The 71,905-nt window shown below is 39.4% G+C and overlaps 3 protein-coding genes and 2 long non-coding RNA genes across 6 annotated transcripts; 1 reads left to right on the top strand and 4 right to left on the bottom strand.

Annotated features, from left to right (window-relative positions):
* Nucleotides 1-24,151: 24,151 nt before the first annotated feature.
* Nucleotides 24,152-30,594, bottom strand: SPTSSA (serine palmitoyltransferase small subunit A). The gene is made up of 2 exons (XM_062575933.1): nt 30,419-30,594; nt 24,152-27,490 (listed from the first exon to the last, which is right to left on the bottom strand). Exons 1-2 carry the CDS (start codon nt 30,519-30,521, stop codon nt 27,387-27,389), a joined length of 207 nt encoding a protein of 68 aa, XP_062431917.1. The 5' UTR covers nt 30,522-30,594; the 3' UTR covers nt 24,152-27,386.
* On the bottom strand, nt 27,506-30,251 carry LOC134140577 (uncharacterized). Its single transcript, XR_009958432.1, has 3 exons — nt 29,038-30,251; nt 28,804-28,905; nt 27,506-28,210 (listed from the first exon to the last, which is right to left on the bottom strand). It is a non-coding gene; the product is annotated as an uncharacterized LOC134140577 (long non-coding RNA).
* Nucleotides 30,350-31,292, top strand: LOC134140576 (uncharacterized). The gene is made up of 2 exons (XR_009958431.1): nt 30,350-30,470; nt 30,948-31,292. It is a non-coding gene; the product is annotated as an uncharacterized LOC134140576 (long non-coding RNA).
* A 3,117-nt stretch (nt 31,293-34,409) lies between these two features.
* EAPP (E2F associated phosphoprotein) lies at nt 34,410-40,351 on the bottom strand. Its single transcript, XM_062575932.1, has 6 exons — nt 40,217-40,351; nt 39,503-39,684; nt 38,053-38,151; nt 37,564-37,687; nt 36,552-36,665; nt 34,410-35,030 (listed from the first exon to the last, which is right to left on the bottom strand). Exons 1-6 carry the CDS (start codon nt 40,288-40,290, stop codon nt 34,766-34,768), a joined length of 858 nt encoding a protein of 285 aa, XP_062431916.1. The 5' UTR covers nt 40,291-40,351; the 3' UTR covers nt 34,410-34,765.
* A 289-nt stretch (nt 40,352-40,640) lies between these two features.
* On the bottom strand, nt 40,641-69,019 carry SNX6 (sorting nexin 6). 2 transcript variants are annotated; one of them, XM_062576087.1, is made up of 14 exons: nt 68,946-69,019; nt 68,773-68,823; nt 63,662-63,766; nt 62,742-62,852; nt 61,065-61,186; nt 58,939-59,062; nt 57,673-57,768; nt 56,029-56,134; nt 53,396-53,471; nt 52,019-52,058; nt 50,757-50,843; nt 49,707-49,866; nt 48,546-48,631; nt 40,641-42,544 (listed from the first exon to the last, which is right to left on the bottom strand). In XM_062576087.1, exons 1-14 carry the CDS (start codon nt 68,949-68,951, stop codon nt 42,491-42,493), a joined length of 1,224 nt encoding a protein of 407 aa, XP_062432071.1. In that variant the 5' UTR covers nt 68,952-69,019; the 3' UTR covers nt 40,641-42,490. The 2 variants fall into 2 exon arrangements, with proteins under 2 accessions (XP_062432071.1, XP_062432072.1); XM_062576088.1 differs by having other exon boundaries at nt 68,773-68,820; nt 68,946-69,005.
* Between the last annotated feature and the right edge of the window lie 2,886 nt (nt 69,020-71,905).

Here is a 71,905-nt window from a genome sequence, read left to right as displayed (position 1 = left end):
AAGATTGCTTGCACCTTCTTTCCACTATCATCTTTGCAGCCCTGTAACCACTCAGGTTTTTCTAGTCTGTAAGCTGTATTATTCTGCTGGAGTACTCAACAGCCAGGCCTCTGCTTGGGTTCTCCTCATTGGAGAGATGGCTGCAAAGGTCTTGTGATGACCCCTCCTTGCTCACACACATGTACCTCTTCATCACCATCACTACTCCACGCGCCCCTGCAGCCATAAGCTGCCTAAACTTCTCCCTCCCTTGGTCACAACATCTGCTGAGCTGCTCCAGTGTTCACCCTGACACCAGGAAAAGCGAAAAGAGCAGGTTTGCAGATGGACTAGAAGAGTGTACTTCCCATCCACCTACAGTGGGAGAGATATCAGATCAAGCTCTCATCTGGACATGTGCCAGAGGAGGAGCTTGGCTTTTGGAGCAGTGTTTGAACAGTGGAATAGACAGAAGCGTCTGTGGACCACACGCAGTCTATAGACCACCACTCAGACCACTTCGCCATACGTAATTCACAGAGAAGACATGCGTGCTATTAAAGACTTATGCAGGAAAGCACATGATGCAGTAAGTATGAAGACGACCCCAGATAGTAAATAATGTGAGGTTTTGATTTCTCCCATTGAGGGTTTGTTTTGTGTGGGTTTTTGTTTTTGTTTGTTTGTTTTTGGTTTTTTTACACATTCTATTTCTGAATGTTAACACGTGCAAATGTAAAAGAATAGTAGCACTAGGGTAACACCAGCAAGCTCTCTGTAAACTTCTGAACAGATTCCGACAAGCACCGCTCCATCTCAGCCTGAAATACCCCCGCTGATCCTTCGCAAAGACTGCCAGTTTCGTACAACTGCCTGCTGTTGATGTGACCTTCAAAGGTGTAGCAGTTAAAGCGAATTACAGAGGAATTCAGTATGCCTCAAATGTGCAATAGAAGAAAGCACAGTTGTGCGTGCTGTTCAGGAAACAGGCGAGTGCTATTACATATCTGCCTGGCTGGAAACCAGCCCTTGGTTTCTCTTTAACGACAGGACCCTCTATTGCAGGTTCAGTCCTGCAAGAAGCGTGCATTCGCTCCTGTTTGATAAGGCCAGCGCAAACAAACAAGAGAGGGAGCGTCTTCTCCTTCTTTCCCTTCGCTCTTTCCCCCTACCCCCACGGCCTTCGGTGTGTGAGACTTTATTCCTCTATTGCTTTAGATTGATTTTAGCATCGTGCTTCTTAATCAGAGGCCAAGGTCAACAGGGATCCTTTGCAGGTCATCTAGTCTACCGCCTGCTTTTCTGCAGATTTCTAAATCTCTCTGGTATAAGCAAATAAAAAGAGAACACAGGCCGGAGGGATTCATCCATGCACTTTTCAAAGGACTCAAGAGCCTTTCTGTCCTATTAATTTTTCCACATACTCTTGTTTTGTTTTGTTTTGTTTTTTTAATTACCAGGCAAAAAGGGTATCCTAATACAGCACTGTGGGGGGCAGGGAATGTGGTGCTACAGAGAAAGCCCAGAAAGACAGAGCTGAAAAGCTCCACCAGAGCAAATATGGTTTTGAGAGCCATTTGGTACTAGAGATCAAAAGTCCTTGTACATTCACATCTCTATTAGAACAGCATACGGCTAACAGTAGAACTGTAGCAAAGGCTGGACCTGCCCTAGCTGCTTCTCTCAGAAGCTACTATGCATGATGCAACCTTATTTATCAGAAGAGAATAAACTAAAAATATTCCATTTTGGGCTCCAACCTCCTTACCTCACCTCCTCCACCTCGTTTGACACAACCTGTAAGAAGAGCCCATGTTTAAGACACGTCCTTAAATACAAAAAAAAAAAAAAAAAAAAAGTCTGTGCTGAAAAGTCAATCTAAGCACGTCACCCTTGCACTGCAGCACATGTACTGCCTGATGCACCTGGCCCTTGGACAGAATATCTACCCGAACAGATATTTGCATGCTCACAGCTGTGGGTTGAGGCTCTCCTTTGCAGAAGTGCTTGGTGGAGCAGACAGGGAGAGCTCTCCTCCGTGAACTTCTGGAGAGGAGTCACAAGTTTTGATTTTCATCTCAAGCAAGCCAGAAAAAATAATTTGTAGAGTTAAACCAATATGCAAGCACTACAACAGTCTGAGAGATAAGATGAGGTGTTAGGACAACACCAATATAAACCAGGTCTGAAGAACAAGCTAGTGCAAATCCTCTCAGGTTGGCTCGTAATACTTCCCACGGGCACACAGCAGAGGGCTGTGTTGGCCTTAGCAGAGCTGGGACTGACATAGAACAGGCTTCATCGCTGCAGAAAAAGCACAGCTATGCAGAAAGAAATCATTCCCAGGTCACTTGCAGGATGAGAGACAGACAGGAAGGACCAGTATGATCTCCTAGTCTTCCCATACAAGGTCTTTCCACGACTTCTACTTGATCCCAATAACTTGCAGTTAAACAGGAACATTAGGCTGTGCAATATATCTTCCTCCAAACAAGATCTCTTCTCTCTCTCTTTTTTTCTTTTTTTTTCTTTTTTTTTTTTTTTTGGTCTTGCCCATTTTTAATTCTAAACATTTTAATTTATTTTGCTATGTACATTTATTCCAGGAGAATAAATGGCTCCAGTGCCACTGTATAAATCAATTGTTCACTCTCAGCCAGAGAAGTACATTCAGTTCTGCTCACTCCATTACAAAAGAGATGCATCAGCATTAGAAACAATTCTGGGACAAATGTTACGGATGATCAGAAACCCAGGAAGTACTGGGCAAGCACAATGAAATGGGGCTATTACCTAAGAGGAGAGGTAAGTGCTTCAGTATGTCATGTAGAACAGCACAGTCTAACCGCTAGGACACAAAATATTTTATTTCAGTGCTATAATTCGGGATATTCAGAGATATACATTGCCCACTGTTGCTATAACAACACTTCAAGAGTGCTACCATCACAGCATTAAAACTGGATATTTGTGATCGAGTTTGATTCACAAGCTGGGATGCTGAAGCTTTGAAAGCTATAACGAGCAGAAACTTGAGGTCAAGTCAATTGCTTTTCCTAGGCAGCAAGAGGGGCAAACAATAAATAAATGCAGGATTAAAACCAAGGTATAGCAGCATTAGACAGCAGTAAGGGCCACTCAGCCTGAGCAACTGCCTAGCAATGACTCTGCTACTCCCTAACAGATGTCATTTTACTGTAACGGCAAAAGAGATCCCAGCTTTTTCACCCCTTATGTGATGAAACACAAGGTTGACCTGCCATCTAAGAAATACTCATTTAAAAACTAACTTTTCTATTTCTGGCCAATTTGAAGAAAGAAGAGACAGTTCTCATTCTTGTTGAAGCAGCATGTGGATACTCTGGAGGAACAGTGACTTGTGGTCTAGACCAATCTGCTGAAGAGCAGGTAGCAAGCTACCTCTTACACATTTTTGAGAAGTAGCAGTTTTGGTGTCTCCTAGATTTTATCTAGGGAGCTCTTTCCTAACAAAATACCAGGCAGAATATTAGAAAATAGGAATTCAGTCTTTATTGCATATAGTTTTTAGTGGTTTTATCACCCCATAATTGTTCTTGTTGCTTGAGTCACCAGAACACCAACTGATTTTGCACAGGAGCAATTTAAGTACCTGTTTTGAGGACAAGAATTCTACTTCCCCTACGTACAGACAAAAGCTAGCCTGTTCTCAAGTGAGTCACCTACAAAAATCTCCACACCAGGACGAATGCCAAGACACACTGGCCATGAGTCACATGATTGTCATTTCCCTTTTTAAAGATTTTAATCTTTGTGAATCATTAGTGCAATAAAGAAGCATCTCGATGTTGGCCTTGAAGCACTTGAATTAAATCTCCCCTTTCTTATCAGTCCCCAGTGATCACCATATTCTCAACCTTTGGAGATCTCTGGAAGATAAGCAGCAGCATCTATATAACAAATGGTTTTGAGATTTTCTTAGGCCAGTTAACATGCAATTATTAGAAGAGAACTGAGGCAAGAACATATATGTGAAGTAGACTGTGATTCTGAATTTTCCATACACTGAACACCACTGAGAACTCTCCGTTGTATAGCACTACTATGTCACCTGATTGAGTCAGCACCTGAATCAAAAGGAAGTCACTTTCTATATATACAAAAGAGCAAGAACCATCAGAAACACTTCAGAAAGTCAGCATTCCACCTAAGCAGTATATTTAAATCTCAAGTTATGAGAGATAAATATCATTTGAAGACTGCCCAATTGGCAAAAAAAAAAAAAAAAAAAAAAACTCATTGCCTTAAAAAAAACTTAAGAGAACTAATTGCTTCTTCCTCCTCGCAATGTTCTAACCACCTTTGATCATTAGTGCACTGATCATCACACTGCCTTGGGAAACGCTAAATGAACCATCACCATTTTGAGAAAAGTGAGGCAGATGGGGGTATTGCATGCAGTCATCTGCTGAAAGCACTCACTGCAGGGTAAAACAGTATCATGCAGTGGGTCCCCTCTGTTCAGATTCAGATTAGGATTTCTTACCTAATAGTAGCTGGAATACTTGAGTTCAGGCAACCAAATAAAATATCTTCTAGGCTAGACACAAAGCCTGAGCTGGCGCCGGTGAAGCAGCAAGGTGCTGAAACCAGCTCAGTGCAGACCAGGTACACAAATAGCCAGCATCTCCAGAGCAAAACCAAAGCACATGTTCAAGCCTGCAGTGGTTTGTTAACATCTGGGCAAGCAACCTGACAAAAACCTGAGAGATTTGCCCATATAAGCTCTCACTCCCCCAGTAGTTTTTAGCTTCCCCATTAAAGATTAATTACAGATCTACTGACCGCTGTTTTTTCAATCAGTTCTCTAAAAACAGCACCTCAGCTTTCTTCAAATTGCACTTCAAGCAGAGTCCTCTAACAGAACGGTCTACAAACTTTTGTCAGCTTCTGGGTCAGTCAAGAGAGCCAGGAGTCCTGGTGGACAAGTTGACCATGAGCCAGCAAGGAGCCCTCATGTCCAAAAAGGCCAATAGCTACACCAGCATCTGAGAGCTGTGGACTGGAGCAGGGAGCAAGCTATCATCAGGAGCAATTTCATGGCAGATCAAACCAGAACAATATACTGGAAACTGTTCTGCTCACAAACCAAGCTGCCAGGTAATCTGTAACTAGTACTTCTCTCCAAATCAAAATATTTACTGTTGAAATATGTAAGCAGTCTCAGCAAATATGCAGCAAAATTGCAACAGAAGCGTAAGGCTAGACATTCAGAGAGCTCCAAGAGAGCTGGGTAAGCAAACAGGAAAAGGGGAGAGGAGCTGTTACGCTATAGGCTATGTTAAAATCAGACCCATTTAAACTGGAACAGCAGACTGATATTTATGAAAAGGATATTATCCATAAACTGCAACACTGATGTCCTTGCCTCAATAGCCTTAAACCAAGGAGTACAAGACAACAAAAAGGGTAAAAACCCAAAGGCTGAACCAGGAATCAGAGCTTCAGCAGTAGCAGGAAGGGCAAAAAATTAAAATAGAATAAGAAACTGAAAGGGAAAGTAAGTAAGCAAAGAAGGGAAAAGAAGGGAGCAACGAAGGGAAGAGGGACAATTGCAGGTGAAAAGCAGGAGGACAATGGAAAAAGAGCAGTCTTGTCAACCCTCATCTTCCTAATAAAAAGGATTCTGGTCTCCAGAAATGTTTTAAGTTCAAAAAAAATTTTTTTAAAAAAGCTCAAGACTCTTTAAAAATATAAAAATAGTTTTAACCTCATATTATCTATTGAAGATTTTGCCTGTATGCAGAGCCTGAACTCGGGTGCACCTTGTATAGCATCAGCTTGCAATACAAACTCCAGCAGTCATGCCTGCAGAATGTAGGAGCAATGGAGAGCATGATGTCTCCAGTTAGTTCCTGTTTGGACCTAAAATGAAGCATTGGAGACTTCAGATAAACTTTGTTGCATAGCACATTTCTAAGGGGGATTAGGAGCTCAGTAAGTAAGTGTTTGTCAATGCTGTGCTCTGAATATATTTTTAAGTTGGAGATGAGGATGAAATCAGATCTTTTTTCTGTGCTGTGCACTGGCACAGCCATCGTTATGTCACTTCTTTCAATGGCAACAACAGGCGAGAGATGCCAAAGAACACTGTATTTAATTTACCTTCAAGTCTACTCTTTGAGCACTGCAACTATATCCGGGTCTGAAGTGAAACGCAAACCACCTAAAATATGGGTTCATGCCACTGCAACATAGATTTTTTTCAACATAGATGGACTTTTCAAATCAAGAGCAAAAGTGTCTGAAAGTCAGCTTTAAGCAGGAACAAACACGACCAGATTTCCAAAGCTTTCATTAAACCTACAAGCTGAAAGACAACTGTAACCTTTCTGTCCTGTGGGCATCACAGGACAACACTGGAACACATTCCTGCTGTTGCTGGAAACCTGAATTCGTCTGCGTGCACAAATCATCCCCCTCTCAGCTCCACCTTCCTTAGAGTACAGAACTGTTTTTTGACTCCATATACCACTGTAGAGGTTGCGCAGATTGAGATAAAAGCGCAGATGATCTCTAAATTCCCTACATCTGAAATCACAGTCTGGAAGTTATGATATTTACCCTATGGCTCGGCACTATTTCCTTACCAGGCACGTACACCACGCTGTTGTTTTGCTACCTACAATCTTACTAGTATCCACCTGCCCAGGTTTAGGCACAACTGCTTGGACACATAATAAAAAGACATGTAACACACCACAGAGTCATGCAGCGTATTTCCCACCCTTCAAAAATGCCAGCAAAAAGTCACAACAGATTTGGGTCTCAGGCCACCAGTGCATAGTTGCATGAACAGCACAGACACCAATCCCACCATTCCCAGTCCCTGAAGACCAGTTGGAGACAATTCAGGAAGACAGAAGCAGAGCTGATGCTGACTGGGAGCAGCGAGGCTGTGGCAGCAACAAGGTCAGCTAACAAAAAATAAGGTCCTACAGAAAAAAAATATATACTTCAGTTTCTCATGCATTAAAAAAGACACCTAGAATTGTCAAAGCTATATTCTCTTCTTCCATAGTCATTTGATAGACTGTATCATAAAACCAGTATTTTTCACAAGGTGCAACAATTCGTTATTGTAGTAACAAAAAATATATATGTAAATAGCAGGATAAGTCAATATAAAAATAGAACATCAGTTCTCCCTACTCCCAAAACAAAGCATACTGCTGTAACATTGACATCTGTGAACCCTCTAACCCATATTGCCTGCAGCGGGCTTGGCTCGATCCCAACACTTCCAGTTAACTGACTTCCTCAACCGTTTTCCTTCTTTTTTTTTTTTTTTTTTTTTTTTCCAGCTAGGTCAGCAGCCTTCAGAAGTGCCTTCCTTTCCAAAGCACCAAAGTCAGCAACACTTCACGCAAAGCTACATCTCTGCTCAGTAACATGTCCACAAACAGGACGTTGTTTAATGCAGTTTCCTGTTTTCATAAGCCACAGATAACCATTGTAATTAACCATCTACCTGTTTATAATGAAAATAATAATTAAAAACTAAAATTTTGAAATACAGTTATCCAGTATCGTCAGTGTAATTATATGTTCTCATTAAGACCTGAGCATTCAATACCAGGCAATCCCATCTTTGGGGGTTTTTTTAATCAATTTTTCAACATTGTAAAATTTGAGATCCATCTTTGGGGTTATCATCAGCTTTTCAGCATTGTATAACAATAATATTTTCAATTAGGATTGAATTAGAAAATCAAAAGCAGAGTAAATTAGGATGTATGAATCTTTACCACTGCAGAGTCCTGCACCTAGGGATGAATAACCATGTGTACCAGTACGAGCTGGGGGCTGACCTGCTGGAAAGCAGCTCAGCAGAGAAGGACCTGGGAGTCCTGGTGGACAAGTTGACCATAAGCCAGCAATGTGCCCTTGTGACCAAGAAGGCCAATGGTCTCCTGGGGTGCATTGGGAAGAGTGTTGCCAGCAGGTCAAGGGGGGTGACCTGCCCCTCTACTCAGCCCTGCTGAGGCCTCATCTCGAGTACTGCGTCCAGTTCTGGGCTCCCCAGTACAAGAGAGACACAGAGCTACTAGAGAGTGAAGGACTACCAAGATGATTAAGGGATTGGAGCATCTCTCATATGAGGAAAGGTTGAGACAGCTGGGCCTGTTCAGCCTGGAGAGGAGAAGACCAAAGGAGGATCTTACCAGTGCGTATAAATATCTGACAGAAGGGTGTACAGAGGATGGCAGCGTAGACAAGAGGCAATGGGCACAAATTGAAACATTAGAACTTCCATCTGAACATAAAAAAATAATAAATAAATAAACACCCTTATTTGTGAGGATAACAGAGCACAGAACAGGTTGCCCAGAGAGGTTATGGAGTCTCCATCCTTGGAGACATTCAAAAGCCATCTGAATACAATCTTGGGCAACATGCTTAAGCAGGGCAGTTGGACTAGATGATCTCCAGAGGTCCCTTCCAACCTCAACCATTCTGTGAGAAGCACTTTTACTGAGTATGGTAAAAGGTCTCTGTTTTGGAATATGGAAACTGAACTTTCAAAACTAACATTAGAGAAATGCACTATTTTAAGAAATATTAGGATTTTCACAGGCTCATAAAAGCCAGGATGCCCATATTAGAAACACGTTTACACAAAGTACTGAACATCTTATTCCACCCTGTAGAAAGGCCTTTGCTCTTGGAGGAAAGTTCTGAATACCTCCCAGCTTGATGTCCATCCTCAATCACAAATCTAGAACACCGTTAATATCAGCAGAAGGAAAGCATGAATGGAACCAAGCTGATCAGATTGCCCATCACTGGGGAATATTTTTGGTCAGTCCTTCATCATGCTGGAAAGTTGAGACTATTTAGCACCAGTATGAATTTGTAGGAATTTAAAAACCAATGTTTTTCCTTCTCAGTTATTCTTGGCTACCTTTTGGTTACTGAGGTGTTGTCAGCCTCCCAACCAAATCACTGTCAATCCATCCGCAGATGATAGGTCGTGGAAATCTTTCTCCCTAAGTTTCCAGGGAACGCCCTTGTCTGACAGATCGCAGGTTTGCTGCATTCCCTGGGGCCCGGGGGAACCACAGGAGCAGAGGGACGGCAGAAAGGGCAGTCACAGCTAGTAGAGCACAGAAGGGTGATGCAATGAAAACCCAAGCTGGGTAAGTACAGCGTGGAGTTTTGCACAGCTTTGAGAGGTCTGAAACAGTAGCACCAAGCTAATGGAAGCAAATCCTGCTCAAATCTCTCTCCAGGGAGCAAAAAGAGCCCTTCCCAGTCTATTCCCTGAGCACAGGCTAAAGTGCAGTCTAATCTGTCAGGGCCTTCTGGGCAGTTTGCCAGAGAGATACTCATTACGAAGTACAGCAAATGGACTTTTATCAGAAAACATATTTTAATTTCATTCTTTACTTATGTTCACACAGCCAGCTGCCCTAAATAAGAAATAAGGTTTAAAAAAACCCTCACATGGAGCTCTGTGCTGCCAGGAAATTCTGAAGTGCATTTCGCCCCATAAGGCACAGGGCTCCCACGGCCCAGACGCTGAGGCCACCTCGCCAGCACGCGGCCAAACCTGTTGCAGGTGCGCACTAAGAAGGAGAGAAGGGCTGAGGAGAGGCTATGGACTTCACTGCTTCTTAGAAGTACCTGAACCGGTAGGCCGTACCTCTATTAGATTCAACAAAGTTTCAAAACAAGCTACATCATCTCATCTTCTCCAGTGGTCCCAATGAGAAGCTGAGCAAGATCTTCTACATAAAAAGAAAGCAAACCAAAAAAAAAAAAAAAAAGGTGTCACAGAATTATTATCCACTACTGTAATCCATATCTCCTACATTAGTATTCTTCTCTCCCTCATTGCCCTTCAGTCACTAGAAAGGTGCTTTTATCAGTGAGCCCCAGAAAAGCACCAAGGGTTTGGGGGGAATTTGCTGACTTTGCAAAGTTTGATGAAGACTTCAACTCTGTGAAATTTTTCCAATCTCAACATTCAAACTTCTATTCCCAGCTTCAAAGAACAGCCACACTGATACTCCGTGTCCCTCAGTCCCCGTCAGTACCGCTACCCGTATCAGGTAGCCTTGGGCAGATTCGTGTCGAGTTAAGTAACAATGAACAATTTGTTTACTCAGGTCAAAACAAGCCCTACAGAGAATCTGTTTAGCTCAACATTTTCTCATCACTGCTCCTTGCTGCCCCTTCCGCAACCGCTAGCCCTCCTCATCGGCTCCAGCTAATTTCCATCTCCAGTTCTTCTTTGCTCAGCAACAACTAGAAATGTAGCTGATCTCTGGAGACCTCAGCCTGGGCTCTGCCACCTCTCAGCTTCACTAGCTCAAAGTAAATGGCTGAGATAAAACAACATTTGGGGCAGGAGGGGAAAGGGAAGAGGAATATTCTCTGGGGGGGGTCATCTCTCCCCAGATATATTTCACCATCACTCAAAGTTCTTTTTTGAAAATTGCCGATTTAATCGGGGCTCCTGTCCTCCTTCCTTTCTGTCTGTGGTGGTTCACCTCCCCTTTTAAAGAGGAGCAAAGTCCCATGGGAAGCATCATACATCTGATCAGAAGTTATCCTCCCTTTCCATAGCAATGCATATGCTTTACTGGTTATGGACGCGATTTTCAAGTATTTCAAGTTGTTCCATTTTTCCTCCAACATTGCATACATGGTGATTGCTAGGGTGCCCAAGTCACATTCAAGGGGGGAGAGAAGAGGAGCACCAAACACCTCACTGACTGTTTCTGAGAGACGGAGGTGAGCAAGACTTATAGTTAATTACATATTCATAAAGAATATATGTAATTATGTTATCTAATTATATATATACTCCTTATGCATATGTAATTAACTATAATTATAGCTTATATAATAATTATATACATCAATATATTAACATGCATTAATAACTACATATTCTATATAATTATATATGTATATAATAATTAGATATACTCTTTATGACACATGTTCTCTCCTTTGTAGTAACTAGACTGAATCCCTTTCTCTCCCTTGTCCTCTGCTCCTCCCATACCCTAGTACGCGTCAAAAACTTGTATAAAACGTGTACAAGGCTCCACAGCAGCATGAGAGGATTGTGTGGCACCTAGTGAGATATACAGGTCCACAGGCCATATAATTTGCTGTATCACATCCAAGGGAATGGCCAGAGGGAATGGCCTGTTGGAAACATAGGTAAATTTTTTTTTTTTTTTTAAGTGGAAGAGAAGTTGTTTTTTCTATTTTGAGAATGCTGCAGGATTGGGGATTTATTAAAATTATGTGAACGGAGCTTCCTGTGAAAACACACACCTCACTTGGCAAAGTCATGCCGAATAAAGAAAGCAGTAACTGCAGGGACCGGTAACTATGCAGACTGCTGTGGGACGGGGAACACGGCAGGACGCAGCCAGGGAATGGCCACAGTAATAGCGCTGCTGAAGCGGGAAAAAGCAGCATGAGGAAGGCCTGCTGGATCTGGCACTCATCTATGGGGAAGAATCAATCTTCAAAGTAAAAATAAAACGTTTGGGTGATAGCAAGCACACAATGATAAAGTGGATGATCCTTAAGAAAAAAGAGAAAGAAGAAATAAGAAAATTACATTCAAGACAAGGTAAACTCAAAGAAACTTGCCTGTTATGAGCTCTTACTGTGAATTAAGGAATAAAGAGAATTAAGCTGGCAGTTCTTCAAAGAAATTATACTTAAAACATGAGCACAATTATCCTAAATCAGGAAAGATGATGTGTAGCAATAAACTAGTTTAGGTAAATCATGAGATTTTCATTAACCTCTGATAAAAAAGAAGGAAGTCTGCAGAAAACAGAAACTAGGTCTTATTATTAAAGATGAGCATAGAAGAACAGCAGGACTGTCTAGGGACAAAGTCGAGAAGGGCAAGACAAAGTGAGACGTAACTAGCAAGAGGCACTAAAGGTAACAGGAATAACTCAACAAGCAAAAGTCAGACTTTTAGGGAAAAAAGAAAATTTCTCAGCAGCTGGCACAAAGAATCCAAAATATTTAACGTCTTCATATAGGAGTCCTCACTAGAAACATCAGCAGCAGGCAGGTAGCTAACACAACCAATGACAACAAGAGAAAGGGTAAGATTACACCCAGCACAGTTTCTCAAGTATTTCTAAGAAAAATATTTTAAAAGAAAATTAATGAAATAAAAGCAGAGACTCACAGATGGCTGGAATTTTTACTCATTACTCCAATAAGAAGTACAGGTTATGAAAACTTTTTTTTCCTCCAGATCTGATGGGCTTTAAGCTTTTTGCCTAGGAAATTTCAGAAACCGGAAGAATAGATCTGAAGTTGTAATGGTCATTTTGGAGAATTCACAGAAAATAGGTCAGGATCTGGCAGAGGGAAAATCTACTGCGTCTCTAACAAGGGGAGTAAAAATGGGGGGTTGGAAAGTACAAATCTGTCAACTTTGATTACCAGAAAACTACTAGAATAAATCATACCATCTGTAAACCCCCTTGAAGGTACTAAAGCAGATGAATAGCAGGCAACAAATCATACCAAACCAATCTCATTTCCTTCCACAAAGACCAACAGACCTTGTGGGCAGGGAAGAAGTAATAGATGTCAGAGCTTGACTTCAGTAAAGCCCTCTGACATTACCTAATGTGACAGTCTCGTAAGCAAGCTGCAGAAGCAGAGATTAAACAAAACTGCTAAGGAATGGTTGCAGAAGTCATCAGACACTATTCCAAAGGGTTAGTTATCAGCAGGTCCTTGTCAAAAGGGAAAGATGCACTGAACTGGATATTTCATGGATAACTATACCAATTACAACTTCATTCAGAGATTTCACTAATTTGGACAATGTAATAAGAAGATATGGTTGCTAAATTTGCACATGACAATGCTAGGGAGACTTGCAAGTATCCTGCATGGCAAAGAATTTGAAATAAAAATCTTGGAGGACCATGCTGGAAAAAAATAACAAACTGAATAGGAATTTATGGAAAGGATTTTGTAAGAATTCCCAGCTCAGTTAATCTGGGACAGAAAATGGCCAGGTGTAACAGTTCTTAGTAAGACGACAGGAGATATAATAGATAGCAAGTAGAAGACAAGTCAATATAATTCTGTCATGAAAAAGACATCAGAAAAGGATGTGCAAACACAATTATTTCACGTGCCTTTCAGGGTACACATCTTGCATTTTACTTGGCACCATTAAAGCCCCAGCTGGGATAACATCCACTTTAAGGCACTGTGCTTTAACAGAAGTAGGGACTGATTGCTTCCCTTTGGACTCCGCAGCCAGAATGATCAGAGAATAATCTAGAAAACAACCTGGGAAAATATTTGATGCAGTTTAGTTTATAGAAAATTGTTAATTACGTACCTCATCCCTCCAGGCCTCCAGTATCTTAAAAGCTCTGGCAAAGAGGAAAGGAATGGTCTTCTTCACACCAAGTGGGTAGGATAAGCAGTAACAGGCTTAGATGGAAGCAAGGTCGTGGTTAGAGATAAGAAAAATCATCATAGGACATCGGGAGGGTAACGAGCCTGAGGAGGCTGTGGAGTTTGCAGAATAGGAGGTTTAGTTTCTTGTTGCAGTTGTTTTGAGTTTTTTTTTTTTTCTTTTTCTTAACAGTTAATTAAACACTTGCCAGAAATCACAAATAGGAGTAGGGGAAGGAACAAGATCTCTAAAGCTTCCTCCTCCCCTCCTAACCCTGTGCTTGTCGTTGTCCCTTAAACGTTGTGCTGAAAGGGTGCCAGCTTAAACCCCAACCTCTCAGCAGCTGCTGGTTTTTGTTGTAATACCTGTGCTCAAAAGCAATTTTAAAACCTCAATATCTACAAATTTTAAGAGGAAAAACAACTTGCACATCAAAGGAAAGAAGTCAGTGGTCCTTACAGTCAGATCTGTGAGAAAGTATCTTCTGACCTTAACCGTGACAGTCAGTTTAGCCCAGGCAAACACAACTCAAAGACACGAGATGCTTTCCATCCCCAGCCTCCCTGCATCCTGCCCTGCACCTCTGCTCTATCTGCAGCCCGTGGCTAACGCTTCCTGCAAAGACGGAGACAGAAATCTGAGAAGCCAAATTGATTCAAAGACTGGGGGCAGGAAAACACCATCCTTACCACTTTCCTGGCTCCTGACGCTGGAGAGTCAATTAAACCTAGTACTCCGTACAGAGCAACATGCGAATTTAATATTTTATTTCCAATTTGAATTGCTCCCTTCACTCCCATTACCCAACCTCACTCTCTGCTACTGGTACAGAATTAATGGATTCCTACTGGAAAAACATTATGCTTTTCTAGAAAACAGTTCATCACTAGCAAATATTTACTGCTAGCCCTCGTCGAAGGTCTAAGTACATCAACAGCAACACACCTCATAGACCCCTTCGAGAGATTTTGCCAAAGCAGACCTAGCTAATCTGAAGGGTAACTTCCTTTGCAATAAAAATAGCTAATTTGGAGGATTAATATAGTATACTATGCTTGCTTGCTTTTTATTATATAGAAGAGTTCCCCGTTAGGATCGTTTCCCAGTTTCAAAAAGCCCAGAAGTTTAAGAGCTATGCTCTAGCCTCACAGGCTCCTCTTCCAGATTAAAACCAGCTAAGTGCTCTTCTTTCTATAGGCTCACAGCAGCACATCTCAGAGCATAAGACTGCAGGGACAGGCCAGAAGCTTTGCCACGCATTTCCTCCACGCCAGCCACCGTCCAGATACTATTCCTAAGGGTTAATTATCAACCATTCCTTGTCAAAAGGAAAAAGAGCATTTGAACAGGATCTTCCATGGATAACTGTACTAATTCCAGCTTTATTCACTGCTTTCACTAACAATTTGGACACTGGAACAAAAAATGTGCATATTAAATTTGGATATGACCATGCTAGGGAGACAAAGCTATGGATCCTTCCCCTCAATTCTTTAGAGCAAAGAGCCACTGCAAAAATAAACACAAAACTTCCTCCCAGGTAAAGGCTGCTTCTAACCATAGCTGGGGAATCTCAGTGATGCAGTAGCTCATCCCCAGAGAAAAACTTTGAATTTTCCTGTTATAAACTACCACTTTTTGTTCTTTAATGGACAAGCATGCTTTCAATACAATCATCTTGAAAGATGGACATGAAAAGACAAAAAATAATCAGAAAACCCTATGGCTCCCAAAACAGTAGATCACCCTCTGTTGACCACAAGAACAGACTCCCTTCTCCTCAAAACTGTGCTTTTATGGTACTAGCAACCTCCAAAACAAATGTCTGTAACGGGAGCAGAGCCCTGCAAAGCTGCACAGCTGGGAACATCTGGCCAGCTCTAGACAGCCTCCTCCAGTTCCCTTTCACCGGCAAAATCGGTGCTCTTGCTGACTGCACGCGGGCAAAAAGCACCTTCCTGAGAACCAATTCCTTGGCAGAGCAGGGAGAGGCTTTGAATTGTATTTTTTTGGAAGGGAAGGGTGCTGGTTTGAACTAGAGGCTTTAAACGCGCAGCCGTTTAAAAGGCACCGCAGTTGTTGGCGGTTTGTAATTCACGCGACGCACCGGCTTGTTGTACCAGTATATCAAGCTAGCACGAGAAACCGGCTAATTAAACAGAGAGCAGCGACTGTTTCCACAAACTCCACCACAATGCAGAGCTCAGCCCTAATTCCTGAAGTGCTGTCGCTCAAAACACACGTTACTACGCTGTTGCCAGGGAAGGGCCGGAGGGTGCAGCCACCAAATGAAGTTATCCTGACATGTCAGTCGAATTTTCATTGGGAAACTCATCTCATTTCTCGAGTGAAAAAAAAAATTTTTTTTTAATCAAGCAGAAAGAAAAGCCCCAGATTAGTGCACCTGGAGCCGAACACATAGTTGTGTTTGAGGGACTGGGGGACACCGAGCCCTGGGATGTGTTTAAGGAAGCTACCGTCTCCCTTGCACCCTCCTAAATTCATTTTGGGGTGAAAGCAGGGACTGGAAGTTGAGTTCCCACAGGTGAGTGATTGCTTTACTGCATTTTTAATTCTAAACTACACTAGCAGAGCCGACGCTTCAGCTAGAAGGGCGTCCCACCTCCCCTGCCCTTTCGGCTGCACACAGGGACAACGGGAATGCAAACTACACGAACCCCGCTTGGCGCCCAGGGCCCTGTTAGGGAGCCAAAAATTACCGCTAGTAAGGGCAGACTGGTCAGCTACACGCCACCCTGTGCATGCCCTCCGCCGCCGTACAGCAGGAGACTCAGCCCTTAGCTTCCGTCCACTTCCCCTTTCCCACCGGTAAGCTGAAAACAACATTTTTGCCTGCTTTTCAAGTGTTCTGACACCTCCAAGAAACAAAGAAAATCTTCGCAAAGTGCTTTTTCTTGTTGATGAAGAGCCAGGACTGTAGGACAACTAAGCGTTGCTTTTTAACAACTCTTTTTAACCACATATCATTTGGGAATTTAAGAAGGAACATCAACAGCAGTTCTGTAATATACAAAAGGAAAAAAAAAGTCTATAAATACTGTCTGCAAAAACGAGCTTGCTTTCTCTGGTTTACAGTTTCAAGTCTTTCATGAGAACAATCAGCTCTTGCAAATACGCTGTGTTCAAGTTCCATAGGAAACAGCTGCAAACTGAATTAGAGGAAATTAGCCTTTTCTTTCTGCGCTCTTCCAGAACCACTGCTTCGCAGAAAATGGAAGATAGTCAGTTTTATTTCTTAATAGCTAAGTCATTCTTGACTGATGATACATTAAGTCTCAAGTACAAAAATCCCTGGATGTGGATGAATCAACCTACGTCCCCAGGTAATTCAGCGTGTATGTTCCAAAGTCACTATGGTGTGTAGCAGCAGCAAAAAAAACAAACAAAAAAAAAGAGTCCAGACATCTATTCCAAAAACAGAGCTAATGAGAAGGCAAAGAATTCACAAGCTGTTCAATCTTATAGGAAGCAGACTTCTAATACACTTACAGTCGTTACAGTGCATGCCCTTCTAGGTTCTGTTCTCATTTCAAGCTCAGAGAACAGTGCTTCCAGTTCTGTCATTATCTGTCATATTAACTACAGCTTTTTATTGGCTATTAATGGTATTGAGAGAATATGGTGTTGATGTAAAGATCATCTAAGGACCATATCACCACTGTCATCTCAGCACCGAGTGCTGTTTTTAAACTGTTTGGGCTCTCAGCTCCAGCTGTTTGGGGTCTTCATGCCTACTGCTTCAGTTCCTAGTATGATCTATGCAGTTTTTTGGTATTGTTCCTTCACCTAGCAAATTCTCCTTCTCCTTCCTATATGCTTAACTACCTCACCAAAAATAACCTTTTTCTTAGTCTTTACAGAACCTTTGAATTTCCTTACGAAGTTCACTGGAAGGGCCTTCTGGAGGTCACCTAGTCCAACATCCCACTCAAAGCAGGATTATTGCCAGCACTAGTTCTAATCAGGTTAGTCATGGCTTTGTCTAGTTGAGTCTTGAAAACCTTCAAGGACAGATTTCACAACCTCTCGGAGGAACTTGCTTTCATGCTGCACTAACCTCCTAGTGAAGCTTTTCCTCAGGTCTAATCTGAACCTCCCAAATGTGACTTATGGCTATTGCCCCTTGTTTTGCCATCTGCCACTACCAAGAAAAGTTTGGCTCCATCCTCACAATTCATCTTCAACTAGTTGTTGGCCGTTATTAGATTCTCCCTTAACTTCTCTTTGCCAGACTAAACAAGTCCAGCTCCCTCTGCCTCTCAAGGCAGATCATGTGATCCTGACCCTTTTGGAGGCTCTTCTGAAGACTCTCCAATTTCTCAGCATCCTTCTGGGAACTGAAGCGCCCAAAACTAAATACAACATTGCAGGAGCATCCTCACCAGTATTAAAAGGATAATCTTTTACCTTAATCTGCTGGCCATGTTCTCCTAATGTAGCCTCATAAGCAGTCTGCCTTACGTTGTGAACATACCACTAGCTCATATGCAACATATGCCACTATAATCTCCAGGCTCTTTCCAGTGAGACTCCTCTCCTATCCAGCCAGTATCAATGCACGGGGTTAATCTGCATCAGGTGCAAAACCTTGCACTTCTTGTTAAACTGCACAAGATTTCTGTCATCCAGGTTTCAAGTTTATCAAGGTCTATTTGAATTCAACATATTAGCTCCCTTCCCCTTATAGAACCACACACAAATTTGCTGAAGGAACATTGTCTCATTATCAGGGTCATCATAAAGATATCGAGCATCAGCCCCAGCATTAACCTGCAGAGTACTCCACTTCTTTCTTCCTTTCAAATGGACATTGAGCAACTGATTCAAATCCAGTTATCAACCCAGTTCTAACATCATTTTTCACGTAACATGTATTTCCTCCAGTCCAAATGAAAATGCTGTGGGAGACTGTGTCTGAAACTTGTACTGAGATCAAGGTGTACCCATCACTCTGCCTTACATGATTAAATGGCTCGTTACATGGATGAGGGCAATCAGATTGCCCAAGCAATACTTTCACACATCACCTTTGTAGCCTGTCCTTACCTGCGTTTCTTGAGTGCTTCTTTCCGTCTTTCTAGTCTCTTAAAATATCCTGCTTACCTAATCAAGCCATTTGCAAAAATTCCCAGTCTTCCTGCACAAGGAATTGTTTGTTCCTGAGCACCTAGAATGTTTTCTAAAACAATAAAAATAAGAATCCTCAGCTTCTCAGGGGATTCTGTCTAGCAGTTCCCCAAACAAGGTGAAGTCTGCTCTCCAGAAGCCCAATCTTCTAACTCTGCTTTCACTCCCAAACTTCTTCCGGCAGCAAGTCCAGGACTGAATCAACCTGTGTGCAGCAAAGCATCTGTGCTCCATTTGCCACTCGTTCTTTCCTGGTTAGAAGCACCATTATCCACCAACCACAGTTGGCCTCTGCAGCATCACTACAGTCTACAAACTTCCCAGTTTGCTTCTATTACAGTATATTGCATTGCCCCCTCAGCAGACATTTAATGCTTTTTGTCTCCTGAGTAAAAAGGTCTGTGATCTAATGAGTCTCATCACTTCTGATAGTTCTTGATGGAAAACTTCTCCCACTTCATCCTCATAAGTTAGATGTTCGGCAGCAGACCCGCACTAGAGGATCACCAACCTTACTTTCAGTGTCCCAGTTTCATTTGTTATGGTGTAACTCTGTGTTTACTCCAGGTAACCTTGGTCTCCAGCTGTGGGAATGCATGCGATAGCTCACCAGGCTAAACAAAACAACATGGATCAAGTTCTGTTTCTCCTTTCCCCATTCCCTTCCCGTCTACTGACCTTTTAATCTAGGCTTGAAACTATTTCAGAAAGCATTTCTTTATAAACCATTCTAATGCGCAATGCAAAGAGTCTGTCAGTACCTGTGCAGGGAATTCAGGCACGGCTGGAGCACTAAGCAACGGAGACTGTCCCAGTGGGACTGCTTCTTAGAGCAGGTAACAAATACATTCATGAAACTCACGTATCACTGAATTCATATATGCTGGCTTCAGAAGGAGTATTACCTTCATAATCAATGAACTTACAGGCTACCCCTCAGCACAGCATCTGCTCCCCAGGCAGGAGGTACCAGCCCAGGAACGAGGAATGAAAGCTTGAACCAATGCCTGCCACTCATCTGAGCAAGTCTTGTGATTTTCAGAAGGTATGAGACAATGTTTGTGAGTACATGTACACGTCACATTTAGCAAAATGTAGTACTGAAAAACTAAGATGTCATGCAGATGTGTAAAGTGCAGTGCAAGTCTTGTGCAAGCGCAGCCCAGTCAGCACCTCTGTGTTTCAGCTTGCTCAGGATTCCCCACGAGCGCTGTTTGTTCTGCTTCATGTAAACAGGATTTAACAGAGCTTTTCTTCCATAGAAACGCAGAGAAGTTGCACAAACCCTAACACAGGCTACTTAGAGATTTCAGCAGGCACCGGCATCCCCTGAAGAATTTACATCTGGACTCAGTTCCACAGAAGTTGCTTCTTCCTTCCTGAGTGCAGATGCTTCCTTGCTCGTTTTTCAGTGGTGCCCACCTCTCCATCTCATTAGACACCACAAGTTCAGCAGAACTTATCCATCTAAACTTGGTTCCTATTTCTGTGGTCTATGACAGGTGACCTGTTCCTTGAACACCCAACTAACCGCACCCTCACTTTGATTCTAACACTACTTTTTTATCGAGGCTCCTAGAATATTCTACAGCCACGTAGGAGGGTTTTGAAGAGTTTTTTGTTTGTTTGTCTTAAAAAGGTTATTCACTGACCAAGAAATTCACTGATTGAAGCTTGAGCCTGGGAACTATCTGGTAATCCTGATAAAATTCAGTATTTCCAGAGCATATAGGCTTGTCAGGTCCTGGGATTCGAAACATTAGGCTTTCTCTCCAAAATGCTGGTTTGGGGCTGGTAACATAGCATAACAAAAACAATAAGCTGCCACAGCTCTGGCACTGTAACTAGATATTCAAATTCAGCCAAGCCTTGACTTTAGATAGCTCATCAGATAACCTGGTATCACAATGCCAGCAGGGATATTATGCAAAGATATCTTCCCGAATTTCAGAACATTACAAGTGTGTGTTAAATAGCAACATTGAAAACCATATTCTGAGGCATCAATGTCTTGCTTTTTGAAACATATGAAGCTAGAATAATTTGCGGGAAAAAAACTTCTAATGGAAAAAGGACAATAACTAATCATTAGGGAAGAAGCAGAGGAGCATATATCTTGCCCAGTAGATTTTTTGTTCGGTTTCTTATGTGATTATAAAAACCTACTTCTTCTCCCTAAACAAGCCCCAAATAAGCAAACTTCATAAAAAGGCAAACAACACCAAAATCAAAACTTTTTCCAGGAAAAAAAAATATTTTGGGGGCGATGAAGTATGTCTTTCTGTCATCTTCAAATATGGGTCTGACATGCACTGCCCAAAAAGCACTGCACAAACTCTAAATGCAAAAAATCCAAGACATGCCAAGACAATTCCACCCACAGAAGAGAACATGAACAAAAAAAAATGGAAGCATCAACCATGATGTTGAAACTATATGAAAATTAATGATGTTAATCATTTACTAAAATTATCTATTAGATTAAAAGAAACAAAAAAAAAAAAAGAATTTGTATGGGAACACCATGGCTCAGTAAAGGTTCAGAAGAACTTCACACCCCAAACCTGCCAGTTTTAATGTGAAGTCAGGCAACCACAATAATAAACTGAATCTTAAGCTTCTTCCTCAATAATCTGGTAAATCCTTTTAACAGGATTAAATGAAAGAGATGCTATGATTTTTTTTTTGGGGGGGGGGGGAGAGAGAAGTAGCACTATTTTAAAAATATTTAAAAACCCAAACTTAAAATATTAAAAAAAACAAAACTTAAAGGTGCAGAAGGCACAGACTAGCACTTTATTTTGTAGTAGTACTGCTTATTTTAGTAGTGAACATGAACACTGCATTCATGTATGATTCATGACCTGCATCTGTTTATGGACTATGTATTTAGATTTTGCAATTTGAATGCTTTAGTTTGGAAGAAGGCCTTTCAAATATTTGTCTCTATTTTATGCTTGCAAGTTCCTTAAATGCTGTTGTTGTCGAGGGGATCGTACATGGCCCCAGATGCATATAACTCATTGCACTTTAGAGCTTGTTAAGAGATTCCGCTTTCCTATTCAGAGAGGCCCTCCATTAATTACATTCTCCATTTTGAAGGATCTTTAAAATGAGATACAGTGATTCTAATCTAAAATTATTTCATTATGTGAAACCAAAAGGACAATGCATAGAGTGGAATTAATGTCACAGAAGAGAGGCTGGAAATGAAAATTTTATTTGTCTGTGCCAGACAAGCATCAGCACTGATGGACCAAAATTCTTTTACAAAGCTTCTGGTGGATTCCATGGAACTTCAGCTCTTGCAAAATGAGTGTTTTTAGCAGGTTCTGCTGGTACGCAGAATCTTGTTAAGCACAGACTGACTCACAGAACCCACAAAATGGTTTTCAAAAGATTCACTAGCAATAAAACATGAATTCAGTCTGAACTTCAGCCAAGAACATCTCCCAGCATCTTCACGTGTTAAGCATTTGATGATGCATAAATTCAATAAATTAATTTCTCCGTTATATTTCAATGTATGTACATTTGAGATGGACACGCCACCACTGCCAAACTATTGTAAAGAAAAAATTCAACTTAGAAAAAGAGATTAGATCAACGTTTGAATCAGGCATACCTCAAGGCCTATTCAGCTCTTACCAAGCCAAACTTTTAGGAAGAGTGACTGGCCATAATTTCTTAGTCATCAATCAGGCTATTACAGTTTATACAAATTGAGGATCTTACAATGATACACTGAATTTGAAGGGTTTAAAATAAATAAATAGATAGATAGATAAATATATAAAAGCATGAGTGTCAGGAAAACATCTGAGCAAGAGAGGAAGAAAGAAACTGTTAGCCCACTACAGCAGTTTTATTAATGTGTAATTAAATCAATCACTCCTATGGAGAAAAGCTAATATAATGAATTTGCCCTTTTTATATTAAAAAAACTGGAAGTATGTATGAGTAACTCTGAAAACTGTACCCATAGGTGCCTAAGCTTCTCCTACATGTTGCATATCACGTGCCAGTTTCAAAATCTTTAATCTAATCACTGAACACAATCCAACTTTTAAAGCTCAGATGTCATCATGAACTGATGGGAAACTGCCTGCCAATTACAAACACCAGAGAAAATATAGTACAGTTACATCTCTAGGTTAAAAATAGGATCATACTCTGACAAATATTTAGTGGCTTTGTCACCCTGAAATACCAAGCAGCCAGACTGTCCAAATTAATGGAAAATGTATATATACAGCCAAGACACTACAGAAGTAACAAAATGGAAAACACATTTAACAGAACAGAAGCATCTATGATTTCAACATAGATGACCAAGATCAAATTAAAATTTTACTTCTTTACAATCCCAATTATAAAGGAATTTGGAAGAAACCAAACAACCACCAGACACAGACACAAATCAATTTTCATCACACTAAAAATATCTGTAAATTAAGACTGAACAGTCTCTCACACCATCATAATAGCTCACTCTCAGTGATATCAAGAGAAAATAAATAAATAAATTAAATTAAACAAACCCCCAAGCAAGGTCTTGTGCTGCTGACCAGAAGGGTCTGTCACCCTGTCCGACCCACACCTTCACTGACGCAGTCAGTGCTTCGTCCTGAAAAAGGTCAAAAAGGGAACAGATTTGGGGGGAGGGGGGAACACTTGAAATATTGGAAGAAAAGGTATTAGAACGAGGAAACAAACAAAATAAACATTACTTTCAGAAGCTAAAGTAAGAAAAATTATGTATCTCCTAAATAAGAGGAAAGCAGCAGGCTTCAAAACTGGCTCCCAATCATTTATCAGCAGTCAAACTTAATAAACAAGCAGTGCACCAGATGGACCACAGCCCAAGCAAAGGTGGATGGAAAAAGAAAACACAGGCAAATTAACAGGTGAAAAGGAACCTCTGACACCAAGAAACTTCCCTGGAGTCCCAAGTCTGGAAAACACTGGTTTGGTGTTTTAGAAGATGGCTTCTGGTTCCACAGCTTTGTGGAGAGCCCATTAATGCCGTAATATCAGACCCCTTCAGGACGTGGTTCATCATTTCCTGCTGTTATTCCTCCTCATAACCTTCTGTTATTGTATTATACTATACAATGTATCATATCTGGCTTCTCTGCTGCACCTCAATGACAGTGCAACACTTCATAATGTCATGCCATTTGCACCAATTTACAGTAATATAACACATACCTGTCACATAACTAAGATGAAACTGTACAGTGCTACAGTCCTTTCACAGCTGTTTTTTCATTCTGAATATTCAGGTACCTGTGCAATTCTCTCTCTCTCTGGTGCAACTTTATTGTCCAACCTTTGCTACAAAACTTGCACCAAAATTCTCTGGTCTCTTCTTTCAAAGAGTAGTTAAAAAAACGAAAAAGAATAGCCTGTTTCCAAACTAAACGCTGCATAATGACCTCTGACAAAAAATAAGCAATTATCACAATGACTAAGGACTTTAAAACCAGGTATTGCTGGAGCCTGATCCAGTGAACTCAGAAAAGCATCCGTAACTGAGGAAGAAATTGAAAGTGGTCTACCAGAAGAGGATTTTATTTATTTATTGAAGATAAAGCCTTTGATGTTGCAGCGGGAAATGACACAGCATTTTAAGGATCACAAATGGCTGTGAAAATTATGCACTAATTATAACTGCAGAAGCAAAACCACAAAATAATGTGCTTTCCACTAAAATACAGTACCAGTACCGAAGTCCCAGCTCCAGACAGAGTTTGTGTAAAATTACCCCTCAGTTTCTGCTTTTGGCTCCTCCCATGGAGATTCCTGATGATTATTCCCAGAGCCCCCAGTGTGCCGGGAGCACCGCCGGGGCGGCCAGCACGGCCAGGCACCGCTGCCAACCTCGGGCAGACACGCGCTGGCAGAGCTGGTACGATCAGCTGCGCTGTAACAGAACCAATACGTTTTGAAATGCTTACTTCAGATGACTCTAGCTAAACCTGGAGAGCTATTACTATTAAAAGACTAACACAAAGCTCCTTTCATAGCTCTGAGATATTTTTGCTTAAGAGAAATACTTCTCATGATTATTTCTTCCAGCGTTATCTATCTAAAACGCTGACGGCTCAGTTAATATCCTTTTTGAAAAGGAGCATAATTGACTAGCTGTCTCCAAATAATATTTAAATTGCCTTCTAGCTCTGAATTCCACAAAAGAGGCTTAGTTATGTAATAAGGATTTGATTTCTCCCAGTTGACATGGCAATGAAATAGACTGCAGTGGGAAAACAACTTGGTAGCCTTATAATTCATTTATTATTCAAATTTAATGATGAATTAAATCCCTGTTGATGGCCTTACTTTAAAAAAAAAAAGCCACTTATCTTCATAATTACAACACCTCGAACTATCTCTTCGGTAGACCAGTTTTATAAAAAGCATGTTGCAAATACTTTTTGCTAAAACTACAAACTCCAGTAGCATACAGTATTTTATTAATGAAGAGAAATGATTCCAGCTTTAATAAAGCATCTGGAATCTGAAGGAATGGTCCAAGGCTTCTGTGAGACACTCGACTTGTAATTAAAAACAAAGTGCTGGAAAAGCCTGTACTCAAATTAGCAAACTGAATTAAAGTATGATACCAACCAAGCTTTCTCCAATACAAGTGTTAAGAGGTTATGGTTACTCTCTTTCCACCAAAAAAGCAGACGCTAATAAAAGTCAGTGTACCAAAATCCCTTTATAAAACTCTTCACAATTAAAATCGTGTTTACACTTATAACTCTAAAGCACAGAAGGGCTACTTTTCCATCACACACACACAGCTAAAGCCCTCTCTCAGCAGCAGATTTGTATCAGTGATGACAGAGGTTCACAAAAAAACATCATTGTACCCATTTAACCCTTGGATAGCAGGAAATTTTGCCTTGTTACTTCAAAAGAATAGATTAACTGATCATTATCTCATCACATATTTAGAAGAGTTATGTACAATTCTTGATTCACTTAAGAAAAAGGCTGAACTGCCAACTGCCTATGTCAGGTAGGATCACGTGGCAGTGGTCTCCAGCATTACTGAATCAGTAACACTACCGCTTTGGGCTCTCATGCACAGGGTAAGTGACAGATGGCATTTTTTCTTTAAGACACACAGACTTGCATTTAACAGATTTTAAATATTTTCACAACCAGTTCCACCCTCAAACAAGGCACTAATTTAGTGGGAGAGTCCTACTGATTTCAGGAAAACTTGTGTTCTCCTAAGGAATTAAAGGCCCACTCTGCTTTTAGCGTCCAGACAACTACAGAATTTTCAAATGCATAAAGTTTAACTGAGAGTAAAGGTATATGAACTCAGAAGAAAAAAGGAGAAAAAAAACAACTCAGGAGTCGTTATCTAAAAGATCGCATCTTCAAAGAACAAATAATTTTACAACTTAATTCCTGATTTCAGTAGAAGTTGCATAGAAGAGATTAAAGTATCTATTATTTCCAGGCCATTAAAATCGTAATTCTTTGGTCACGTACCAGTCTTCAATCCATGTAAAACTCTGAGAAAAGCAAGCAGCATTCAAAAAACACATTAACTTCACAAAGAAAGTTGTGCATCAAAACTCTGCTTTTAAACTTTTATTTTTAAAAACAAAAAATCCTCCACTTAAGAAAGGTAGGTTTTTCCCATCTTACATTTCAGAATACAAATCTGAAAAAAGCCCTATGTAAAAAAAAAAAAAAAAAAAAAAAAGAAAAGAAAAAGAAAAGAAAAAGAAAAACAACCAAAAAAAAAAGAACAGGACTTCAGCCAAGTACTCAGCTCCTTATTGCTGTAGTTGTAACTCAAGTCCCTTTAAAACCTTATGTTTTGGTCGTTTGTATCAAGAACAGGTTTGGAACACTAGCAGCAATAGAAAAACCCTTTGAAATCGAGACATAGTTACACTGTTGAATGAAAAGAAGCAGAAACCTCCTCTCCACCACCATTAGAACATAATCAAGCATTATGTAAAAGTACAATTTAGTTGGTAGCTAAAAGAACAGTGTTGAAGTGCAATCCCCAAGCTTTATGTAGGCCTATGGCAGTAAAGAGATGCCCTTTTGTTCCCGCTACAACACTACAACCACAGCCTTACTCCAAACATAATGAAGGCAGTCGTTACTCCATCTCAACTCTTTCTCTTTCCCACCCTCCTCCAGTAGTTAGGATACAAAAACTTAAAATAATCGCCAATTCCAAAATCAGCTGATATGCACAAATACACTGTTGAACAAAGTTTGGACAGCAAACAGTACACCTGAGTTCAGTCATACAAACTAATTTTTTTAAATAATATTAAATGAATATATCTATGTCTCTAATATGAATCTAGATGTATTTTCTTACAAAACGCATTAATAGAAATATCCAGGCAAATACATACCATACAATAGCAAAAGCTTTAAGCCCCATTTAATAAGATGACTTTCTGATTAAAAATAGAAGGCAATTAAGATTTACTCAAAATTACAATTAAGAAAAGCTTTCACAGTGCAATATTGAAACTGTCACAAAGTTAGGAAAATACTGATATCAAAGTACAATCACAATGTTAAAATAGACAAAACTACTATACAAGGGCATCTTGTAAAATTAAAAGGAACAAACACAACATAGGGGACATCTCACGTCCCGTCTCTACACATCTGGTTTCTTAGTCTTCAGAGTCATAACTAGGCCTTTCTCTTTTTGACATCTGCAGAAGTCTTGTTAAAACTAAGAGGTTCATTCTTCTTTGTAGGATGATTTTCTTATCATGATCACTTCTCGAAAATGTGTTCTTCATCACTGCACAATTTCAAAATAGTGCAGTATTGCCATGATGTGCTGAGGCATGAACACATAGCCTGTGTACAGTGCCATTCCAACAATGGAAACTAGCATCGAATCTGAAGAGCAGTTAAGGAAAACAACATCTGAAAGTGTATTAGAAGTCACATTAAGCATGGCACTAAAACTTTCATGTTATCTATTTCATAACATTGCATTTTAAATTGTATGTGATCAACTGCACTCAACTATTACAGCTCTAGGAAGAATCTATAGAAATATGAAAAACAGAGCCCCAGTAGCAGCGATTAGCTGAATTACCGAAAAATGTCCTGTAGTTATCCACTGCTTTGTCACGAAAGTTCAGATCAGTGTGGGAAAGTAGGAGGGAGAGGAAAATTGGCAGTTAAGAAGATACGAATTTTTACATACAATTCTTAGGTGTTGAACAGATCTCTCAAATGTCACATCAACCAGGAAAAAAAAAAGATTTTATACATATACATATATATATATATATGTATATACACACACACGTATGTATGTATATATACACACACAGACACACACACACACACACATATATACAGAGAGAGACAGTGGACACTGTGGACAACCTACTCATTTTTAAGTAAACAGCCATTAAATGCTGACCTCAACTTCTTGGAAAAGAATCATCTAGGAAATTTATGAAGCACAGATACACATCTGGGAGGAACGGGTACTGTCAGCACAATAAAGACAGCAGACCTGGAATCCACTTCTAGCTGCCAGTGTCCTGTAGACTTTAAATCACTGAATTGTTTGTTCATTTCTCCACCTCCATACCATGATCACACCTTTCCTCAGAGGGAAGAAGTTAAATTTAAAAGTGTTGTTTGACAGCATTTACAAAACAAAAACTCTAAGGGAAATTAAAAGTTCAAATAACACTGTGACATGCATATTCCTAGCTATTTCAATCACGAAGCCTCAGAGCATGAGCATGGCTTGGAGTCAAGTTGTGTTTTTAAAGAAATAGATAAATAGTACTTTAGTGTAGCAGGTCATATTGGCAAAACAAAGCTCACATGAACCTATTTGCAAAACAATTTTAGGATGACTATTTTATTAGTTTAACCAAGAACAAAGAGGTCTTGTAAAACTTAAATAAAGAAGTCAGATGACAGCTTGTAATGTATACGTACAACTAGACCTTTGTCCAGCTCTGGGATTTTCAAAGCTCTGTCCGTAGAAATAATAGCAGTGAATTATTCAAAGATCATGCCAACTCAAAATTTAAGGTTTCAGAAATTCAAAATAATTACATTAAAGCAAGTAACTTTTGATTTCACCCAACTACATGCAGTAATTCAGTAAACTTGGATAGAAACAACACTGTAAAGAGCATTTAAGATTAACGAGCGTGATAACACTGGATAACAGTACTCACTTTCCACAGGTGAAATCAGAGAAGCTGCACATGCTCTACATCTTGGAGAAATCAAGTTCCCACAGCATGTGTAGAACAGAGGCTATATGACTGATTTTCCTGCTACAGAACAGAGGTATTAGTTATGCTTATTAGAGCATACTAGCTTCCTGGTGTACTCTTAGTCCCAGAAGATTATACAATATGAGGTACTAAAATGAAGGTCAACTCATAAATCTACATATCAGTGCTCACTTGAGATTCTGGGAGTGCAGGTATCAGAGGACACACACCACTGACAGCAGCTCTGCTTCATCTTTAGTTCCCAGGGCCCATGTTCAGTGCTGCACTGTACGGCACCTACCAGACCTAGCCCACCTGAAGTGAAAATGTCCAAAAGATTTGAGGGGAATTAAGAAAATAAACAAAAAATCTTTCACCAGCCTGCGATGACAAGAGATACCTGTGACACTTGCAATATTTGCACAACAAACAGCAATTACTTCACTGCAGTAAGAATATTTTATAACAGTAAGTAATAAACACCTTTCCTTTACTTAAATATTTGGCCCAAATGAAAAAGTTGCATGGTTAAAGCATATGGAAAAAAGAATCATGACTAATACAGGACAGCAAAGGAAGGAAAGGATGAAGATTAAGTTTCTTCAGTGACAGAGGCACGTCATAAGCCAAAGAGGGTACTTTAATCATGAACAAGATACTTTGAAAGAATTATTACCTATTAACCTACTGTCTCCACTGTCTCCAGTTGCTTAAATACTAGAAAAATAAACAGTAATTTCCATCTTTGCTGACTTTACACAGAAAAAGAAAGATTTGATCATACAGTTACAACTTGGGAAGACACCTTTATGCAATCCAAGTGAGGTCCTTCACAACTGAGCAGTATCTCAGGAAAAGCAGCTTTTCTCCATTCCTTACACTCTTCTCCCGGTTAACTTCTCTTTGCCTCTCAAAATGAATCAGAGATGGCTTAGCGTCATTCTTACGAGGCATCGCTTTAACTCAAGATCAGAAGAGCCACACTGGAGAGAGAAATACTTGTGATGCCACTCCAAACCCTGAGAGAAGACCGTGCCTGCATGTGGGACCTGCTTAACGAAACCAGCCGATGCATAAGCCTTTACGCAGAGCCTCCACATCAGCAACTATCCAGTTCTTTTGCTCCACAAGTGCATTTACCAGCTCCAGGACTAAGGATTTACCTAACAAACGTCCTGTGACAAAGCACCGTGCAAACACAGGCCTACAACGCGCACACTAACTTCCCCGGGAGTATAAACACGGAGAAGTTCACCAAAGACTCCTGCGCTTAACAGAGACCGTGGTGGCTCGGGTTAAAAGAAAGGTGCGAGAAAAGAAGAAAAATTAAAGGGGAAATAGCTTTAGGGGAGACACTGAGGCAGAGACGGACGTGCGGCGGCGGAAGGCTCCGCACCCCGCTCGGCGGCTCCGCGCCCCCCCACAGCCGCCGCCGGCGACGACCTGCCCCCGCCGGCGGCCGCCCCCCGCCCCGGGGCCGGGGCCAGCCAGGCCGCCGGCCCTGCCCGGCGCGCCGGGGCCGCGTAGCACGGCCCCGCCCGCCCGCTCCCCGCCGCCGCCGCCGCCAGGATACTGAAGATGGTGCGCTCCCAGGGCTCCAGCATGTAGAGCGCGGTGACCAGCAGGTACTGGTAGTACAGCCACGACATCTGCTTCCACGCCGAGCCCAGCGCCATGGCGCGCCGCCGCTGCCTGCCTGCGAGCGAGCGAGCGGCCCCGCGCCGACTGCGCGGGCCCAGGCCGAGCGGGGGGAGGCGGCGGCGGCGGCAGCAGCAGGCCCGGACCCGCCCTCCCGCCACCGCCTGGCCCGGCCCCGCCGCGCCCGAGCGGGCGGCGGCTGCCCCGGGGCCGCCCGAAATGGCGGCGCCGAGGGGGCGCGGGCGCTGCCGCGGGGAGCGCCCGAAATGGCGGCGCTGAGGGGGCGCGGGCGCTGCTGCGGGGGGCGCCCGAAATGGCGGCGCCGAGGGGGTGCAGGGAGCCCCGCTGCCGCGGCCGGCCCGGCTCCCGGGAGCCGTGCAGGAGGCTCTTGCCTCGGTCGTATTTGAAAATTAAACCCCAAAGCTCCCTCCGGTTGGCTCAACAAAACAAAATCTCCTCTACAGACACCGGGAAAGGGTCGTTCCCAGATGGGCAGGAGATGCCGTGTTACCGAACGAGGCCCCCTCTGAGCCTCCCGGCGCGGGTGGGCAGTAGCCCGCAGCACCCCGACCCTGCTGCTCCAAAACGTCCTCGTCACGCAAAGAAGCCTTCGCTACAGCAGGTCACCTCGTACCTGCCCTAAACCTCTGTCAAGCACCGAAGTATCGCAGCATGCTAGGGACTGCACCTGCACACGCACGTCTTCACTGCAGTGAGGGATAATCCATGGCATAGGCACGTTTGGGTCAAAATAAATTAAATTACGCGACTGAGCACGAACTTTGAGTAAATTGCTGACCTGAGTCAAATCTGGGTGTTGCCACAGCCTATTTTCTGACACCTAGTAGTTTAAATTCACATACCAGGAACTGTGGAGGAGCAGCAGACTGTGCGTTCAGCACTGTCCACCAAAGGCGTGTTAAAAAAACCTCTGCAGAAGTTGCCGGTGTAGTTGTCGAGGGTAAAACCCACCTAGAAATATTGCGTAGAGAAACGAGACCCTGGCTACATTTGCCAGCTCTGACTAATCCCCACATGAGCGGGCAAAACAAGCCGCAGCCCAGGTATAGACCCCAAGCGGGGAGGTGCCCCCGTTAGGCGCTGGGGCCGGGCCAGCGGCGCGGCCGGTGGTCAGAGCAGGTGTCCTTCTCCCCCGGGTCTCCGGTGCCAGTCTGTGAGACCGGGGCCTCGGGCAGGGGGTTGCACCCATGTGCGCCGCAGAACAGAAACTGCTGTCAAGCCGCTGTACTCATCCTGCTTAGTTAAGTAAATTTTAAATTATACGTCACTGAGCAGTGGAGTTCTGTTCTTGCAGCCACCCACCCCTAACTTCACCCATGATATTAGTACAGTGAAAAACAAGGAAATATAGTCACAAGAGGATGCACATATTAATTATTTACACAGCTGCAAAACACAGCTACAGTTCTAGGAGGTAATTGAGAAAGAAAACAAGTTAGTAGAGACAGCTGAGTACTGTATTAGCTTATGTGGCAGAATCGGAAGAGGGATTTACTCTAACCAGAATACATCTAACACACTTTATCTATGCGGATTCATTTCAGCACAAGAGAGAGCAATGAGAGCATTCACACCATTAGTGCCTCCACACAACTGGCTACAGGAGTTGTTGTTTGTTACAGTTGCTACTGGAGGAGTCTTGCACTGGTACCACTGCTTGAAAAAGTGGTAGTAATTATGCAAACTTCTTTTCCACATAAAAACATACAGAGTTCAAGGACAAGCAGGGCATCCAGCACAAGTAAAGCATTACTCCCATCCAGAGCTGTAGGAGCATTATCAGTATGGGGCAAATGAATCCTATTCTTGTTTGCTGCTCCTTTTTCCAAGAAGCCAGTCTGCAACTCTGAAGTGACACGTAAGTAACCAAGAAGCAGCAGCAAGAAAATACTTGAGAGGAAAGACAGTGGCAAGAGGCGTGCCAGCTTCATGCTTCATCTGGAACACGAAGAACACTGCGTCAAGGCCAGCACGCCCTGCAGCACAGAGTGACAAGGAGCGATGTCAGCCTACCCTGGGTCACCGTCTCAAGATGAAAGCCAGAACTGTTCTGGGTGCAGTACAGGCCAATTACAACATTTATGCTTCTTCAAGCTCAAACTGTCCTCAGCCTTGTACTGATACAATTCTGCAATGATTAAAAAAAAAATTAAGAAAAAAAGTCAACATTGCTACTTATTAGAAGTGGACTTTCTCAACTGCCAAAGGTTAATAGGATTTTTTTATTTTTAACTGGGAAGTACAGTCTGCATTTTACCACGATTTTGCAAGATACATGCTTTGTATTTCAATGAAACAAAAATTTTAGTAGTTTGTATTTCCTCCATCATCAGTAGTCATTTCCTTAAAGAGCCTGAAAAGTGGATGTATCCACTGTATCAAGCTGCATCGTGTTTTGCCTAGGAACTTCCTTCTAGCAAGTCCTTCCTCCTGGGTTTTGGCCTCAGCACAGTTGTTATTCAGGCAGTGACACTGCTGTAAAGCAGCTGATATTTTCACACATCATGTCTTCCTTCAGCCTTTTACATCCTGCTGAACCCCCACCCAGGCTCACTGTCCTTCTGGTAGTTTTTCACTTTTTACTGTCTACTAGCATAGGAGAAGTTAACACTGGGTTCTCATTTAATTGCAGCTTATTTCACATTAATCCTAGACACATCTAATGTAAAAATGTGATGGTCATATGTCTACCTTCACAATGTTCACAACCTTAGCTGCTTCTTGGGGCCAAACCAGCAGCATGCTTTGGCCCACAGCACTCACTCTGTGAAAGGCCAGAACATTTGGTCACAAAACGCAATATTTAGTGTGCTTACTCAGGCTTAAAAAAAAAAAAAAAAAAAAAAAAAGAGGGGGACAATAGTACCTGTGCTATTTCTTCTGTCTGCTGCTGTAGCATCTACTTTAATTATCTATACAAGAAAAATTCTAAACTGAAGTGACAGTGACCTGGCCACCAATAGACCAATGGATTTAATACTGTCAGCTCTATGGCCAACTCTCCTCTGCTGCAATGACAGAAGAATACATTTCCTTTTTCTCTCTTTCCTTGTTATGCAACATTATAAAACCAGTGTTTGTTCATCAGTAAGGTAGCACCAGAGACAACAAAAGGTAATCAAGGAGTTAAAACATTATAATCTAAAGCACTCAAGAGTATCTTCCTAAGGTTCCTTAAGTTCAAATATTTCTGACAACACCTGAAAGCACATATACCAAATTATTTATAGTACTGTTGAAAGAATAAAGATGAGAATTTTTTCCAGACAGACCCTTGTGCAAAGTAGTGTTAAAAAACACAGGCTATAATGATGTTAGTTACTACTACTAAAAAAAAAAGAGAGAGACTTACCTATTGGGAGCATGCCTTGAGGAACAGAGGAAAGAATCTGATATTAACATTAAAGTGGCTTCATAGTCTGACAAGACAAGTCTACATATCAAATAACTGAAGATACTTATGCTTCCCTAAAGCAGTAACTGTATTAAATAAACAGAAAAAATATATAGACTAGCTCTGTATCCACAGAACTGACCATGAATTTCTTAAAATGTGTCCATGAGTTACCATAAGCATAACAGGTAACAAAAAACTTCAGTTATTTTATTTACATTCATATTTACCTTACAAACTCTTAATTATGGACTGTAATACTAAGTGTTAATACATTGATTTAAATGATCCATGCCAGAAGCAAACTAGATACAACCAAATCTTCCAATTTGTATTAAAATGTCCCCTTTTGACATCTTAATGAGCCAAAAATCCAAACACAACAATTGCTTCTTTATCATACCTACCTTCATGCGAATAACCAAGAATGCCAGCCTGAAAGAAGGCCAACATCCTGACTGAGAACTGCTAAGCAAGTTTATCAACGCCATACAAATGACCAACACAGGTGTGAAGGACTAGTTTATACAGTATTTATTCTGTACAGCTGTTCCAATACATACGGAGATAATGTTTAGTATATACACAAGCAACGATCATAATACACAGATATTATGTCCTATTTACAAAAAATTAAATCTTCAATGATGTAAATACCTGAAGGTCTGAAGGAATTCTTCTCCCAGATGCAAGCAGTTAACTGGATTCCTTTCATTAAATGTTGCAAATACTTGACAACAATTACAGAGTTCTCTGACGAAAAGATGCATTTAAAAGAGCACTGGTTAAAAAAGGATTATGTCTGCATTTCTGACACGTTGCAAAGTCTTAAATAGTACAGGATTTTTTCTTCTGTGTTTTTGCACATTAACAGTGACTAGCTAGAACATTGAAGAAGTGAAAAACTTCATCTTTATCCATCACTGCCACTTCAGTTGAACATTCAGTACACATTACTGGATGATATATTTCCTCTTCTTCTTGATTTGACAGTACAGAGGTAGTTTCTTTGCTGTGCCTCATTTTCTTATTTCTTTTCTGTAGCTTCTTTTTGTATTTCAGAATTTCCTCCTTGTTAACAGAGCAGTTCATCACAAACATCGCTCTATATTGCGTTTTGTAAGATTCATGTCTATGAAGAAGGGAAGAAAATGCAAGTCATACCACAGGTAAAACTCTGCTTCCAAGAAACTGGTTATCATCACTGAAAATAGAATTAAAGATGCAAAGTACCATGCCAAAGGGCTGAAAGCCAAACAAATATAAAGTCTTATAAATAAAACAGGAATCAGAACTACAAAAGCACAAAAATAGAACTGTAGCCATCTGTCTTGTTTTTAAGGTAAGATACTTAAAAATATGTTGGTTCTCACTGAAATAAGCACCCCTGGAGAACAACAGCATTACCACTGCAACATTATGTATGGCTATTTATAGCTGATGATAGGCAAAAGATCATGAAGTTGTGAGTGCAAACAGTTCAGATATGGCATTTATATACTAGAACTTACTGTAAGCTTGAAATTTCCTATTTAGTAACAACAATCATTGACACATAACACTTGAAAAAAGCATGTCTATCATAAAATATAAAATCTATTTTCAGCTGTCATTAGTGTAACATTTGAATAGCTGTGGTAAAGTATGCAGTAAATTCAAGGCTGCATCAATACAATAGCCCTCAGACTGCAGTTTTACAACAGACTAAACCAAGATAACAGATAGTTGTCCTATCAAGTCCTATCTTGAGTTTTGCTGGCTCTGCTGCTTGTGTAAAACTGTAATGAGCTTTTCCGACTTACTAAACCACCCAAAAATCAATCTGTCAACATACAGTTTTCTGACAGCTTAGCAAGCTGAAATATTTAATTATAGGAGTACCACGGTCAGCAAAGGGAAAAGAGCAGAAATAGGACCCAGCACTTAAATGAGTTTAGGCAGCTCTGGAATTTTATCTTCAATTATCAAAAGTATTCAATAACTGAATACTCCTCATTTCACAGGGTTTCTTTCTCCAAGAGTCCTCTATCTAGGACAGGTTAGGAGTATACATGCAGCCAGATACCTGACAGCTGCAAAACATGATACGAATTCACATCTAAATGCTTTCTAGGAACTTGTTAACCTAACTATACTCCAAAACACAATTGCTTACATTCAAAAAAAGTAAGAACACACTGTTTTGCTTTTGCCTAACCCTCCTCTAAACAAGGCACTTTTGTACAAAAATATCCCTTATTCTGGAATAATTCCATGCTTCTAAAAGCTTTTTACATCTTAAATTCTTTATTAAATAAATCAAGCCAACATATTTTTTTTCAGAAGCAAATTCAGCCTGAACTTTCCTGTTTAGTCTCCATGAAAGGTCTCTTTTATAGTTCACCTTCCCCACTATGCTAAAAGTTCTGCCCTGTTCTTCAACTCATCTCCATGTTGGCGTTTAAACTGATTATTAATCCTTCAAACTAGTATTCAATCCTAAATCTGATTCACATATACCTGCCTCCCTTTGTTTAGCTCCACCTCACAAAAGAGAGTTGAACAAATCATTGAATGCACTAAAAATAAAACTGACTGAAAAAGGGCATTACAAAAAAATAAAACTGACTGAAAAGGGGCATTACAAAAAGACCCCTTATTTTTCACTAATTACCTCTGACAGTCCAGGCATAATGTTGTCATGCAAGCAGGGCAATTCAGAACAGCATCACTATTTGGAACAGCTACAGGTTTTTGTTGCTGCTGCACTCGTCTTTGGTTATGGTACCTACCAATTGGAGAAGAGAGGAAAGAGAGGCAACAAGTGAAATTATCTGCTGTTGCTGTTAGCTCTATCAATTCAACTGTCAAACTTTATTTATATTAAAATACACCAACAAGTGTTTGGTTCCTTCTAGACACCTTTTTTGCTAATCTAGAACATGTGATTAAAAAAACACTGTGGAGAAAAAAGCTCACCAGTATCTCTGCATTTACTTTGTACACAGGATTGTCACTTGATAGGACATACACATTCAAAGTGTGGATCTATGCCTAATAATCCTCTGTTTTGAGAAGAAAGGCTTTTAAAGTGCAATCTCAGCAGATGAGAAATTAACTTTGCTTTCTTCAACAGATTTACATATAGAATTTTACTTCAGCTGTGACACCCTAACAATACAATTTTTCTGCTTGACCTCTCAAAAACCTCTCAAATAAAGCAGCTTTATGTTGTTCCTGTTTGATCTGAATGCTTTGTGGCTTGCTAAATTCCAACTTTTTCAAAACTTGAAACACAATATTTAGCTTGTATTTACAATATTAACATAGCAGTCAAATTATCACAGGGTATTAAAAATGAAGTTAGCAAAATCTTACAACCTTTTCATACATAGCGCAGTTACTTTGACCAGATCTACAGACAAAACTGGCTTACTAGAAAATTTCAATTTTAAAAAATTTAAAGTTATAGAATTGTGTCATTCTGAAGAGGCAACTTGATTACATATATTACATACATATAAAAAATTTTACAGGCTTTAAGATTTCACATGAGGTTGATTCCAAATCAAAAATATTTTCAATCCACAGGCTTTACAGCAAGCTTTTTCTTATATTCAACATGTTCATTAGAATTTTCAGTTTATAATATGCATCCTACAGTTCAAATATTCATAGTCTCTTACCCTCTCCTTTGTGAGTCTACCCACTCTTGGTCTCGACTGTCTTCTTCTGGGTCATATAACAGTTCATCATTAGAAAGAATCCGACGCTGCTGATGTTTTCTTTTTTTCCGGACATCCTGTGTAACTGCAAGATTTATGCAAGCACAGGTCAGTAACATCAGCATCCATCAGACATATGATGATTCTCTACTTAGCTAATCAAAATCCCAGTTTTTCTTCACTCTTCCTTTTCCATACGTGCAATAAATCTCAACTAAAACATAAAGGTCTAGCTCATCCTTCCTTCAGAGGCACCAGCTCAAAGAATTAATGTACCTTACATACATTGGGATATATCACAAAGCTGCAATAGTGATGTTGAGATGATGCAGGCTAGAAATTCCCCCCAACAACCCTCTTCATGAACAGTCCCTGATCCCAAAGAGGGAATCTACGGGATCTGAGATGGTTCTACTGTAGAGATGTCTTCCTCTCTCCTCAAGCACTTACCTGTTTTATCTTCATCCTCTGAATCAGAATCAAAGTAAATGTCATCATAGTACTTTGAAGTGGTGGCAGGACCAGGCTGTCCAGTACTTGAGGAAGTATCTGTGTGTGAAAATAGAGAGAAAAGTAGTAAGAACATCCCACAAAAGGACAGCAGATACATGGCCCAGAAAAAAACTTCATTTCCATGTTACTTTACCCAGAAATGCTCTGCTTCATATGGATGTGTTAAGTAAGAGCTCTACAATTTATTCTCAAGTCCTGATCATCTACATTGCACATGTTATTTCCTTTACAGGTGCTCTCTCAGAGCAAAGCAGCTTACTACCTCTGAGCTGAACCTCTGGTACAGCTCTAGGTAAAGTTTGCTGTAAAGTACATTCCCTTTAGGCATACACACGACACCTCATGAAATCTGTCAGCCTCTGCCTTATGCAAATTGCACATGCTCAAAGACTCCGCAGATCTTCAGATTCATGCTAAAGAAATACAGCTGTGGCACACTGTCTCACAAACTTTGACCTCAAAAAAAATCTAAATTTTAGGACCACAGAAGTCCAGAGATGTCCTAGGTCAATGGCCAATCACATCTGATACAGCTAGTTTGCACTAAAAAACATATTCCATTGTGGATGCACTTAGTGATGTAAATGCTGCTACATCTTTTCAATTGCATGACCAAAAATCATATTTTTCCACTCACAAAGATAAAACTATTAAACCTGTTGAATGCAGAATGAAAATCTTACATTAAAATATAAACTACATTGATTTCCCAGGAAATTAAGAATACTTCGCTAAGTACTTTATAATAGGTTAAAAAATATATATCTGTGCTCTTTGAATGTCAAAACAATCAATCTATTGCACTCAAAATCACACACAAACTCCAGCACAGATAAATCTTTGGTGCCATTGTACTATTTGATGAAGCTGGTAACCACTGGCAGCTGAGAGAGAAACAGATTAATATTTTTCCTGACTTTTTTCCCTGATTCTGGAATTTCACTGTATGCTCTTCCTGCCTTCCAGAAAGGGTCCAAATCTTAACAGCATCCGCAGCCACTAGACAGAGAAAATACAACACATTTCAACCTGCTCAAGACTTCCAGCTATGTATGTGGCTGCTGAAAACACACGTTATAGAGATATTGGGAAAAGAGTATTGATCCAACAAAAAGAAACTGCAAAACAGGAAATCAGAAGCTCAGGAACTCCAAAAAGAAAGTCTTAACAAAGATGAAACAGAAGCACTTAACTAGTACCTAGTGATCATTTGTGCACGAGCGATCAGCCATTTTATGATTTTTCTATAGACTTCAGACAGCATTTGACTGCTCTCTGCTGCCCTCCCCCCCATGAGGCAGTCTGCACAGAGCAATATATCAACACCTCAACTGGCCACCACTTAACTTACAATTTCATATGCAAGCAGATGTTATAATTCATTTACCCATTTCTAAAGACTTCCATTTGCCTTCCATAGTTCTCATGGTGGTGGTTAATTCTGCTTCCATCTCCTTTTGGAACTCATCTTCACTGGAAGATTCGCTTTCTCCAGTAAGGCACTCCCGTATCAGTTTCCGCTTCTGATCAGGAGTGCCATGCAAGAGCACATCCACCTCATCTTCCGAGCTACAAGTATTTAAACACCTAATTATTATTACTGGTTTACAATACTGACTGATTCGTTCAGAAAGTGAACATCTGTATTGTGTGGAAACACTTGGATGCACCTGCCCATGCATTTATAGGAAATATATTTGTTTATTAAAATGGTCTGCTAGCTTACTTGTATTATAGCTCTAGTTTGTTCTAATGTAAAGGAGTTTCCACTGACTGGCTGCAACCTGCTGCTGCGCCGCTGCCGCTCGGCACAGTGAGTCTCCAGGCAGAAGTCGTTTATACTACCATTTTTAGCATTAGGAAAGGAAACATTCCAGTTTCAAGGAAAAAAAAAAACAAAACAAAACAAAACACTATGGCTGTTAGGAAGCGACCACACGAGCGGCGCCCTTCAAGGGCGCTCTGCGGCCCGCCGCGCCAGGCCGCTCCGGCGCCGCCGGCCCGGACAGCCGGTAAACACCAGGCCGGGACCAGTAGGCGGAGAGGAGGCGGTAGGCCTCCGCCGCGGCCCGGGCCCGGAGCCTCCCCCGCAGGCCGGCACCTGCTCAGGGCGCGCTCCTCGTCGCTGGGCTCCTCCACCACGTAGGGATCGTCCTCCTCCCGCAGGCGGCTCATGGCGGCGCCCGCCACCGGCCGCGCCGCGCCCGCCGACACGGCGAGCCAGCCCCGCCGACTTCCGGCTTGCGCGGAAGTGCCGCCCCCGCACGCTTCCGGCGCCCTGCGGGGGGCAGTCGCGCGCACGGCTGACGCGAGGGCACGTCAGCGCCACGCCCCCGCCAACGGCCGCGGCGGAGCCTAACGGCCGCGGCGGAGCCTAACGGCCGCGGCGGAGCCTAACGGCCGCGTCCCGCCCCGCCCCCCCGCCGGCGTCGCACCGCGGGGCTCGGAGCGCCTTACGGCGCCGCTGTTCCTTCACTACCCGGCCAGCGGTTGGGGTTTGAGAGAGACAGCCAATACCAAGAGAATTGGAAAAAAAATTTAATGCGCTAGTAACACTGAACAACGAGTACTATTCTAAAAACTCTTCCCACAGCCTACTTAAAATATTTACAATTGTGTTAACCGTATATACATTGTAATCTTCACCCCTTATCTTTCTGTAGATGAGTTCCTTAGGAATTACTCCTTTTATATATTTGGAAGGTGAACAGTATATTACTATGATAATAGCTACTACTAGAAAGTATCATATACACTACGTGAGTTGCTAAGAGCCTTTGGGCATTGAAAATCAAGTTTTGAGGCAGTGCAACTAAATGCATGATGCAAACAGCATGTTCAGCATCAGCTCTGCACTAAAACTTCGCTACCTTAGAAATGTTTATATGTGCAGCACCATAGGATACGTATACTGCACTGTGCAATTCACCCATATTTGAAAAAAATAAACCCCCCAAAAAACCTGTGAGGCAGTACAGGAGAGTCTGTAATCACTGACACTGAGTTATTTTGGTCTGCATCTCCAAACATAAAATTCCATTCACCAAAACTGCTGCTCTATTAAAGGTCTACAAAGCCACATAAAGCAGCAGTCCCGCTGTGAAGAATAATTCATCAAGTAAAGCCTAATTTTATGACATTGCAAAATTACACAACAGAACAGACCAGCAGCTATTGGAAAGGGGTCACGGTTCAGGTAAGTGAGACAGAGCAACATATAAACAAAAGACCAAGCACCCAAGCTATGTTAAAAAAAAGGGGGGGGGGAGAGGGAGGAGAAAAAAGAAGAACATAGCTACAAGTTTTAAGTGCAGTTAGCAGAATGAGATCTTTTTCAGGTGTTCTGTTAGCTTTCTCCTGTTTGAAGCAAAGCTTCTTATTTTTACTCAAAGGAGCAATATTACTCCCCTTGATATCTTATGCACTTTCTGCTACTCTACTCCTTCTGGAAAGGCATGAAGTTCCCTTGAAGGCATTTCTGCCAAAGAAATTGCAAAGGCAGCCAAGCTCAAAACAATTTAAGTGCACTGGACAGGCAAGTCATGGACCAACAGACAGGCAAATGGCTAAACCTGAGAATGCAAGTGAAAAGTTACTGGGTGAGTAATTAATGTCAGACCAATCCAGTACTATCAATGGTTTTACAGGATGAGTACAGAAAATGCTAATAAAATTAATGTGATTTACTAGAAAATATTAGGCTTACAGATAATAATACAGTGTCTGCATAATTTTAGAAAAATCATTGATTTCATGGTTTATTTTACAATAATTGGATTAGTCTACAAGTTAAGGCAAACATACTAATGCATTTGCTTTTCTTTTTAAAATCATAGTTATAAAGGTTACACAAAGTTCTCCAAAATTTCTAAGAAATGTTCACAATTTAAAAAAAAAGATTAAATTTCTTGGTATCAGTACATGGAGAAAACTAAGACAGGGTATACAATGCATTATAGTAACAATATTGATATATCTAATGTAATATTTTGTCCATTTGAACAATGTGTTTCAAATGCCAACTTAAGAAATTACTTACAAAGGTAAATAGGATTGGCAGCCGTATCATACTATTCATAACATGAACATAATTATATTGGCTACTTTCACAAAAACAGAGCATTTTTGTTTCTGAAGAATGAAAGCATATAATGATTAAATAAACATGAGTATGTATGTATAACAAGTATGCTGTTGCTTCATATAGTCTGCAACTACTTTCAGATTTTGTTTTTTAATAGTTTTGAAAGGAGGAGCTTGCTTATGTGTACTTTGTCAAATGATTTCTCCAGGGAACCGTAAATGCCTATTTAAAGTCACAGAAACAAAAATCCAGAGAAGGGCAGCCCTTGTTAGTGGGAGGACGGAGCGTTGCTTATGTGTCACCATTTAACACTGCCAGGCAGCTCTGCAGCAGCTGTAAGTTACCCTGTAAAAATAAAGAAAAGTATAACCACATTTCCCTACTTTCTTCTTCCTTTTTGGTAAAGAGATCTTTTTAAATAGCAATTATATTCACCACTATAGGAGAACAGATGTATTAAATACATGCAGAAACATTTATTTAAATAACTTATCTTTTAAGATTGTTTGAATGTAGTAACATTGTGTCATGAAACTAAAACAAAGCCAAATTGAGATTCAAAAATAAGCATTCACTGACCTTCCAGTGTTTCTTCACAATTTTCTTACTAAGGATCTATTCTGGCCACAAAAAATACTTACTGCAGAGTATTCTTTTAGCAATGAAGAGCAAAGTTATACCATTTAAATTTTTTGTATAGATTAATGGCAATACTTCAATCATTGAAATATTATTCTCATAGCAGAAGTATTCATAAACTCAGGGAGCAATAAATTCATTAAGAAGTGTTAGCCATTCCTCAGCAATCATCTCCTATCTAAACCATCCACTTAAGTTTGCAGCTCTGTCCAAGTACAGCCCTTGTTCTAAAGATACGAAAATGACAACTTCTTCACACAGACTGTTTTATGAGGTTAGCCATGTGATTTAGCCCACAGTCAGCCAACAGTAAAATTAGGGTTGTTTCACAGCCAGAGCAACACAAGTGATCATCAGAATACAAACTAGGCTCTTTATGTAAGGCCAAGTTCTGCCCTTCATTTCACAAAAATGTGAAGATCTTGCAGGCCATTTTTTAAATCATATTTAAAGTAATTGACTATTATAAAGCATATAGGTAGACTTTCAGATTTCTGACTGAATTTAAAGTACTGATGGTTATAAAGATACCCTTCTGAATTAAGCAAATATGGTCTAAGTAAGAACTAGATATAGAAAGCCAGGAGTTATGCTCCAGAACAAACAGTATTCACTTTGTTTTGTGCATTTATTTATGCTTAGATCACTTTAAACTACTGGCTATTTGCTAATAAATATTAGATTTGTTCCCAAATCTGAGATCTCTGTGTAATAACCTAACATTCTGTTTCTTAAGTGTGTTAAACTAAATAAAATTCAAGAACAAAATATTCTGAGTGCCCAGTTATAAATATGGGAGAAACAGCTTATTTATAGTAAATCTTTCAAGATTAAAAAGAAAAAAATCTGAAGAAGGTTTTCAGCAAAACTTCATGTAATTAAGCAGTATCTGTAGCTATGGTTTGCACGTCCTTGATAAATAGTTTACACAACTGCTAAAGAATTTGTAATTCTTACTGTTTCAGTTAAAAGCATGTAAAAGTGACCCACAGTAAATAGAAGGACAGCAGTCTCTCAGCCTGATGAGTCCTGAAATCACAGCTATCTCCCACTATGATTCTTGCAATCCAGATTAAGCAATTAACTAAATTAAAGGGCTCAGAACAGAAGACTCTCTAGTTTGCATATGTATCTACTGAATCCTTTTTAGTCTTCCCCACTTCCGTTAAGGCTTCTTCCATTAAGGCTTCAACAAATTTTGGTTTTTTTACACCTATACTAGCAAGCTACCTCAGAGGGTTCATACTTCTGTGATACAAACAAGTTCTGTATGTGGAAGATGCATGGAGACCTGGTGGCCTGTCTTGGTAGTGTATCATAAATCTACAGTCTGTGTCATTGTAACAGCTGATTATTAACTAGTAATGAGGTCGTGAATGAAACAGTATTTCCTCAGTTTGAAGCATCATTGTGCATGCATATAATGAAAGTGTAACAGTGATCTTTTGCCTCTTTTCAGCTCATAAGCATGAAGTATATTTGCAGTTTACAAGCTACTATGTAATACCCTACAGAAAAGAGGGTACAAAGAGGTCATTGATACAGCAGTCATTTCCAGACTCAGCCAGCCAGTTTACTGAAATTTTAGGGAGAAGGGAAATTTTACAGAGATTCAGTTTCATTAAGTTTACAAAGTTCACAAAACTGACTTTATTTAAATTACAATAAACTAAACGACAGTAGAGGCTGCGAGCCGTGGCTCTGGCTGCTATATTTGACATACTTGTGCTTATTCCAGTTTAACTCTGGAACATCCTACACTTTCAGATTAGCAAAAAAAGTGTTCTCAACTCCTAAACTCTAGTTAATGGTAAAATAATGCCAACAAAAACATCTTTTTCAGGGAAGATAAGACTGGCAAAGCATTTAATGAAAACCATTAGCTTTGGATTTTGGTTCCTCCCCTCCTTTATTAATTCAAAATAGAAATTTGTTGCCGGTAAGGCAACAAATTCTTCTTCCACTGGAACTCATAGCAGCAAGAACTTGCACTACTAATTGTAGAAAAAACATGTTTACATTTTTTGAAGGAAATAGTAATGTTATTCATTTACAATTTCATATGTCAAACTACTAAAAGCATAGCAAAGGCTCTAAATGCTTTAAGAATACTTCTAACACTTTATATACTTCCTTCTGCCCTACAAAACAGAGTAATGTTTACGGTAATGTATCAGAATGCTTCCGTTTATAAGTACCTTTACCTTATCTAAAATTAACTAATTAAATAGTGGGCTCTCTAGGGAAATATCAAGGGAAAGTTTGTGAGAAATTCTAACTAGGTTGTTCAGTAACAGCAGCAGATGACTAGGGAACAAAACTGTTATTGTCATCATTTGTAGAGGACAGCAATAATCTGTTTTAAGAACAAGTCAGTGTTTTTTCCCATTTCACATAGACAACTAACAGCTAAATCAAGATTCTGCAATTCATTATATCTGGTTATAACCTTAGCAGTTTTCCCCAGTTTCAAACCATCAACCCTTTCTCTTCCTGAAATGAAGTCCCATAAATGGCTTAAGATAGTGAATAGGTTTAAATGCAGCTTTTACATAAAATGGCTGAATGTTTAATAAGGTCTTACATTATTTATAGCTTCCTGAAGTCATCAGGACACACAGAGCTAACCTAAAATGCCAATCACCACAGAGTATACCAATATAGTTTTTATAAGACATCCTGCAAAACAGAAGTTAAACACTACTTTAAGGATAATCAGGCTAGCTGCAGAAAGAGAAACATTATCTGGTTAGTATAGGTCAGAGACCAAGCCGAATCTAAAGCTGTGGTTTGTTAATTTTAAACTAATGTAAAGGCAATGCTGCTGATAAGGAGGGAACTCCTTTTATTCCATCACAAAATACCCCACAAAACTGGAGTGTTTTGACAGAATGGATGCTGTGGAAAAAAGACTGAAGTAAGACTGAAGAAAGACTGAAGACCCCTTAAGTAAGGTTTTTGCTGAAAAGAGCACATAGAGCTGAATAACAGGTCATGTTGTCAGGTTTGGGAGTGCTGGGCTTCACATGAAGCCAAACAGTTCTCAGTTTGGAGCTGCCCACGTGTAATATGCCTTCAGAGGCTGCAAAAACATGAAGACAAAGATTACAGCAGCATCAGGCGAAGCATTATGTCCAGAATATTAAAGCAGGAGGCTTTTGATCTTTCTTGATGAATTTTTTGCCTCCATGAAAAAGTTCTTTTTGCCTTTACCAGCCCTCTTCTGACTCTACTATAAGAAGAGTTAGTTGTCTACTAACATCCCATCTTAGCCCAGTCAAAACCAGGACTACTTAGACTCCCTGAAACTGAAGAATTGCTCCTGATTTTCTCTGCACAAAGTATCAAAAATCCTCTCCAGGACAAGAAGAAACTTCACAGTCCCCTAGCACTGTTCTTCATACATCATGACACTGTCTCAAAATTTTCTAAGCTTCTTAATACCTTCTTTCTTCCTTTTAATCAACTATCTTAGAAAGACATTCTTAACCATATCATTTCATCCTTCAGTACAACATTTAGACTTACTAGCAAGATATCTTTAAGACTGTCCTCACCAATTATGTTGGTTATAAATTTATCATTTTGTCAAATAGAAAATATGATCTATTGCATTTGTAAATTCTGTAATCTAGAAATAAAAACACCGCAACTAAGTTAATTGATCTGTGATAAGTTTGTTTTGAACAAATAAGAAATTGAGTAACAAGAAAAACACAGGCTTTGGAAAAAGAACAGTGCTTTCAAAGCTAGTGAAAAACAAAATACCCTTCCATTCAAATAAGTCACATTTGTTAATATTTCAAGAACTTCCCTGATTAGTCAAAATGTAAATCTTTAAAGATTCAAAGCTTTCTAGTGAATCTTACATGGTTCTACGATAGAGTAGCTGAAAAGGTACAACAGAGAAAAGGTTCACCTTAAGAACATGACTAGAAAACTCCTGTTGGAGCCTCATACCTTCTTTGTTGGTAAGTGACTATGTGAAGAACTGTGCCCTAAACAGGCTACAGTGACAAAGGAAAAACTTGCTCCAAATTTTCAGGCTCTTTCAGGTAAAGTGAGGGCTCAAAAAAGCTAATAAGTAAGCTGAAGGCCACAGGAACAGCATTTTTCCCCTGCCTTTGGCAGATATTAGCTGTCAGTATTCAAAAAAACATTACTACAAGATTTTATCTTGCACAGAGATTTAATGCAAACAATTCTTTGAAGACCCTTCAGAAGATGCAGACATTTTTAAGTATTCCATTCCAAGGCATGCAGGGACTTCAGCAAGAAGTCAGATGGTGAAGAGCCAATAGCAGTATTAGGACTGAAGCTCGGCAGAGGCATCATTCCCTTATAGGGGAACGCCAGGTTTGGGAGTACTGCGCTTCACACCACTCGCCATGATATGGCAAATCCACAAAAAAAAAAAAAAAAAAAAACATTGCAAGTATGCCTGTTAAGATTATCAATACAACTAAACTGGTAACCAGCAACATTCATGAACAATCATGGATTTGTGAGAGACTCTGCACTATATACAGATAACTGTTAGACACTGAATTAGTAAGGCTGAATAGTGCCTACTGTCATGAGAAGTTCTAAGACTTGAACAAAAATATTGCTGAATTTCTAATATACTACATTAAAGCAAGCACCAGCTATCTGAAAAAGGAGTTAAAGTATTCCAGGCTTTACTAATTACTTTAGCAGCATTACCAAATATCCTATCAAGCTGAACTTATACCTACCTTATACCTTAAAAACAACCAAACAAAAAGCTTTTCATATGCTAGCTTTACAATCAATGGGTTTTCAGAATGGCATTGTCAAACACTACTAAAAAAGATTATAGAGCTGCCCAAAAGATGGGAACAAATTAATTCAGCATTTTTATACACCTCTTAGCTAATCCTTTCAACAGATATATTCTGAATTATTTCAAAGCTTAGCAGTCAGTACATTTACTTTCAGATAAATGAGAATGTTAAAGAGTCAACTTTTTAAAGAAAGCTGCCTCCTGCTATAGGGTCACTGAAGCAAATCATTCTGGTGCATTGAATCAGAGCAGCCAACACGATTTAACCAAAAATACTATATTAATCAAATGCATTGTGAACTTTAAGGACAGTACATGCCTCTTAAAGATTCTTCTGCAATATTTTACTTGAAAGGCTACCTCCAACACTCCTCTTTTTGTTAGCACTACATAGTTTAAAGACAAAAAAGGCTCAAAAAATATACTTAGATTAACGGTGATCTGACTTTAGTCCCTGACTTCAGAGAGACCAGCAGGTGTATCTGTGTGATCTCGTCCTTAACAGGTAGCCTATCCTATACATCAGGCCCCCAACATCTGGATAACAAGTGAAACCACTTCCTGTCTCTCAGTAAAATGGTGAGAAGAGGTTTTTAAAATAGGGAGGTATTCAAACTTTGAAGCAATAAATATTAGATGGCTAGATAAACATAAAACTGCAGTCAAAATTGTCTTCAAGGAGATGAGCTTTCCAAAGCACACCTCAAGTACACTAGTCCTACAGAGATTTTTCATCTGCACTCTTATTCTCTATTATTGAAGAAAGTTTACCTTTCCATAGGATGCTTACCTTCAAGCTCCCTTTTTTGGATGTGAAGTGTATATCACACAAAACTACTTGTTTATTCTAGCGTATAACATTGAAAAACAATTGAACTACAGGCCAAAAAGGATCACAATTACCTTAGCATGTTTTAATTCCAGTTCTGCTAGTTCCACTAGATTTTTTCGAAATGCTGCAACTCTTCTTGTCTTAAAGTCTATCAGTTCTGTATAAAACAAAATTGGATTTATTAACAGTATTATTGCTAGTGCCCTCAATTGTTAACAGATTTTCTTTCAGGATGGTAGGGGTAAAGAGTGATGGAAAGCAACAGAAAAAACTCAAGTTTAATCTTAGCACATTGGGGCTCACACACAATTGTTAAATTGCTAGATAAAAAAGTAAAAGATCACTGCAGTTTCTCATCTCTACCTAACCTTTTATGTACACAAAGCTCTTTTTGAAACAAGAACTCAGTGTGGATGCTTTTGAACATTAAATTCTCCTACTATATGCACTATTCTTTCAAGGCTGGTATGTGAAGAGTTCTAGGGAATATACCATGCTAGACCTGGCAGGAAGAACAGGGGAAGCAAGTATGTTTTATGCATTCACCTTTGTGGCTAACAGGATCTTTGATCCTCCACTGTCTCATTTACAAAAATCAGTAGTCAGATTTACAAGTCAGAGAATTTTTTTTAACTGATAAAGACAGAAAAAAGATGGTGGTTAAACATTGTACAAATCTGCCACAAATAATGAGTCAGATGTCTACTTGCTCATAACAATCTTAATCTAAAAAAAGAGGAATAAGTTTCCAGGAAAGAAGCAATATAAAAATAGGTTCCTCTTCTCTAGAGCTACTGTAACTCTGCATCTTCAGTGAAATCTCAGTTCATGATTTCTCCCCTTCTGATCCAGTATCATTTGCTACAGACTGCTGCCCTCACAGAATAATGCATACAACCAAAAGGGTATGTCAATAGTACTTGAAAAGATTAGTTTTGCCTTTACTGATAGCAGTTTTCTTTTCCCTGTGTTTAAAGAAGAGGCAACAAATAATCTGCATCTAGACATTGAGGGAATCCTGCCAATAAACTATGACATTGATATTATCAACTAATGGAGCTGTCAGGAACCAAAGGAAAACACTGTATAAACTTTCTAAAATAAGCAAATACTGATTAAAAGGTAACAGCTCTCTGATTAGGGATCACAGAACAAAAATTATTCTCATTAATAGTGTCTTCAAATCTGTTAATTTTCAAGTGTTAACTCAGGATAAAAGACTACTCAAATACCTTGTTTTGCAGATTCAGATATTTTCTCAAATTTCTGACAGCATATTTGCTGAGTGGTTTCAGCTTGCAGTACATCTTTATTTTTTGCTCTTGCTTTATCCAATGCCTTATTAGCGTTTTCGTAATCCACTAGCGACCTAGATCTTCTATACAGGAGATCCTATTAAAAATAGTAATAGTGTAAAGGATATATAGAAACCAAGAATCTACCCTAGGATTTTAGTATGTACCACATGATCAAAAAAAAAATTAGTCTTTTTTGTTATAATAATTTTTAGTCTTGTTATATTTCAGTTATTACAGAATTATTCTCATCCCATGCAAGTCACAGGAATATCTGTTCTGGACAAGACAAGCAATTTAATATGCTTTGGTCTGCATCTTGTCTGATAGAAGGTAGCACCAGATAGCTTAGATGATGCCGCAAAAAGCCTAAGAGGAAGAAATCATGAGGAATTTAATAGCTTCTCAAGTTAGAAACAACTGACTATTTAGATCATGGATTTGAAATACACATTGGGCCTTAGAAACAACACTAGTCTTTTCTGTGATCTTCCAACTACAAAACATTCCTGTCAGTTAATTGTTTTCACTCAAGCAACACCTTAAGAATGAAATTTACTACAGCTAAAGGATCTAAAACTTGGCCCACATGTTTTTATATCAGCACTTGCAGAGCCTGACCCAAAATAAAGTATCCATTTGGAACATTAAAAATGGCAGAAATTCTTGCATTCTACAAGCAGCTTTAACAATTCATCAAATGCTTTTCCATTGTTTTTAATTTCACTGCAAGATTTGGATAAGTGATTCAAGTGGATCATCCAGTCCCAAGTAATTGTGTTGCTACCACTTATTAACAGTAGAGATCCAGTCTTTATAGTTGAGGGAGAAGGCCAGAAGCTGTAGCATTTTAATCTATCCACTTAAAAAAAAAAAAAAAAAAAAAAAAAAAAAAAAAAAAAAAAAAAAAACACTGTACACTTCTCTGAATGATCACTTAGGTTTTATTATGAAATACTATTTTACTGAACAAAAACATAAATTCACCTTAGCAGCTTGAGATTCCCGTAAGTAGTATTTCAGAAGATCAGAAAGTTTAAGATCTTCATCAGCAGATACCCGGGCCTCTATTTTCTGGAAAAACAGCAAGTAAAAGCATCAATTCAAAAACATCCAGACTTCAGACATTCATTTCTATGATGTAAATACAGCATAAAATACACAATAGTGCATGACAGATTGTCTTTTTCAAAAATTAAAGTCATGGACTTGTGAGAGAATACTTAAAGATATATCATGAGAAATCGTACTAATCTTTCATATTAAAATGTAAGCAATAACCCACTACAGAAGCAGTAAATGACAGCTAGCTTTCCATTTTAAATAACAAAGCTTTCTTTCAGTTTTCATTGATAACACATCCTGTACTATAAAAACTGCAGATAAACAAAGAATTGTCTAGTATAAGAGTCACTCAAGTAGTTTTGCATACTTTTTGAGATCAAAAGAAAACACATTTTTCTTTAAGACCTCTTTCGTGAATGGTTGTGTAGTTGCACCATATTAAATGGTCCCAAATATTATTTTCCACTAAACTTATTTGCTTGTATTTAAAGTGACAGTTCTGTAAATTTATAAACAGAATCTGCAAGTTCTTAAATCTTGAAAAAACAAACAAACAAATGAAAGAGCCCTCTAAAAGGCAAAACAAGTATTTTTTTTTTTTTTTTTTAAGATCCATATTTATCTGGGTACAACTGCTTATGGTTAGGAAACATGTACATATTTAATTCAAAATTTTTGCTAATATGTGGCATGCATCTCTACTCTACCAAGCCAAAAGAATAAGACAAAACAGACAAAATATTAGAGAATCTGGTTAGGAGCATGAGCAGTAGTACTGCTCAGTCAGTTAACTGAATAACAAATCTTAGCTCCAAGTAAAGCAGCATGCCTACCAATTTGGGGGTTAAGGATTACATTTCATTTTTGCAGAAGTAGCTCTGTGATATCCAACATGAAGTACAAAAGGAATCTAAGCATTTTAGAGGAATAGCACCTTTACTAGTAAATTGCTTAGAAGACATGCAACCTGTCTAGAAGAGGTTAGTAGACTGGATACTCCTAAAGAGCCATCATTTTACAAAACCAGATGACTGGGAGCTTTGCTTTTCCTTTCCCTAACACCAACTGCTTAAATACTCAGTATAGAAGCATCCTTAAAATAGCCATATATTAATATCTAATTGGCACAAGCACTTCCAGGAGGTACACAAAGAACTTATCTAAGAAGGTTTCATAATACATACCCTTGTTTTGTCAAATAATTCTGACACCTTCAGAAAAAATCTGTATGAAGGAAACATCAACAGCTTTAATGGGATTCAGGTTATATTACAATATAAATTTAAACAGTCTAATTACTTTTTAGAAGTCAAACTAGTCTGTGGCTGGCAAAAAAGGCTGTAAAAGCATTGTTTAGAATTATAATTTACAGAATTTAAAGAACATTATGTTTTCAATTTATAGTGCTTCAGAAATTTGGGGTTGTGCAATTTAAGAAAAGGTACGGGACAAAGTACAGTGGATGGTATTTAATAAAGAATAATTTAACAGCTCCTCGAGGACTCTTTATGCTTGCGTAAATTAAACTCTGAACAAGTCCTGTATATTACCAAGAGTCCTTCACTCAAGTTTCTATGTACTTTTCTCCACACAGTAGATATGACACACACCCTACTTGGAATTTTGGAATTCAGGCAGACTAAGCAAACAACATGGCACAGCTTCATTATAGGAGACAATAAAGGGGATATAAGGTTCAATATATCAGCAGACTGAATTACAGTAAAATCATTTTATTTTGACAGAAGGTAAACATGATATCCGATTCAGACTAAGAGAGTATATATATCAAGCCTTGATATTATAGACCAAAGTAACTGATATGTAAACTATCACAACATTTGGAAGTATATCTCTATAATTCATGTAAATTGACAAAAACAAGTTAACTTTCATATACATCTCCTACCTAACACTAATTAAAGTGCAGACATTCACAAACATCAACTAAGATTTTTAAGCTAGTTAACTAAGTTTCAGATACTGCAAACAGTTCATATTCAAGCTGAAAGATTAAAGAATGAATGTCAATATGTAGAGACTTTCGATTGTCAAAGTTTTTTTGAATCTCTGTAGATCCCTTTTTTTTCTTAAAGGCAATACAACAGCCAGAACAGCAGCACTATTTTTCAAGCTGCAGATACAGGGATCAACCATAAAATCTGTATTCTTGTATCTCATCCATGACGTGTGTGTATGTATGTATATGACATATACTCTGTATACTCAGACCTCAGAGATGTTCTTATTGAATCTCAAAGCACACTGTACAAGTTTTTTAAAAAAGTGAAAGATGAGAGTACAGTTTCTTCCTATTGTGTGAGGATTTTTCAATCTCATCTGTGTATTTCTCTACAATTCTTTTTCCAGAACAATATTAAAGCGAAAATATTAGAGCAGCCTCAAGTTACAGAAATGAAATGCTAAAAAAGAAAATCTGTAATTGAATACAACTATGATAAATTTTGTTCTTATTATAACTAAAGGGATATCAGTCACAGGTCACTATTCAAAGACTGCTACTTAGCAAATTTCCCCACAAGTGAGTAACAAAATCTTACTTGCATATATCTGTGGAGTCCTGTGTTCCTAATGCATACAATGAGGAACCAATTCTGTTATAGTCATCTGCTACATCTAGAAAAAAGCAAACATTTTAATATACATTTTAATATATGTGTGTATATATATATATATACACACACACACACACATAAAACACACACATTTACATACATACATAGTGTGTGTGTTTTAATATATCACTCTCCTTTCTGCAATTTTTGAAAAGCATCAGTTCCTTTATTTCTTCAGAGTGTGTGTTTTTCTAAAAGGAGTATGCTTTAATGCAAAAGATGAAATAAAATTTCATTTATGTCAAGTATTACCAAAGACAGCTTCACACCCTAAACACAGCTCTTCCTCCCAATCATGAAGTCTATAATTTGTCTAGGGATATTAATACTCTTAGTACCTGCTAGGTGAAGTTTGTTGTGCAACACTGTACATCTTCCATTAAAAAAGAACAAAGTCAATTGCTAAAGCCTTAATTTAAAAAAACCCTCTGAACTATCCAAAAAAAACCATAGGTAGTACAGCACTACATACACAACATCGTTACTAGTATGAACTTAATTTTCAGGAAATCCTGATCAACAAGCAGTCATTGGCAGAAGTAGCATTAGTGCTAAAACATTCAAAAACTGAAATTATAAGCAAGGTTTGTAAAAAAAGCCTGCACGCTTTGACTACTGAGATACTGCTATATACTAATTAAAAAAAAAAAAATCAAATCTTTATACAGAGGATATTTTTTTCCCCAAGAGGTTTTGTATTAACTCAATGGATGATGAAAATGCTAATAGTTCCATGCAATGAACAGAAAAAGATATTTACTTGTTAATTTTGGAATCTGTATGCTTTAAGCATCTAGATCTTTACATTTGAAAAGTTTCGGGAGAAATTACCTTAAAAATAAAACATAATTAGAACTAATTCTATCATATTGAAGTGTCATCAGAATGACTTACTTTTTTGTTTTGTTTTGTTTTTTTTTAATAACACAAGCTTGTTTTAATACCTACAGTGGTAGAGAGATCTTCCCTCTAATTTATTACTCCGTAACATCCTGACAGAATTATTGCAACTGCTTACAATGAAGAGCAGCATCAGGGAGTCCCTTTTACTTGCCTCTTCCAAATATAAAAATAGATTTTCTGCTGGAAATAGAAAGCTAGTATCTTTGCAAACACTGCATCTCTCTGCAGCTCATGAATAAGTTATCCATGAACTAGAATGCCAGTTTCCAAAACAAGCTTCCCAGGTCACTGGGGTACTCCTCCGGACAGGATTCAACAGGCACCATTTATCCCAATGATAGTTTGATAAAAGCTGCCAATAAATATCCTAGAGGTCTACATCTTAAAACTAGTGAAGCGTTGTCATGAGTTTCATCAATCTGTTTAATAGATCTTTTGTAACATTTTTTCCTGATTCTATGCTGACACGAAAGGTTCTCTCAATACCTCAAGCTTGGTACTTAACTACCATGAATGAAGCTGTTTTCTTTTTAAGAAAGCAAACAAATCACTAGAAATCACTACAGGTAGGAATCAGGTGAAGACACAGGCTCATTTAATATTTACATTAAATCATAACTGTCTCTCCCCATCTCCTAGGATGGGTATTAAAGCTACAAAAGATGCAGTCTTCAGATAAAAAGTACCTGAAAAGCTCCCTGGCTCATAGTTTAAACTCTCATGTAATATCTAATTTATAGCCCACAGGAATCGAGATTCTATTAGAAAGTTTGTGGTCTGGTTTTGTGTGAACTGTATCACTATAGACATTCTGTGAACCAGAGATAGAAACTTCAAGAAAATAGGCAGTATCTGTTAGTTCAACTTTGATTTATCTGTAGCACAAAACTTAAAGATCAAGGGTGATGGAGGTCAACTACTTCCTGAGTTTCTCAGGATATAATTATTAATATATTTCTAAACAAGAAGCTTCCCATTTTCCCAATTGTGCCACTACAATTGAGGAGATTCTATCTAGAGCTTCCCAAAAAACATATTAGCTAGCACTCAGCTCAAGAAAAGGCATCAATAACTAAGTGGAGAATCTTAGCCCATTAAGAAAAGAGGTCTTGCAAACCAAGGTAATGAATCCACCATTTCAGTCTCCAGTCTAAACAGCTGAAAAACAGAAATCTGACCTCCTTGTCTAGGACTAATATCCCTTACAGAAAGGGTTTGCTGTTCAACAAAGTAACACAATGCCTAGCATGCCAAGCAATTGAACCCTGATGACTGCAAGATCATTTAGTTAGGAGTAACTTCATAGAAGAATTTAAATTATAAATACTGCCCTATTACCCACCTTTTCAATTTTAAAGGCTCAGAATCAGACTTAAAAAATATTACTATTACATAGATTTTTGTGTATCTCTTTAAAAGGACATCATGAAGAATCAAAAGGTCCTCCATGTGACAGTAGACCATTCTTACACCATCTTACTGCATTTATTACAGCAAAGACTAAGCTTTGAAAGTCAGGTTAAACTTTATATTATCAGAAGTCTATACTCGGAAAAAATTATTCACTCTTTCCACGATAAAAAAAATACTGCTCCTCACAAACCCTTTATCTACATTCTAGCTAGTACTGTTATCATTTTGGACAAAGAACTCACTTTTATGTGATCTTGTCATTTTATCAGATTTGGCAGAGGCATCTTTGACTCTGTTGTGGTATTCTACAAGGAATGTTCTTTCGTGTTCGAAGAAGTCATCCACATCCTGAAGAAAAACATAAACATTTTCAAAAACAGGCTTTCATTCATTCTTTTTAGTCTCATTTACATAGAATAAGTTTGCATGTATTGCAGTTGCTGTAGCGTGAAATGAAATCTATTTTATAAAATGCTATTAATGCATATTGATTCCTTCTTCACTTATTTCAGCATGATCTGAAGTTTTATATTACGAATTTGTAACAAGTATCCTAGAGGTCTGGGTCACTAAACCTGAAATAAAAGAAAGTTCACTACGAAATATCACTTCTGTGATAGAAAAAAATAAGATAAATGTCAGTTACTTAATAATAGAACATCTATCTAGAAAAATTAAGGGAAGGGGGAAGATATACAAATCGTGCAAATCACAGAATCATAAAATGGTTGAGGCTGGAAGGGACCTCTGGAGATCATCTAGTTCAACTCCCCTGCTCAAGCAGGCTCACCTAGAGCATGTTGCCCAGGATTGTGCTCAGACAGCTTCTGAGTATCTCCAAGGATGGGGACTCCATGACATCTCTGGGCAACCTGTTCCAGTACTTTGTTATCCTCACAGTAAAGAGGGCTTGGCTTTTTTTGTTTTGTTTTTTTTTTTTTTTTTCAATGTTCAAATGGAACTTATCATGTTTCACTTTGTGCCTCCTGTCACTGAGCACCATTGCAAAGAATCTGGCCCCATCCTATCCCTCCCTTCAGATATTTATACACATTGATAAGATCCCCTCTAGGATCTAGGATTTTACATCTCAAAACTCAATAACTCCTCTAATTGCTTGCAAATGGAAAGTTACCTCTAGAAAGAAAGGAAACCAAAATCAGCTTTAAGTTTGCTATAAAACTACCTCTTTAAATTTTGGAAAAGTTTTAAACTTGAATTTTGTCTCAATTATCTTATTGAGTCTATTTGCGGGGGGGCGGGGGGGGGAGCAGTACCTCTACCACTGCTCACAGCTTTGAAATAGTAGAGGGACATTACAAGGCTAGTAAAATTCACTGCTGTTTTAGTAACTCCTGAGCAGCAGCAGCTGCCAAAGACAGTGTATTTTCACAGCATAAAATGACAGACCAGAAGAAAACCAGATTATGAATTAATTATGTATGGACAAGAAAAATGCTTGATTTCATAAAACAGGGGAAAAGAAAGAGTTCTGAAAATCCCTTTCCACAGAAGCAATCAGATAAGAGAGGGAAAAAAAAAAAAACAAAAACACCACCAAAACAAACACACAATGCAGCCCACCAGCAGAGAGGTATGTAATTCAAAATTCCAAATCCTATTAGCCGGAAAACAACTACAACAAAACGCATGCTCTCAACTCAACAGCTTGTACTTCAACAGGAGACCTAATCAGCATGCTCACCTGGATTTTGTTTACAGAATCATGGGTTCACAAGTCCCTTCCCACCCTCTGCCTCTAATTCTTAAGTTAGACAAGAACAAAAACAATCTTTTTGTAGCTACATGAAATTCTGCTTCATTTAAACATAGAAGAAAGAGACAACAATGTTAAATTTAATCTTGAAACACTAAGTAGTAATCACCTTTACTCCAGAAACAATGACACCATCTGCTGATTTAACCATGTTTTTAAAGAAGTCTTCAAGTTTCTCTTTCTTATTTTTCCCACGAACACTCAACTGAAAAATCAATTCATATGTTATGTTAGCTAATTTGCTGGAGACAATAAGAGCTTCCTTTTTTTTTTTTTTTTTTTTCTTTTTTCTCCCCTCTCCCCTCCCCAAAAAAAGGTAGGACATAACTACATAGCAAAACTTGCTGCCCCTAAACCAGTGTTTCTGCTCTCTTCTTAGTTTTATATGTGTCTTAATGGGAATCAGGCATCATGTACCCCAGAACGACATACTAGTCTTACAGACTAGACTGTCTTATCACCTAATGTGCTCTTCCAGGAAATAACAAAACTAAAGCAGCAATATCCTAGTACTTAAAGATAATTCCAAATGCATGAGGTGTATGTTCAAGTTTTTAATAATACAATATTTATCATGCACAGTAAAGCTGCTGACAAGTCAAGCTAATATAACCAGGTTTTCCTCTTCTAAGTATAGAATGACAGGCATTTCACTTTCAGAATTATGAAAGCATTTACCCTTCACTGTACTGATAGTGTCAGTTTCACAGTCTCCTCACACTCTTCCTGCCAGTCTAAATTTGCCCAAATTTACAAAGCTGAGCTCCTGAATCAGTTGACATTTCTACATCAAGCTAAAAGAGGATCAGCTTTACACTATTTTGGTTCCATTGAATACATTTTTAACTTCAACCTGTCATGATCTTATCTTGGTACTAACATTAATCAAAATTTCACCTACATTAATTAAAAAACCCTCTTTATTATCAAAACAGTTCATTAGAAATTCTCTTTGAATATGTGAATAACAATTTAAAGTGCAGTTCCAAATCCTAAAAGTTATGTTTTCTTTTTTTGTTGTTGCATCATGCCTTCCTTTTCAAAAAAAAAAAAAAAATCCAGTCAAGGAGTGGACAAGTAGAAGACATGTGACATCACCACCAAAAGTAAATATTTTTAATCAAAAGCATATTAATTTCACATAAATATTTTTAGTGATGAAGCTAGGGCACAGAGAGCATTTGGTCCCCAGGTGGCAGCAAAATGCACTCCTATTGAGCTACATGAATTTTTAACCTTTAAAATACATGTATGCCTGGCATGAAGGAACTGACGCAATTTGCTTTGAGAGATAAAGCCTTTTTATCAATTTTACATGCAACCATAAAAGTATGCTTTGATTTTTCTTGCTAGCAAATCAGTTTTCAATACTCACATCCTGATTATATTCCAAGAAGACATGAAAATTTAAATCCTTTCTCAAAATGGGATGTGCAGCCACACGACACAAAAACACTTCATGCATTGCAACTGTCTTCTTGAATATTGCCAAATATTCACTGAAAACAAGAAAGAAGACAGACATAAAAGTTTCACACAAAACAATTAAGTTTCAAATAAGCCTAGTAAAAAGTTTTAAGACATCCTCAGTAAATATACAAGATTGTAAGTAGACATAGTAAATGTTATCACGCTGATATTTGATACATATATAAATACACAGTTCAATGTTAATACAAGGGGGAAATTTGAAACCCTAACATACAGGCTTTCAAAGACTCAACAAATATATTCTAATTTTTAAGACTAGCTAACATACAGACTGGTTTGCTACAAACTTAACCTGTATTTAAGTGTCCTTCCCCTGCCTGCCCAAAAATCAAGAAATTGAAATATCTCCTACAGACAATATATAGCTGATGTGCAAATTACTTCCCCCCCATCTCCATCCCCTGACCTATTTGCACCCTCGTTATTTATTTGTCTTTTAATGTCCAAATGTCCGTTTTGTTTGTTAGCTCTTCAGGTCAGCATTCTCTTATTCCATGTTAAGCATCTAGCCTTCTTGGCCTGAAGCTTACATGGAAGTTTTGCTTCATAGTGGTTCTAAAAGTGAAATTAAGTGCTGCATTTGGTAAGTACAACCAAAAAATGACAATTAATCATGACAATCATGTAGTTGTCCAGTCCAACTTTAAAACAAATATAAGTTGTGATTTAATTAATAGGAAGACATTCTTATCTATACAAGTTTGCTAGAATTCATTTTGCTTTGCAAATTCAATTAATAAAACATAACTTGTCCAGAAATGGCAAGTTATTCCCCATTCTCAGGTCAAACAGTGAAATAATAATAGTAACACTTTTGCTTCCACTATGTGCAAGGACGTTAAGATTTACGTACCAGCAAACCAGCAGGGCCAGTGTTGGGAGATGTTTGATCTCCATGAGAGTAGTAGTCATTCAGTGAAGACAAAAAAGGAGGATGCAGAGGATGCAGAGGATGGAGGTGGCAGAAGAAGAAACCCCAAGTTTTCTGTGTTATCCAACCCCTAACCAGACCACAAGAGAATCATGATCAGGGCCGCTGGAAAACCACAGATTCTTCAAAATTTATAGTGTTTTGCTAACTTCCAATTTTCTGCATATTAGGCATTTATCTACTCTGTTATCAAATTATGTTGTATGTATCACTAATACAGAGCTTTTGAAGTAATTTGCTCACAGTAGCTGGAAGCTGGAAAGAAAGAAACAGTTCTAAGAGAAGAACTCTCTTCTTGCCAGTTCAGAGCTCTTGAGAAAAGCAGTCTAGAAGCAGTGTAAATATACACTTGAAGACTAAAACCAACAACAGGAAAAAGATCAAAGAAGTGAGTGCATGACAATGAAACTGGATGGAGCGAGAAGAAACTTCATTGTGTAACTCAATATAGAATAAAAAACCTTACTGTAGATCTTTTGATTCATATTAAATTCACAGTAACAGAAGATACTATATTCAGGAAGCATACTCTCCCTGTGCAAAAAAGAGACTGTCATTAAAAAAAAAGGATGGGGAGTAGATTTCCTAGTAATCTCCAAACCTCTTGGGAAACAGAAGGTTAGCTTCTTATGCTTACAGTACCAAACATATGCAAAAAAAAAAAAAAAAAAAAAAAAAAAAGTTCAATCACTGTATATATAAACCTTAAAGTTTCACTATACTTATAAAACATGGAACACCAGAACTAAAAAACTAAAAAAAGATCGAGGCTATGATCCTTCCTAAGTGTTCTGTGAATGAAATAAACTAACAAGCTGTTGCCTTACAAAAGAACTTGCTGATTTTCTTACTGTTTTATGAAATTTTATGAAACGTTTTAGAAAATGTTTTATGAAATTGTCTTAACTTCTGGGCAATGATTTCTCCAATTTTCCTACTGGCTCTGATCATGATCACTAAGATAACCCTGATTATGTAGCAACAGAATGGTCAAGACTACCTATTGTATTAAGGGCCATTACAGTGAAATCAGAAACAGCATTAAAAAGGCGAGGGGAGTAGTAATCATGTCTACATACGCCTCTAGTTCTTGTTTCATCTTGGTGAATTCCTCTTTAGTCATTGATCCTTCCCCTTCTCCAAGCTTCTGCAATTTCTCCCTTGAGGCATCAAAGTCAGGCCTGGGTGGTGCTGGTGGAATCTGGAAATGAATCAAAGGGGGAAGGGTGTGTGCGTGTGTGTGGTTTTTTTTTTAAGTTTCTTGCAGCTTTTTAATACATGGCTCTCCCTTTCCTCGTTTATTAAGGCATTAATGGACACACTCTTATGAGCAAGTTAGACATTCTGCATTACTATGCCAATTTTGGTTAAGTGTCTGGAGATTACTAAAGAATTAAGTAATGGTTTCAGTAGTTCAATTACAATAGAAATCAAAAAAATACTCAACTTTCCCAATACAGGGAATTAAAACTTTAAATCATAATTTTATAATTGTTTTTGTTATAGTTTATTTGGTAAGGATTGTTTTCTTGTTTAAAGAATAGAAGAATTTCTAGAATTGTTTTCACACCGTTCATTTACAACTCCTGAAAACATTTAATTGAAAACCATTCTGAATTATTTGAAGACACTAGTTCTTTCTTGCAGCACCCCCGACATTAAAGACACATCTGCTGAAATAACAAAGTACACAGCAGACAAGTCCTCAGGTTAATCTTGTAATATAGTATATTAATGTTGAAAGAGGAAACACTGTAGTCAAGCTGATCCTGGACTGCAATGAATAGAGACACAGGAAACAAAGCTATGCTAAGCTCAAATTTAAATTCATTGTTATTAACCTGTTATATTAATCCTTTACAATAAATAAATAAATAAATTAAAATAAAATCCAGTCTACTTAGTCAACCATTTGAAACTAATTACTACCGTATTGAAGGTCCGTTCCTTTCAAGCAACTCTTCTTACTAAAAAAGGCTAACTCAAGAGCAGTATGACACACCACCAATTACTTTCATCATAACGTACCCATTAGTCAATTGGAAATATACGTTTATCTACTGAATTAGTAGATCCCCTCACTCAAACACGAAATACATAATTTTCGCACCAAGATGATAAATACTCCAATTTTAATTAAAGTTTGAACAGTTGCAGCCAATTTTAACAGGTACTTTCATAAGATAACTATTTTGGGGATATCAATTCCCTGCATGCTTTAAATAAACTACAGAGCAAAAGCTATTGGGTATTAAGGTCCTCTATAGTAGTATTTGCTGGGGTGGGGGTGGGTTCTCCAACTGATTTGTAAGGAAAATGATTCTGATTTTCATAATGAAAACTGAAAAACTTAATTATCACAGAGTTCAGTTACTGCACTCTTCACTATGCCTGCTATTAAAATTAAACATGAAACCAAGTTAAACAGTAGTTTGCAAGAACAATAGCACCACGTTATAAAGTTCACCTACCTCCCATATTTTAATATTGTAAACTAAAACTACGCTACAATACAGTTGATAAAACATTAAACCACTCACTCCCTAGTACTAAAAGGCAAGTAATACAACAACTACAGTGACTTTCCTACAAATTTACTTCAAACATTAACTTCACATAACTGCATGAAACTAAGTAGTTAAGTACCAGGTTCGATTAAACACAGTGGGAGTGAAAGGTGTAAAAGCAGCCATAAGGATTTTTGATCCAGTTCAGGGAAAACAGTGTAAATAAAATGGAAGAACTGTAATACTTACGATATAGCCAGCATAATCTTCATTCTCAACAAAGGAATCATGAAGCCAAATAAACTCTTCATGTTGACGAACAACAGAAAATTCATTTTGTTTGAAATTTGGTAAGGAACTCTGAAAGAGGGAAAGGGAAATTATGGAAAAAAAAACAAAGTTTTTCATTACTATATGAAAAATGCCTTAAAAACAATAAAAAATATCCTTGTAAAAATAACCCAAGCACCAAGTACGGATTTGAAAAAAATATTTGTACAGTAATAGTTATCCCTATCTTAATTAGTACATCAGTCAATTGGAACACGATGCCCGGAGAGGTTGTGGAGTCTTCACCCTTGGAGATGCTCAAAACCTGACTGGACAATCCTTGAGCAACCTGCTCTAGTTCACTCTGCTCTGAGCAGGGGGCTGCATTAGATGACCTCCAGAGGTCCCACCACCCTCAACTATTCTGTAAGTGATTCTGCCATCAATAAACCTTTGACTCTAAAATAAATAAATAAATAAATAAACAACCTGTGATTTTTAACAAAACTTGAATACAATTCCATTACGAAATATATTTTTATAATCTGAAATGTCTAATTTATTGAAAACTACACTGAAAAATATTGAGGTATATTAAAGATCAGACCTGCAAATAGACCAATTACTAAGCCTGGGAATAACATGACAACACAACACTCCAGAAAACTGCAAGTCATTTTTTCTAAACTATTTTTGGATTGTCTTCTTTTTCTTTTCTTTTTTTAAACTTCCTAAGCAATTTATGATCTGAACTTTTTTCTTGAGCACTGTAGCTGACACAGTCTCTTAAACAAGAGTATGCTATTTTTTCATTTTCTTTGGAAGGCATTACATTCCAAAGCAAACTTTCTTTTCTATAAAATTACAAAAATTTTCATTGTACAGACCCAGGCTTTTACCTTTGTATGGACGGTGAATTTCACTTTATCCCTCTCACTGAGAGCATCTGAAATATCCACTTGCAGAGCAGCATCAGTCTGGAGATCTACGTTTATTGCTCTAAGCTAAATAAAGAAAAATCTATTTAGCTTAAATTAAAAAAAGCAAGAAGAAAAAACAGAAATTTTATACATACATATATATATATATATATATGTATTCATTTATATATATAATCTGAACTTTTCAGAGCTATGATTCCTTGCAATTATTTTTCTGAATGCAAGACTGCAATCTCTTTAAAAAACAGCATTACAAATGGCACAAATGCAAGGAATATATATATTCTATTTTTTCCCCAGAAGACATATAAAGTAGAGCTTTAAAATCTGACAAAATGATACAAAAGTCGCATCAAAAAGAAAATGGGGCAATGATCAAATACAGAAAATTCACAAGATATCTGTGCACTGTAATTAGAAGAGTCAGTTTCGAGTAGTAACTGGACCAAATGCTCCATTCCAACTCAGGAAAACTGATATGATTCCCCTTACACTTGGTCTGCTGTTCTAGAGCAATTTGCTGCATGATAATTTCTTCATCACAGTTAATGAAAACTCAGAACAATTTTTACAAGTACTAAGGCTAATTCTGAAATTTTCTGCAATCACATTGTCAGAAATTATTTCAATTCCATGCTTACGAGGCTCACTTTTTATTGAGATGCTGTGTTCTTTTATATTACCATTTTTCTAGAAGTACCACGTTCTACAGCGCATAAAAACACTTTGCCGTACAAAGAAAAACACTTCCCCCCACAAGTTTCTTCTGGATTGCTTTTTCAAGTCTGTGCTCAAGTACAAAAATGCTTAAGTATCAACAGCGCATAGTACAAAGGCCACACAGGAGCAGATTTTGAATGGCATGCTGCAACACACTGAGACTTGGGAAGGACAGCTTAGGAAAGCAGCATCAACTTCCAGACCTTATTTGCCACCAGTTATCCGAATCCATTGCCGTGGTCGACACCTGCTCCTACTCCTCACTTTTCTCTTTACCCTCAATGCAGACAGCTCTGATGCTTATACGGCAGCAGATTACAATTAGCATATTAATGTAAACCAAAATCACTACAGTCTAGCATATTATGCTAAATTAGCAAACTGTAGCAGTTCAACAGCTACCACAGCTGCTAACTGATCCCTAGGAAAATGTGGAAAGCATTAAAATCACCCCAAGGTAACATAATCCCTTATATACTTCAGGAATCTTCCCCCTCTCCTGCCCACGTTTAGGGGTCACGGCCTCACACAAAAGCAAGAAATTGTCATGCACCAATTCATTGCATCTCATTTCTTAGAAGAATCTCCCAGCTCCTGCTGGGAGTTCCCTGAGTTTCCACTATGCTTAGCATCTAATTTAAGAAAAAAAAAATACTATCTGGCATACCAATGTCTGCCTTATCTCAGCAAGTAAAAGCTGTTAATGGTTAGGTTCTTCAGAGTATTGTTTGTTTTTACATTCCCCCAGCATAGATTAATAAACACAGAGTAATCTCAGCAAATCTTTATTATCCAAATGGCATTTTTATAGTCTTTTACAGTTCATAAATGCTTTGTCCTTTTGTTCTCCCCCTCTTTTTTAAGTAGCGGAACACTAAATTCTAAGATTCAGGATAACATCTGCTCAAGTTTCTCACCAGTGCTTATGCAGTGTCTAGTGTAGCGCATTCAGGCCACATGCACTAGTCACAGCTTCAGAAACAAAATGTCTTTCTGTGCTGAGGAAATTAAAAGCAAGCAGGACAACTTCACTTATCATATGTAAATGTAAAGGACTATTTCCTTGACTGTAACAAACTTAGCATAATTTAACACAGGATTAAACTGAGTTATCTAGCCTGACTGCCAACAGGGAAAATTTTCATCTGTGATGGTAATAAAGCATTTTGTAAAAGGTGTCAAAGATGATCAGAAAGTTGAAGGACTCCAAATTTGTTCATGTGGCACAATGGTTCATATTGTATTATTGCAAATTAAATATACAAACAACATCATCACACCACAAACTTAAGCAATCGCTTCAATACTACTTCAAAAGAAAACTGCCACGAATGGATGGTTTTCTAGTTATCCAAGGAGTTGAAGAAAAAAATATAATGCTACAAAACCTTCCCAAGTCTGATTTGGATAAAAACTGAAATGAAACTATCTTAAATTCTGAAACACTGGAGATGGCATAATCCCTCTGTCTCTGTCCCCCTTACAAACACATAAAACATAGCATAAGTTTATACTTACATACACAGTCTGTACCCTTCCTGGGTATCTTGGAAAAACAAAAGCTAGCTTCTCTTTGCTGCTTACCAATTTCCTATGCTATATCAACAAAGTCTCTGCTTTATTCAAAAGGTGTAGAAAATATCAGAGGCCAAAAAGAGGGCTAAGTGATGCTAGCATACTAAAAGAAAGAGAATACAATAAAGGTATTGTATTGTAAATACAGAGAAATAAAAGGGGAGGGGATTTAGCAACTAAGCTCTTGTTCGAGGACCAAATAAACTGCAAGTGATATTGGTAGGAAGTTGCTATAGACAAGGTAAATAGCCAAGCCTCATATTCCTATTCCTCAGTAATGTCATCCTTTAACAGCAACTATTACGTGTTAACCTCCTTCCAAAAAGTTAAGAGAAAAGGGGGCCTTTCTTCAAAGGGTTCTTTATAAACAGATAGAGAAGTACACAGAGCAAGGAAACTAACAATATTTTCACAACAGAAAATTACGAAGTGTCACTATATAGCATTAAGTTTCTAACAGACCTGTTCTAAGGGATAGGTCATTTGCCTTAAAAGAGTATACAAAGAACATTAGCCAAGTGTATATGCACGTATAAAATACACAAGATAGTACTAGTAGGGCAATACTATATCTGCTCTTCAAGCACACACTGTTTATGCAGCAAAATCACATAACAAATTGGAACTAAGTTACTCAAAGTACACTCAATAGTATCTTTCCTAAGTGAGATTTAGAAAAGCAGTTTTTGCAAGTTCATTTATGCAGACCATTTATAGCAACCTACTTCTACAGACCACACACTGCTAATTCCTCAAAGTTGATTCTTACAGCCCACAGGAAACGCTCCATATGGAGCATCCATACAATACAACTGTCAGAGAATTACTGTTGTATGTGGCTCAACATAACTTCCAGCTTTCTTTTTATCTCATCACTCTAACAAAGTTGTACTGAACGCAACTGTAGCTTACCAACATGATTCTGGAAAGTTAAAAGTAGAGCTGGTATAACAATCCCTTAGTTCTAGAGGGGAAAGAACACATTTTCAAAACTGGAAGCTCAGCTACCCTAAATAGAAGTTACTACACAGGCCTTCTACACCTAGAGGCTTGACCTACCTCCTCCCCACTTCCCTTTCTTTTAAAAAAATCACAAGCAGAGGATGGTGGCAAATCAGAGCCAGAGAAATACCTTTCGATTTTTTTTTTACCATTGCTGCCAAGAAAAGGAGAAGTTATGGATCTGAAGATAAAAGTAAATTCCATTATATCCAGTATATATTCCATTATATTCCAGTAAATCCATTTGTAAGCAGACATTTATGAACAGGAAGGAGAAGGACTCTTTTCTAGTTGAAAAGAAAGTGGGACTGCACTTGGCCAACTGAGATGTAAGTTGTCCAACAGCACAACCAAGACTGCTAAGAGATTTCTAAAAGATTTAAAAATACATTATGAATTCTGATTACCTGTGGTCTCAAAGGGAAAAACTTAAAAAAGGATCAGACTTCCACTCTTATGTTCTACCTACAGCTTCAGATAAAGACAACCATGCACTTCAGTCTGTCCATAAATATTAGGGACAAAGTGCATAAAATATGATTCCACTGTTAACAAGTTCTGCAGTCCAGGTTCTGAAGATGCTCAAAACACTACAATTTCCACTTTCTCTCCTTTTTATGCAGTATTCTTACTGAAGTAGCTATATCATTAAAGGCTTAACAGTGGGCAGAAAAGACCTAGTACAATACTAGGCATCATGGATAGTACTCTCTTTTGGCTTTATGGTCATAAACTGGAGCATAGAATGCACTGGAATCCTACCACTCAGTAAAAATTAATTCTCTCTACTCTTTAAAATTCTTTGATATTACAATTGAGTATGGCACGCATGATAAAAGCATACAGCAATGCACTGCTATTCAGATTTTGCATTTTTAGTATTTATCAATTTTATTTGGGGTATGATGGATATAGCGACTTTAATAACCTGCAACAGCCAGGTCAATTTAAGCATTCCTTCCCAAAAGCAGCTCTCCTACCTTGTTCAAAGTCATTCTTTCTGGAGATACTGAATGACGGGAGCAATCAGTCTGAATGAGTTACACTAGATTAGCTGATTTGTTGCTTAAGTGAGACAGAGCAGTTAAAGAAAGATGGATACAGCAGTTATAAACATAGGATAAATGAAGGCCAGAATCAGCAAGCCTGAGAAAAAGGTTTTCCCAGTAAGAATCATAATCATGGCATCCTGTACCAACAGTAATTAATATAACAACAGAACTTCTTTCCAATAATAAGTTTATTATGCAGTGTGTCTGTAATATAAACCTCCTATTGTCCCCTATGGGAAGGGCCTCCAGGCTTAGAGAGAGCACACAGCGCGCGCTATTTTCCCGAGGCCCTAGCTCAGAATTGCAGAGGGAACCTGGTGCTCTCCACCCGCCTGGTCAACCCGGGCACAGCAGGCGGGGGGGGGGGGGGGGGGGGGGAGAATGTGACAGAGCAAGGGGCGACAAAGAGATAAAATACCAGTTTCTAGCGTCACCCGGGGATCCGCCTCAGGCTGCTCTATCGAGCAACCGCTCCAGAACTTGGCTGAGAGAAAAATGAAAAAGAAAAAAAATCACGGCAAAACACGCTTAGGTGGACCTAAATTCAAAGGCAGGCCGTGCTGCTTCCCCATCGGCAAATCCCAGCGGGCAGCACCTTCCCCCCGACTCCCGCTGCCCGCCGCCAGCACCGCCGCGGCTGAAGCCCCCGGGGGCAGGGCCGGGGGTCGCCAGGGGCCCCCGGGGCCCGGCCGCCCCCCCGCGCCGCCCCGCGGCACTTACACCTCGGTCCTCCTCCGAGAGGAAATCCGGGCCGTCGTCCGAGCCTTCCTGCTGGGGGCAGCGGAGCGGGGCGGGGGGGGGGGGGGGGGAGACAAAGCGCACAGGTTAGCGACCGGCCGCGCACACACCCCCAGACACCGCCGCCCCGGCCCCGCGGCCGCCCCGGCACCCACCATCATGGCTGCTGGCAGCGCTCGGCGCCCGCCCCCGCCCGAGCTCGAGCCCAGCGGCGAGGCGGGGCCGCGGCGCGCGGCGCGGGCGGGCGGGCGCGCGCGGCGTCTCGCGAGGCAGCGGGAGGCCGCGGGGCGGGGGCTGCTCGCGCCTAACGGCCGCGCCGCCGCTGAGAGGAGGGCGGCGGGAGGCCGCGGGGCGGAGGCGGCTCGCGCGTAACGGCCGCGCCCCCGCTGAGGGGAGGGCGGCGGGAGGCCGCGGGGCGGGGGCAGCTCGCGCGTAAAGGCCGCGCCGCCGCTGAGGGGAGGGCGGCGGGAGGCCGCGGGGCGGAGGCGGCTCGCGCGTAACGGCCGCGCCCCCGCTGAGGGGAGGGCGGCGGGAGGCCGCGGGGCGGGGGCAGCTCGCGCGTAACGGCCGCGCCGCCGCTGAGGGGAGGGCGGCGGGAGGCCGCGGCGCCCAGCTGCTGCGTCCGCGTCGCGCGCGCGCGGCCCTGCGGGCGCGTCTGAGCCGCGCCTGCTCCGCGCAGCGAGCGCAAAACCTGCGCGAAGGCAAACTGCAGGGCCGGGCGCCGTGTGTGCTCCGACCTTCGGCCGTGGGGAAGTCATTGCCCTGGGGCTGACGCGCTCTTCGGTTCGTGATCCCAGTGAACGAGGGGCTTCAGCACTGCAGCCCTTCACCGTGTGAATTTTGACGGGTGTATGTGTAAATTTGAGCGCAGTTATGCTGTGCTAGAAGCCAAGCAGTTCGTAGTACACCCCTGGGCTGCAGGCGGTTCCATGACAGAGCGATGACTGCCTTTCAGTTGAGATAAGACCAGATATAAATGCAGAGGGCAGAGACTGGGCGCATGAGACCGCGCTGTCCTGTGAATCAGAGCTAGAACAGCAACGAGAAGACTCAATCTGGGGTTGTGTGGTCAGCATGCCGTTACCCACCTCTGTGCAGGCGCTGAGAGATGGTGGCAGCTGTGGACACTGGTGCTGCCGTGGGCACACACTCAGACAAGGAAATTAATCCAATTGCAAATTAATCTCACAACAAGTGATTGAATCAACTCCACGACCATCAGCTTGGCCATCAATTATGGCCAAGTCCGTAGTTACAGAAGCACTGGTGGGACAGACCGCTGTTTCCAGCAATGCACTAGGGATTTAGGTGGGCCTAAGCTGGTCAGGAACCACCCCCTGAGCAATCTTACTCATGTGGCCTCAAGATAAATGATGAGAAAGCTTTCTGAGCTCTTTACTGCTTAAAGTGTGCTTAGAATTCTGAAAATGAAAATTATCTCTTGGTACATTTTTATCCTATGGTTGCAGAAAGATGCCTTTGAACATTTTTTTACAAATAATTACAAAGGTTGCTTTTTAAACAATCTTCATATGCACGGTCAATTTTTGTATTGTTCATGTACTCAGTCAATTTTTGTATTGATACAGATACATGCCACATCATTCAAAGCACTGACTTACTACTTAGGTCAAGAGAAGTAAAAAATTTTCACAAGACAACCATGAAGAGTATTTAAATACTGACCTATCATACTGAAGGGGTACAGATGAAAGAAATTGATTTTTATGGGTCTACCTACATGCCTTCTCATCCTCTTCTGTTCATCATCTGTGCTCAGCACTGTAGTAGCACTCTGCCTAACAAAGATCTGTTCTTCTCGAAAAACAAAGATCAATGACAGGCGGACCTTGTTTTTTTACAGTTGCTATATTTTTGTAGGACCAAAGAACCCTAGTCAAAGGGTTGTTGTGCAAAGGCTTTACAAATAATAAAAGTACAATTCCCTGTGCCAAAGGCCTGAGGATTCCAGCTGGATGTGTCAGAAAGATCAACTAAAGCACATATGCACAAATATGGTTATCTGGTTTTCCCGTTTGGCTCTGGAAGCAGTTCAGTCACTTTTGTGAAAGCATGGAGGCTAGTAAGGTATATATTCCAATACAACAGTAGTACTTTGGCTCTAGGGGTATTCTGAACTAAATGACACCAAAATTGCTTAGCAGCAATATCTGTGATACTCATCTTTTGTCCTCCCCTGATCAACCTATCCCAGCCCTGTGTCCTACTTTTGTCCCTATGCCCTACTTTTGTCCCCATGCTCCTCCCCACTGTTTGAGCAATGCTTGCCACTGCCACTCACTGTTTGTGCTTCAGCAATGGGGAGAGTGAAGTTGACAGCATATTCTTCTTTTCCAACAAGGATCCGACAAGTAAAGTCGGATCCTTTATCAGAACTGGAATGGGGAGTTGAATGTATGTTTCTATCTGCCACAAGGACATCCTAGTTACTAGGCTAGTAGGTTAAAGAAGAGCACCAACTTTTCTAGTGGTATTTTGTCAAGACTCAATTTAATAAGCCTACTGTGAGGCTGAAGTATCACATCATGTTTCCTTAGACAGCAGAACTTAACCCACTTGAGGAGGTTCCGTCTTGGCTGTTTGCACACTCTCCCCTATGTCCACATAACAATAATAAACCAGGTGAATGAACTAAATATAACCTAGCAAAAGTGAAATTACATTTGTAGCTGAAACAATCTGACAGCTCTCTGGTAAGATCCCATTCCCCTCTTCCTTCTCCACACACCTTGACATCTGCTTTACACCAGCTCTGATCCTCAACAGTCTCTGACTTCAATCAATCTGTCTAACTAGCAGAAAAATTACAGTGAAAAAAGGAAGGGAAAAATTTTTTGGCAGGTGGGTTGCATTGACACAGATAAGATGTATATCCCCAAAGGGGGGTGTAGGAGTGGGAAGTCAAACGAAAAGGAGATAGGGCCAGAAGGATAGTGAGCTGTTAAGTGAGATCCACTGTAAATTCCTTTTTCAATACAAAAGGTTTTTTAGTAAGTCACCTATTCTAGGACAGTCAACTTCAAATGTGTCTGGCCTGCAATAGTATTTTCTCCTCAGTTCTTCTAACTTGATTAATATTCAGGAGCTATGGATG

The sequence above is a fragment of the Rhea pennata genome, chromosome 5 (assembly GCF_028389875.1).
Source record: "Rhea pennata isolate bPtePen1 chromosome 5, bPtePen1.pri, whole genome shotgun sequence".
Classification (NCBI taxonomy): Eukaryota; Metazoa; Chordata; class Aves; order Rheiformes; family Rheidae; genus Rhea; species Rhea pennata.
This window is presented reverse-complemented; position numbering and strand designations above follow the sequence as displayed.

Bases quoted from the DNA above. Each gene is read 5' to 3' on its own strand.
- SPTSSA (XM_062575933.1), bottom strand. From the start codon at position 30,521: ATGGCGCTGGGCTCGGCGTGGAAGCAGATGTCGTGGCTGTACTACCAG. The intron at 27,491-30,418 runs GTATCCTGGCGG...ACTGCTCTTCAG, and splicing joins CTGGGAGCGCACCATCTTCA to ATTCGATGCTAGTTTCCATT.
- EAPP (XM_062575932.1), bottom strand. From the start codon at position 40,290: ATGAGCCGCCTGCGGGAGGAGGACGATCCCTACGTGGTGGAGGAGCCC. The intron at 38,152-39,502 runs GTAAATGAATTA...TTTCACACACAG, and splicing joins ATGGAAGTCTTTAGAAATGG to ATACTTCCTCAAGTACTGGA. The intron at 37,688-38,052 runs GTAAGTGCTTGA...TAAATCTTGCAG, and splicing joins AGAGGATGAAGATAAAACAG to TTACACAGGATGTCCGGAAA.
- SNX6 (XM_062576087.1), bottom strand. The intron at 52,059-53,395 runs GTAAGATTTTGT...TCCTTCATACAG, and splicing joins GACTCCACAGATATATGCAA to ATTTTTTCTGAAGGTGTCAG. The intron at 50,844-52,018 runs GTATGTATTATG...CTGTTTTTCCAG, and splicing joins AATTATTTGACAAAACAAGG to AAAATAGAGGCCCGGGTATC.